Below are 68,981 nucleotides of genomic sequence, written 5' to 3' on the forward strand. Positions count from 1 at the left end.
TCATCCTCATAACAACTCTATGAGGCAGTTACTATTATTAACCCCACTTAGGCACACAGGGAGGTTAAGTAAATTCCTCAAGGTCAAACAGCTTGTCAGAGCCCCCCCAAGCATTTAGAGAGCCCAGGGCAGAGTATAAAAGGAGGCATCTAGCCATCCAATGGTTCTGCTTCTCTCTCACCCTGCTCCCTGCAGCAGCATGAGGGGCTTCATGTGCATGCCTGTTGATGCCCCAACACTTGAGTTCCTGCTTGCCATGGTCTTGGCAAAGAGCCACCCTTCTGAAACCCTTCAGCCTTGAGGAGAAAGGACGTGGGAAGAGACCACTACACCCTGGCAGCTGGCTTAGGGCTGTTTGGGGAAGGAGTTCCAAGACCCTAGGTTGGGGAAAGAGGAAAGTGAAAAAGTTGGCTTAAAGCGCAACATTCAGAAAACTAAGATCATAGCATCTGGTCCCATCACTTCACGGGAAATAGATGGGGAAACAGTGGAAACAGTGTCAGACTTTATTTTTGGGGGCTCCAAAATCACTGCAGATGGTGATTGTAGCCATGAAATTAAAAGATGCTTACTCCTTGGAAGGAAAGTTATGACCAACCTGGATAGCATATTCAAAAGCAGAGACATTACTTTGCCAAAAAAGGTCCGTCTAGTCCAGGCTATGGTTTTCCCAGTAGTCATGTATGGATGTAAGAGTTGGACTGTGAAGAAAGCTGAGCACTGAAGAATTGATGCTTTTGAACTGTGGTGTTGGAGAAGACTCTTGAGAGTCCCTTGGACTGCAAGGAGATCCAACCAGTCCATTCTAAAGGAGATCAGTCCTGGGTGTTCTTTGGAAGGACTGATGCTAAAGCTGAAACTCCAATACGAAGTTTCGCCACCTCATGCGAAGAGTTGACTCATTGGAAAAGACTCTGATGCTGGGAGGGATTGGGGGCAGGAGGAGAAGGGGACGACAGAGGATGAGATGGCTGGATGGCATCACCGACTCAATGGACATGAGTTTGAGTGAACTCTGAGAGTTGGTGATGGATAGGAAGGCCTGGCATGCTGCGATTCATGGGGTCACAAAGAGTCGGATACAACTGAGCTACTGAACTGAACTGAGGTTGGGGTATGGTCTCAAAGTGGGCTGGAGCTTCAGATGGGCACAACTGTGTGAGCCTGTGGACCTTTACTTTTTTCTTTTTTAGTATTTCTTTATTGAATTTATTTATTTGACTGTGCTGGGTCTTAATGTGGGCTTCCCTGGTGGCTCAAGGCAGAAGATTCAGGTTCAATCTCCCTGGCTCAGGAGGATCCTCTGGAGGAGGGCATGGCAATCCATTCAAGTATTCTTGCCAGGAGAATTCTGTGGACAGAGGAGCCTGGCAGGTTTACCATCCATAGCGTCCCAAAGAGTCGGACACAGCTGAAGCAACCGAGCAGGCAGGCACACGCGGGTCTTAGTGTGGGGTGCAGGATCTTCAGTCTTCATTAAGCATGGAGGTACTTTTATTAGTTGCGCATACGGGATTTTTTTTTTAGTTGCAGTATGTGGAATCTTTAATTGTGATATGTGGGATCTAGTTCCCTGACCAGGGATCAAACCTGGGCCCTCTGCATTGGGAGCCCAGAGTCTTAGCCACTGGAGCACCAGGGAAGTCCTGAGCCTGTGGACATTTAAATTCTTCACCCTGTGCAGAAGAGGGCCTAAGTGGGGTCATCTAAAACGGGGGTTCAGAGCAAGGGCCCCGCTTGCCAAGGTCTGAAAATATGGGAGCTGGTAAACGACAGTCCCAGGCTATGATCCCAGGCTCTCTGGCTGGAGTCAGCTCTTTACAGACTGATGGGGGCCGAGGAGGGCAGGGGGCTGACAGGAGGGGCAGAGGTTGCTGAGTTCTACTTCCCCACCCTGACTCCCAACCCTGCCCTGATCAAATCCAGGCCCTTCCCACCATGGGAAGGCTGTGCCCAGCTCTGTCTGGGTGCTGGGGCTCTCAAGGGTGACTTGATTCTTAACCTTGTTATCCCTCTCACCCCATTCTCATTGACATCCCCGCCCCTCCTGCTGCAGGGATTAGGGAAGGAATGGAGGCTCTGGGATTGAATGGGTACCAGTACATCGACACATCCAGCTTCCTGCCTCTGTTTCCCTGGCCCCAGGATTCCTGCTGGTCTCCAGAGACTTTTTCACATAATTACCCAGGCTAGGTTTTTCAATTTCTGGTGCCAGCCAGGTCCTTGTTATGCAAATATAGGCAAATGAGATGCAAACGGAGCAGTCCCAGATTAACAGAGAAATCCCCAGCAGCTGGAGGGGTCACCCTCACGTCGGCTCCTGGAGCGTCCCCAAGCTCCCCGCAGCCTGTCCCTGTCCACCTGGGTGTGTCTGGCCCCTCCAGTCCTTGCTGCCACTTTCGCGCCCCCTCCCCGCTGGAAACTATCTGCCCAGACCCGGGGAGGGTCTGGACAAGAGGGGACAACTGGGCCCGGGCCCTCCGCCACCATTCCTGCTGAGGTCTCTGCCTTCTCCCCATTTTTAAGAGACCCAGACAAGGATGGAGGTTAGGGTTGGGGTGGTGAGTGGGGCTGGGAGAAAGGGAGAACTCTGCTTTGCCCCTGCAGAAGAGAGAACTCATGCACACATGCATACCCATGGACATGTGGAGTTGAGGGTGAGAATCACCCCTAAGATGTACACACATGTACACTATTCACACACAAGCCCCACATGCAGCACCACACAAATCTGGCCAAGCTCCCCACCTTTCTTCCTCCTGTGCTGTGCTCAGTCACTTCAGTCATGTCCGACTCTTTTCGACCCCATGGACTGTAGCCCACCAGGCTCCTCTGTCCATCAGATTTTCCTGACAAGAATACTGGAGTGGGTTGCCATGCCCTCCTCCAGGGGAATCTTCCTGACCCAGGGATCAAACCTGCGCATTCTTTACTGCCCCAGGGAGGTCTGTCTTTCTTCCCCCAGCACGCCATAAATTAAGCCATAGATGCCAACAGGCTGAGATAGGAGAGCAGGCTGTGTCTCCATCCTGGGACCTGAGGTTAGAGGCTGGGCTGGTGGAAGGACCTGGGGTCTGTGTGAAGACAGAAGGGAGTAGAAGATCCTGCCCAGGGCCTGTCCCTGGGGAAGAGGCTGGGGGTGTGTGAAAGTCTCCGCAGGAGCAATGCCCACCTGAACCCCCGGGGACAGGGTTGAGGCTGGTGTCTATACCCTCAGGCACTGCCTGGGGAAGCCTGGCCCGCTGGCTGGCCCAACCGGTCCAGGCCCAACTTCTAAAAATAAGAGTCGAGAATCTAAGCCCCTGGTTGGTTCTGCAGGAGCCTGTTGCCTTGGCAACCCCTTCTTAGAGGCCTCCCTCCCAGCTGCCCCGTTTGGCTGCTGGTGTCTCTGCCAGTCCCCTATGCTGGCCCCTCTGTCCTGTCCTTCTGGGGAGGAAGGAGGGGGTGTGGGGCTGGGGGCAGAAGCCCCTGGGGACTTGGGCTGAGCACAATAGCCTGAGTGTGTGACCTGTCTGGGGCTGACTGTGTTGGAGGCTGGCTGAGTGTGGGTGTGCGGCTGTGTGCGACAGGACCCGTGTCTGACAGCCTACGTCAGGCTGTGCCTCTGTGCGTCTCTTCTGCCTGTGCCTTGACTCGAAGTCCCTGTGGACGACTGTGCGCTGTCTGTGGATCCTGGTCCACGTGCGGCCGTGTGTACCTGTCGGAGGGAAGGCCTAGCCTTGGCCTTTCTGTGCCTGCCCCTGCCCACGGCTCCCCTCCACGTGGATTTCCCCGTACCCCTGCCCACCCCCGCTTTCTGGTGCAGCAGACCGGGAGCCCACACATGCAGGGGGCCCCAGCGTGAACCAGAGGTCAGGTGGTGAGTGGACCAAGGTCAGCTTCTCCCAGGGTTTGCAGCCAGATATGAATGAGCGCCGAATCTGCTCCTTTGGGAGAATGGGGGGGAAAGCCACTCCTGAAGCCATGCGATCTAAATCTGAGTGCATGCACGTGTGTGCTAGAGCCGCTGTCAGAGGCAGCACCTCCCCTCCCCCACCCCGCCTCCCCTCTCCAATTAATCACCGAGTCCTGTCAAATCTCCTCATAATCACTGCTCCAGCCCGCCCTTCCTCTCTTCTTCTCTGTCACTACCGCCCAGCCCAGGCCAACCCCCTCTCTCACCCAGATGATGCAACAGACTCCTAACGGCTCTCCCGGGCTCCTAGATTTCCATATCTTGCCTCCCCGTATCTCCCACGCCCCATGCTGTGGCCATGATGGTGATCTTTGTAAAACACAACTTGGATTCTGTTATGTTACACGACACCCGCGGCCCCTCCCCATCACCTCCCCGCAGAGGAACATCCACTTTATTCTCAGGGCAAAGTGCCAGCTCCTCAAGCTACTCAAGGTCTCCGCTCACTGACTGGGCTTACCTGTTGCCCCTTCACTCAGCTCCGCAAACTACGAAGAGTTTCCAGGAGAGGTCAGGATCTCTCTTGCCTCTGTGCCTTGTACATAATGTTTCCTAGCCTAGGACCAATCCTTTGGATAAACTTATGCACATGAGACTCAGCATAGGCGTCACCTCCAGCAGGAAGCCCTCCCGGACTGGCCAGGCTGTGTTCTCATGACATCCTGAGCTGCCTAGCCCCCGAACTCCACCACCACACATGCTACATATGTTTCTAATGACTTTCCCCAAAAAATCTTGTAAAAGATTTAGAAGAAACACAAAAGTATTAATTGAAACAAAAAGTCACTGATAATCCTCTCAGACTTAACTAATTTCTTCCAGACTTCTTTAAGTGAATTGATTAAATATTTTTGTTATAAAGTTAAGAATATCCTATATGTATAGATTCTTTTCCTGCTTTGTTTCACTTATCATTATATAATGAACCTTTCCCCAGGTTATTAAAAGTTCTTTAAGAACATGACTTTTATTGTTTGCCTAATATTCTTTTATATATGGATATATTGTATTTTATTTAACTAGCCCTCTATTGCTAGACATTTATGGTGGTTGTGATTTTTTATAGCTACAAATAATGGTAATAAGCATCCTTCTGCATGGTTCTTTTTCAGCATCTTTGGTAATTTCTTGGATTGAGTTCCTAAGAGTAGATTAAGAGGGTCAAGGGGTCTGTCTGTTTTAAAAGCTCCTGACACCACAGTGCAATGGCCTTCACCCTTCCATTGGGAGTCTGAGAATGATCCAGATTTCAGTTCTCATCAACACTGATGCTATCTTTGGAAAAAAAAAACTATTAATTTCAATAGGTAAAATTGCATTGTATTGTTTTAATTTGCATGTCTTTGATTACTGGTGAGGATAAAGCTTTTGTATCTCCTCTTTTGTGTCATGCACAGATCATGCTGAGCTATAATTATATTTTTACATCCTGCCTCTCCCTCACCAACCTTGGCTTCTGAGGGCAGAGCCTGTTTGGGTCCAATTCTGTGTATCGGGAGCAGGGACCGAGGAGGTATTCCCAGAGGGCTGGATGGATTTAATTGAAGACTGTCTTCAGCCTACGCTTTGACATTGGGCAGACCTGGAGTCAAGCTTAACTCAGAGGATTGAACTTGGGCAAATTACTTCGCCTCTCTGGGCCTCAGCTTCTGTGTATGATAAGTGGGTTTGAGTGAGGCTTCAATGTGAAGAAGCATGTGAAGAGGCATATGAGCTGTTGTTCGAGTTCTGCTCGTGTTCACGTTCAGGCAGCTGAGGGACGAAGGAATGTGCGGAAGTGGCCAACTCTCCCCTCCCAGACACGAGATGGGGTCCCGATGCCTCTTGGTCCAGAGGCGGACAGGGAGCTAAGAGCCAAGGGTCCAGGCGGGCTGGGAAGGGCTGTGGCAGCAGTCAGGCCTAAGCTCCAGTTCAGTTGATAGGGCATTTGTGTCCTTCTGTTAAGTCCCAGAGGGGAATGTTGGCACTGTTCCCATCTGGCAGGGTTTCTGTGTTGTGAGCTGTTACCCACACCATCGTGTGATATGGTTAAGTCACCGTCACCAGAGAGGGACAGCACCTCTGCCCTGGTGGCACAGCATCTCTTCCTGAGATTGGCCCCCTGCCGCAGGGAGTGTCTTAGAGACTAGCCCTCTCGCTGGGGACACCCTCACCCATTCTGGCTCAGGACGTGTTCCAAGACAGACACGCACAATTTCTCTGAACATTACCAGCCTAATGATACTGTCATTCGAAGTCTGGAAATGAGGAGAAATCGGCTTTTTCTCGGTAATTAACGTGAGTGATGGGCCTTGAGATGGTGTGGCAACCCCCTTTAAGTGAGAACCAAGCTCTTACGAAAGTCAGTCAGGTCATCTCTATGCCTCCAGGAAGCTCCACATATCCACCCCTGGCCTCTGTTTGGTCTCCCCTGGATGGGCCAAGGCCCCCCTACCCCTTCCCCTTTGCCATTTCTTTAGGGATCACTTTAGGGGCTGAGCCCTAATGGTCAGAAAGTTCCTCGTTGAGTCTTCCCACAGTCCTTCATGCTGCAGTTCAGTTTACTCTCCATTATCCTCCTGAGAGCTACCTTTATTTTGGGGGGAGTATCCTTGGCTTAGTAGAGGCTTTCTTTATCTTGTTTGTAGAAAGCAGAGGTAAAAACACTTGGATAAGAGTGGATTGAAATGAGGTACTCCAAGGTTTGCAGCAATGTTCCAGAAAAGAACCTGGAGGGATGGGGTAGGGCTTAGCTCTAGTCAAGAGAGTTGAAAGCTGACCCAGCTCTTCTGAGTGAAACATCACCAGATTCATGAATACTTCTCATGAATACTTCTCTGCCTCAGTTTCCCTACCACCCTCAGGGGAAAATGTTTTTATCCCATCCCTTTGTCTTCTTTGTTCACTTTTGGTGCTGAGGAAGGAGACACAGAGTAAATCAGCTCGAGGTCCTGCCCATGAACAGCTCCGAGTCCAGTGGGACAAGAGACGCTGATACTAACGCTCTGAAACAGATCTACAGTGTCACAGAAGAAGGAGGTTACAAAGGGAGCCCAGAGGAGAGAATGGAGGAATCTGAGAGGTAGAGGAGGGGGTCTGGAAGGAGGCATTTGATAACAAAGGAAGGGTGTTGGAAGAGCAATCTAGGTAGAAGGAATAGCGTGGTCAAAGGCTGGGAGGTGAGCCAAGAACCTGGGACGATCAGGAAATGGGTCCTAGATCCTGGGACACAGGGTGGGTGTAGAGGCTGGAAGAAAGGGAAAGCTGGGAGGTTTCCAGGGGTCAGAGGGTACAAGGCAGTGAATGCTGAGATAGGGCGTTTGAATTTTATCCCAAGAGCACTGGGGAGCCATTGAGGGTTTAACCAAAGGAGATATGGTTGAATTTGTTCCTTAGGTTGATCATTTGGGGAAAATATGGACAGAGCATGCAGGACAGGACTAGCAGCTACTCTTACAGTGTCTGTGGTCCTGAATGAGGGCAGCGGGTTCCAGAGATATTAAGAGGGAAGATCAGATGGGACCCCACAGCACCTACAGGTGAGATGAGCGGTAGCTGGTGGTCCAAGGTCAGGAACCCAAATTGACTCTCAGCACAGTCTCCTCCTCCTCCCCCCCCATCCCCCAGGGGCTCCCTAGGCCCCCAGGAAAATGTTTCAGCTCCCCAGAATGGTGTTCCCAGTCTGGCCCTACCTACGTCTTAGAACTCAGCTCCTCCCACCGCCCTGTGCTCTGGCCCAAATAGTTTCTCCACTAGTCATGAGCTCACATCACCCATTCTAGCATCCAAGCCTTTGTTCATGTTAATTACTGTCCCCCTCCCCATGTCTTCCCTCCTCCCTGCCTCTCCAAATCTTCCCCACCTCCTCAGTGAAGGAGGCCTTGCCTGCCTCTGCTCCTGCCACCCCAACCCCCCTCCACACATCCCGCCTTGTCAGCCCACTTTCTCTCCTTTCCTCTATAACCTTCACTTAGCAAAGGTCTGAGCAAACCTCGTCCTCAGCACAAACAGTTGTTCAAAGATCTTTAAAGGAGAACTGTAGGCTTTGGCTTAGGTCAGGGAGGAGAGCCGGCTTCCACCCTGCAGGGGCTCTGAGGGGGCCAGGCCAGCAGAGCAGCCTCCTTTGCAGCTATCTTGACTCGGCCAATGGAGTTGTTGTTATTGCTCCAAATTAGGCACCAATTTGCCCGTGTAATTGTTGGCTAATTGGCATGAAATCCTAATGCAATTAGTTGGGCCCCTTATCGGGGAGCTTGGGGAGCCAGGGGCGGTGGGGGTGGGCCGCTGGAGCAGGGAGGGTCTAGAAGTCTGGGGAAATGTGTCTGAGGGAGGAGGCCCTGAGCTGCCGTTGGGGTTGAGACAAGCAAAGGTAGAGACTGCAGAATCTCACAGTGGAAAGAACCTTTGGAGAGCCCGGGACTTGCAGCCCATCTTACAGATGGGGAAACTGAGGACAGGGGGCAGGAGGAAACTCCTGGGAGCTGGTGGGAGAGCTGGACCATATATCTGGGTCAGCTGTCTACAGGGAGCGTGGCTATGGCCTGACTGTGGGTCCTGATGGCATGACCCATGGCTGTCTGGCCTCTGTTTCCAAGTAAAGGTACCCCTTTGAGAGGGATGAAGGGAAAGGATAGAGGTTGTGGGTACCAGATCCCTTTTGAGTAGGAAATGCAGTAGGTAGAAGGCCTAGGAAGCATGTCAAATGGTTAAAATCGGAGGAGCGATGGGGGCAGAGAGGAGGCTCTGAGTCTCTCCCTGGGGAATGACTTTGGCATTGAGAGGAAAGATGGGGAGGCTAGAAAACTCAGCTTTTGTCCCCTCCTCACTTGCCGGCAGATACCCCCATATCCCACCCGAGGCTTTCTGCTTCTTCTGTCTCTGGAATGGGTCCGCAAAGGTGCCGGAGCCCGCTCATACCAGCTTATGAGGCCCCATTGTTAAGTGTTTAGGAATTTTGCCAACCAGTTTACTTGGTGTTGCTGGTTGAAATTGGCCATCATGGGAGGATTTACACCATGGAAATGGATAAACGCTACAAATCAAGACCACACCTCCCTACACCCTACTCAGAGCCAGTTGGACCGTTACCAGCAGACCACTGAATCCATCTGAAATGTGATGAAAGAGCCTCAGAGACGCTAATCATGTTAGGGCTCGAAGGTCTCTCCAGATCCCAATACAAGGGGAAACTGAGGCTCAGAAGCCACCAAGGAAGTCCATGGGCCACCAGACTCTCAGTCCACGCTCCCCTACACCCCAGGACTGATAACAGCAGAGGGGGCCGCAACGTTGCTTGAGGATTTGGCCTCCAGAGAGAGGAAGGAGACACTGGAAATGCAGGCTGGGTGTGATGGCCAGGAAGGGGGCAGAGTGAGCCAGGGGACCACAGCAAGTCATGTTTAAAGGGGCTTCTGTCAACAACCCAGCCTGTTTCCATAGTTTGGCCAGTGAGGAGAGGCTGTGGGCCCAGGCAGGATCAGGAGGAGGGGCGGCTAGCACCGGGACTGTTCTGAGGATGCCATTTTAGTCACATGGTCTCACCCCCACTCACCATCCCTAGCAGCCAGTCTCCCCCAGAATTGACTCTCACGCCCCAGGTTGCTCTTCATCCTCCTCCCTGAAGTCTGTCCTTAATCTCTCCAACTGCATCAGCTCCCAAAGTTCCATTCTCTCTAATCCCTATCTTTACCCAAATCTCTCCTGTTTCCTGGTCACCATCCCCGGATGTCCTGAAGGCACCTCATTGCAGTGTGTCCAAAATAGAAATCATCGACTTCCCACGAGTCTTTCCCCATCTGAGTAAATGGCACGCTTCCCCTTAGGGCTTTTGCACTTGGAATTTCCCCTATTTGGACAGCTCTTCCTCCCACTATCCCTCACCTCCTTCAGGTCTCTGCTTGGATGTCACCTTCTCAGAGACACCTTACCCCAAATTGACCTCATGCACCTCTACCTCTCCTGCCTGCTCGCCCAACACTATCTTCCTTCTTTTTACTTATCAACACTCACATTCCATGTACTTATCCTTTTGTGTCTGGCTTTCCTCCTCCACTGGAAGGTCAGTTCCACATAAGCACAGCAGTTATGTGATCAGGTTCTAGAACTTCCTTGAGATCCTAGATTGCATCCGTTTCACTCTCTTAGTACCATACACTTTTAGTAAGCTCTCACTAAGTATTTGTTGAATGAATGAATGATTGAATGAGCCTCTAACCAGTCACCTTCTCCAATCCTGGCTCCTCAAATCCACCTTCCAGTTGGCCATTGTCATTCCTTAAACAAACTTGACTATGATTCTAAAACCTACCTCTAGTTTACCTTATAAGACCCTCAGTGATATATTTCCAGCTTAACCTCCAGTTTCACACATCCTTCCCCAAACAACTGCACACACACACACACACACACACACACACACACACACACACACACGCGCGCGCGCGCGCACAGAGCCTAGATACACTATTTGTGCCTGTGTATAGAGCTCCCTCAGCTCTTAGGTGGTCCTCTACTTTCTCTGACTCATTTACTGCTTTTCTTCCTTCAGTCCCTAGTCTTTCTGGAGCAGCCCCTTGGTGCCAGTCCCTTGCTGAGCCTTACTGGGAGGAGTCAGCCCCTACCCTCCTCAAAATTCTCCCATCTTTCCAGGAATGCTTGTGTACACATGCTCAGCCTCGTCCAACTCTTTGCAATCCCATAGACTGAAGCCCACCAGGCTCCTCTGTCCATGGGGTTTCCCAGGGAAGAATACTGGTGTGGGTTGCTATGTCCTCCTCTAGGGGTTTTTCCTGGTCCGGGGATCAGACCCGTTGTCTCCTGCATCTCCTGCACTGGCAGGCGGATTCTTTAGCACTTGAGCCACCTAAGAAAGAGGACCTGAAATCATATTCTCATCCCTAGTTCCTCTTTTATTGTCCTTTGGAGCCCCCTGTCCCCAGGCAGGCCCCTGGAGGGCCCTCAGAAGGAGGCAGCCCCTGGCTCTTGTCTGCTTCTGGCTATGGAATCACACATTATTAGAATGATCAGGAATAACTGGATTTGAGGTCTTTGTCCCCTCGCCGGCCTCCGGGAGGCAGGATGCAGGGTGAACCCTCCCTGTCAGGGCCCAACTTAGGGCCTAAGTGAGTAAAGGGAACAAGGAGTGATTCAGGCTACTTCTCTTCCCTAGGACTTCTGAACCTGGGCGCTCTTCACCCCACAGGGTGCGAAACCCAGGGAGAGCTGCGGTTCAAGGGAGTGAAATGTGCACACAAACTTGCCTGTATCTGGGACCTGACCTCTTAGCTGGGTTTCAGGGGCCTGTCTCACACTCCTGTCTGTGTCAGGCGTGTTAGCAACGTGTCCAGTGCCTTTGCATTAGGGTTGTGTGCGCCTGGCCTGTTGGGAGCCAGCCCCGCCTTGGTACCCGCCGTGGTCCTTCCTGCGCTCTAGCTTGAGCCTCAGGGCAGCCACAGGTCGGCGGCAGCTCAAGACTGATGAGCTGCCCCTACGCTCGCAGAAAAGCGCCAGCGTGAAACAGGCGCCGCTCCGTCCTTCGTCCTTCGGGCTAATGGCGCATCCTCTCCGGCCGTTGCCCCCGAGAGCCCATTGAGCGCCCACGGGTCGGAGAACTCGAAGGCGGGGGGTGAGGGGTGGAGCAGGGCTCAGGCGTGCCGCGCCCCGGGCGGCGGCGTGCCCGGGATCACCGTGAGGAGCGGGCTGTTCGCTCAGCCTCCCGCAGGCGCCCAGAGACGCCCAGCGGCGGCGCAGAGACACTCAGCACTGGGGGCGGCAGTGGCGGGCGGCCGGGCCTGCTCCCAGAGCCCTGCGCCCTCAGCCCCGCTCACGGACACCCACTCCTGCACCCTTGCACAGACGCGCCGACACTCTTGGGCACCAACACCGGCGGAGACGCAGTGACACAGACACCTGAGTGCGCACACGCAAGGACCTGATCGCAGCTTCATGCGGGGGCTGGACGCGAACACACGCGGACCAACACACTCAGACAGACTCCTTCCTGCAAACGCCTGCCCCCTAGGCTCATCAGGGCAAACGCGGGTCCACACAGGCGAGCAGACACACCGACACACCCTCAGTGACATAGCGAGCCCCCAGTCGCACTGGCACACTCGCAGACGTACGCAGGACCGAGACCACGGACACAGACACAGACACGCTAGGGCGGACTCGTCCTAGAAACCCACGCTCACAGAGGCAAAGGCGTGCCCACAGTGCGCACGAAAACCCGACACAGCCCTGTGGACGTTCACGCAGTGACGGAGACCCCGACACCCGGGCTCCCGGTCGCTGGATCGCAGCCAAGCAGGGGTCGTCCCGGCCCTACAGAGACCCAGTCCCAAAGCGCATCCACCCAGACGCACGCCACACATGCAGGCGCGCGTGAGCAGACACACCAGCGCCGCACACACAATCGCACAACGCAGACGCACTTGGGCCCCAGCTGCCTTTGAAATTCAATTCGGCGCTGTCTTCTGCCTGCTCTGCGACCCTGCGGCCCGGCACCGCCGGCTCGGGACTCGACTAGTTATTGCCACCCGCCCCCCTGCCGACCCCCGGAGGAAATTAAAATTCATTTCAGGGGAGACCTGGGCGGAGCGCGGGGCGGTGCAGCCTCTGCGGGGAGTGCCCTTTCTAAGTGAAGGGGTGCCTGGTGCCGAGGGACCAGGAACCCCTGCCCCTGCAGCTATGTGACCTTGACCCCGTGGTCAGCAGTTTCTGGGGCCCCTCAGGAGAGGTCCCCCTTCAAAAGGCAAACACAAAGCTGACTGAGTTTGTTGACAGTGAGGGGCACCGCCAAGGTCTCAGCCTGAGAGTGGGTACTTTCCCCCTGGGGCTTCTTGGGAAGAATTAGTTCAAAAAGTCCCCCAAGACAAGAATCACCATGTCATGGGTCTGGTTCTGCAGACACACAAAACACATATCCACACATAATCCACACTCTTCATCTAGACACACACACACACACACACACACAACACCCAGGTCCACAACCCGCCACAGACACACACCAAATACTATCACACACACACAGGCCCCCTGCGGGGAACTGAAGGCCTGCCAACAACCCCAAGCACACACAGGAACACACACCACAGGCTGGTACAGACAGGTACCAAATACTGACACACAGACACACACAGACCTGCAAATTGCACACACCCTGACTCATATGCCACCCCAAGGCACAGATCCTCAGAGGCCCGAAAACACTTACTCCTACACACACGTAAACACACACACACACACTGAACAGAAACACCATACACTCTGATTGCACACAAACTCCAACAGCACCAAACACTGCCCTGTCAACACCCTCCACGTTCACCCAGACACTGAGTGCGTGCACAGATTCTAGTATCAGCACAGATACTCATTCTATACCATATATATATCCCCCCAAAAAAAACCCATGCACAAAAACACCACACACTCCGCATGCAAACACACACACACACACAGCAGAGATCCCCAGAGCCAGGCCCAGGCTTCTGACGTACAAGGCCTGGGCAGACACACAAACCTGCGCGCAGGCACACCGTATACACACACAGACTCTGCCCCCACGCATTGACGCACACAGCCACCCACACGTGTACCCAAGCTCAGCCCCACTCACTCCCACTCTGACATGCAGAACACAGGCTTAGCGATGCACCCTGGGGCCTCTCGCCTCCAAACACAACAGTGGGGAGCCTTCTTGTCCCCCTCCCCTGAGCCCCAATCCCCTGCCTCAGTCACAGGGCTAGCCTCCAAGTCTGAGACCCCCAGAGGTGAGAGTTGCCAGGGTTGGCAGCAAGCTGGTCCCAGCCCCTCACCTGGCAGTAGTCATTGCCTTCCTGCCAGCATGATGTGGCATATGTTAAAGATGAGTGATGTCCTCCTGGGTTGTGTCCTTGTGCAGTGGTGTCTGAGGGGCCTGTGGTTGTACCAGCCAGGGAAGTGTGTAGGTGTCAGCCGGCATGTGGCATGTGTCCTTCCCAACACCCTCAGCAAAACCCTGGTTGTCTCCCTCAAATATAGGCAATCCAGCTTCAGCCTCTCTTTTCAATTAGCAGGCCTTGGGAGTCAGACCCCTCTCAGATCTCTCACCTTGAGGGAGCTGGTCTTCTCCGGAAGATCATCTCTAATCCAGAAATAAATTAAAGTCCACAGTTGGCCCTTGGTCTGTCCTCTGGGGGGTCGGGGGTCGGGTAGCAAGGAGGCTGAAGATGAGACAGGATTAACGCAGGACCTTCCTGAGTGAGGGGAGGTACAAGTTCTATCTCTGCCTCTCTCTCTGAGCCAGTTTCCTCATCTGTGAAATGGGGATCCTCCCAACTTAAGGGGTTGTTCAGATCCCCAGGAGAAGGGAAAGGCTACCCACTCCAGTATTCTGGCCTGGAGAACTCCATGGACTGTATAGTCCATGGGGTTGCAAAGAGTCGGACACGACTGAGCGACTCTCACTTTCACTGTTCAGGGACTAATAGAGACAAGAAGTTTTAAATAGCCAGCACAGTGTCAGGCCCACAGAGGCTGAGAGGGTCCCTCTAGGTCACCTCAACCCTGCCTGCTATGCTCATTGTGTCCGGCTTGGCAGGAGCCCAGTTCAGCAGGATCCAGGTGGCATAGAGCCCACCTTGTGGGGGGAGAGGGGGAAGGGTAGAGAGAAAATCCGGTATCTCAGATGGTGGGAACACACTCCCCTGACTGCCAGTGTGCCCCATGCCTGCCAATTATCCGAGGCCCTTCCCAAGGGACTTTCCCCCACACTCTGGAGTGGCTGCCAGGGCTCTTAGCCCCTAAGGCCTGTAGCAGTGGGGGGCTTGTGGGATTAGACCTCAGAGAGAATTTACCAAGGGAGTGCCTGGGCTGCGTCCTGTCAACCCGGAGGGACTGTGTCTGAATGCAGCCTTGATCAGGAGGTGACAGGACTGATAGGTAAGCCAGACAGATCTCTACTGCACCAGAAAAGTGGAAGGGGTCGCGTCCTAGGGTTGGGTGCGTGTGGTTAATTATATACCTGCGTGCCCTGGGCAAGTGTGTATGTCTGTGCGTCAGTGATTGTGTATGTCTGTGTGTCAGTGACTGTGTATGGATATAGTTTTGTCTGTATGTGCGTCTGTGTGTGTGTGTGTGTGTGTTTACAGGGACAAGGATGGCAGAAAAGGAACCAGGTCTTCCAAATAAGGAGAGGAGGTGCTACAGAGAAGTGGATCTGGACTCAGTTTCTCTACAGGAATCACATGTGCACACTGTCTTGGTCACACGCGGGTTCCGGCCGCCTCCTTCGCTGCAGTGATTTTAGCAGATAAGAACTCCAGCTGGTATGGGGAAGGTGAGGGGGGCACTGGGAAGGCCTCAAGGCCAGGGCCCCATTCTGTGTCATCTCCATGACCCAGAACCTAGAACAGCCCACAGCCCAGAGTAAGTCTGAAAGGGGCCCATACTCACGCAGATGACACCTCCCTGCATCTGGCACATTGTCTTTATTGTCTCACGTGACTTACATCAGCTGTCTTAGGTTGAGATCATTATTTCCATTTTACAGAAAAGAAAACTGAGGCTCAGGGAGCATAAGTGACTTGGCCAAGGTCACACAACTGGTGAGGAACAGAAGCAGGAGTCTAGATCTGTGTGATCCCAGGGCCTGAAGTCCTTCTGGTTCTCTAGATCTGTGTGATCCCAGGGCCTGAAGTCCTTCTGGTTCATCACGTGGGAAACTATTAAACACTTGTTTTATTGGGCAAGCGTTGATTGAAGATCTCAGAGTGGAAGCTGTTTGAGGGTGGGGTCTATGCCTGTCCTTTCCCCATTCATTCCCTCAACATTTATTATCTCCTATGTATCGTGCTTTGTGCCAGGAGATCCAATGCTGAATGGATGGACAAGGTCCATCTACAGGACTCATAATCCAGTGGGGAAAACAGATGACATGTAGGGAAACAGACAACATATTTTCAGAGCAATGAGTGCTAGGAAGGAAATGCAGCAAGGCAATGGTATCAAGCGAATGGAGTGGGGTGGACAGGGACCAGAAGGTGGGGGTGGGGAGGGGACCTGCTTTAGAAGTGTCATCGTGGAGGCCTCCAGGAGGAGGTGATAATAGAACTGTGATCTTCCTGATGAGGAGTCAGTGTGGGAAGTGCTGGGAGGAGGAGAGTTTGGAGTTTTCCAAGAGCAGCAAGGAGACCTGTGTCACCTGAGCTTTCTGTAGGGGTGAGGCAGTGGCTCTGGAGAGGCTTAAGGGCCAGGTCATGCAGGGCCTGGAAGGTCACGGTGCTCAGGGAGGTGGGAAGCCATTGGAGGCTTTAAGAAGGGGTCCCTTGATTTACATGTTAAAAAGATGGCTCAAGGATTTCCTTGGAGGCCCAGTGGTTAAAACTCCACACTCCCACTGCAGGATGCATGGGTTTAATCCATGGTTGGGGAACATGGCCAAAAAAAAAAAAAGATGGTTTGGTGAGCTCCAGAAGAATGAGAGGTAGAAGTGGAAATCTGGAAATTAAATGAGAGAGAGTTCAGGTACCAGATATTGGCAACTTGGACCCTGGTGTTGGCAGTGGGGATGTGAAGAGCGGATAAATTTGAGATATTCTGTGAGGTGGAAGCAATAGGACTTGCTGATGGTCTGTTTCTTGATGCCTGAAGTGAAAGTGTTAGTTGTTCAGTTGTCTCTGACTCTGCAGCCCCATGGACTGTATGTAGCCTGCCAGGCTCCTCTGTCCATGGATTCCCAAGGCAAGAATACTGGAGTGTGTAGCCATTCCCTTCTCCAGGGGATTTCCTGACCCAGGGATCGAAGCTGGGTCTCCTGCATTGCAAGTGGATTCTTTACCATCGCCACCAGGGAATAATCCCATCTTGGTACCTAGTACATAGTAAACACTCAATAAATATTTGTTTAATGAGTGAAGGCATCTTCTTCATGCCAGGCTTTCGTCCACATCCTCCAGTATAAGACGTGTGTAAAGATTCCCCAGGACCCTAACATTCTTCTCCATCCTCTGCCCCAGGGGCCAGGGGCCAGAGAATGCAACCCCAAGGGTTGTACACAAACCAGACACTGACCTTCTGGGAAGATTTAGTTGTGCTGAGATAAGTTGCTTCAGTTGTATCTGACTCTTTGTGACCCCATGGACTGTAGCCTGCCAGGCTCCTCTGTCCATGGGATTCTCCAGGCAAAAATACTGAAGTGGGTTGCCATTTCTTCCTCCAGGGGCTCTTCCCAACCGAGGGATCGAACCTGCATGTCTTCCATCTCCTGCATTGGCAGGTGAGTTCTTTACCACTGCACCACCTGGGATTTAGCTAGGTAGCAACTAATCCTCCCTTTTCTCCCTAACTTATAGCACCAAGAAAATGACAAACATTCAGCCTGGGTTGCCCCAGGATCCTAACTCTTTTGGCATCTGCAGCAGGAGGGATGGGAGCTAGATATGCAGGACATCCTTTAGGCAGAGAGGGCTGGCCCATCCCATCTTTTCCAGGATACCCCGCCAGGATCCATGACAGCCAGAACACTGAGGTATTTGTCACATGGGCTCTGGGACAGATCCTGGTAGAAGACTGTCATATAGAAGTGGGTGTCTTTGGGGACATGTTATGAGCTCCTGATAGGTGTCTGAGGTGGGCGTGGGTGTCTGGAAGGAGACTTTGGTATCCAGAATTCTGGATTGCTGTAGGTGCCTGGCTGGGTGGCAGTGAAGGGCAGAGGCTGAGGGAGGGGTCCTCCTAGGTCCCACCGGCTAGAAGGAAACCTGGCCAGGCTCTGGGCCAAATAAATCATTGGGAGGGGAAGAAGAACATTTTCTCATCTGTTTAAAGGGCAACGAAGCATAGTGGTGGCTGGCCCAGCAGGAGGCAGGGCTGAGACCAAGCGCACAAGGCTGGGGTTGTTCCCCCCTCGACCCACTGTCCCCTCCTGTGCTGTCCCACTAAGGACTGTGCTGTCTCTTGCCTGGGCCACTGGTGATGTTTACTGTTAACAAGGATACAAATTAATTGGTAATCAAAACTATTTTAAAAAGGCCCTCTTCAGGGGCATAGCTCTTGCTAATCCATGTTTTTAATCCAAGCTCATTTATACCATTTCACAGATAAGGAAACAGAGGCTCAGAAAGCTGAAGGATTTTCTCAAGGTCCTCCAGCGTGGCACTATGAGAGCAGGCAGACAGCGTGACTGCTAGGTGCCCTTGGGGGATCAGCCCCCTCCATCCCATCAGAGGTCCCTGAAGGGGCCCCCATGGGGCTGAAGGGCTGGAGTCATTGTCCTTGTCAAGTCTGTGGGGTGGGGACCCATGGGAGATGTCTCTTCACCCCCCACAAGCCCTCTGTGCTCAAGCTCTGGCTGATACCCCTTTCCTGGCCCAGGTTCTGAGCCAGGTTCCCTGCAGGCCCTCCTGGGGCTAAGACTTGTTGTTCCCACCCCTGCCAGGGCTATCAGAGAAGTAATTTCTCTTCAACTAGCTGGATTTGAATATGGAAACAATTTATAATTACTCCAAGTCCTCCTGGGCCGCATTATCACCATAGTGAGTGTAGAAGGGCAGGGGCTCCTGGAAAAGGAGGTGGGGAAGCCCCAGTGCAGAGAGGCACCTTGAGAGAGCCTTCTGGAGGTTCCACCTAACCCAACCTGCTTCTGCACAACCCCTGGGAGGTCCTGCTCTCTCCACCCTGCTCCCACAGGCCCTCCTGCCTTGCTGATTTCCCCACCCTGCCCCAGTGACCAAGTATGGGTACCATCTCTGTCAGTCCCTCTCTCTGTCTGACCACCTGTCTCCTCTACAGCATATGTTTTTGTGGCTGGAAGAATGGGGTCAAGAACTCTGAGGGCTACCAAGGCATAGAGAAATAGACAAAAGCCTGCTGTCTCTCAGGAGCCAAGCCTCCCAATCCCCTGCACCCAGCTGCATCCTAGGCAAAGGGGGAGGGCCTCAGGGATCCAGCTGCATCACATCTGCAAGAGACCTTCCCCGGGTTTCTCTGGGCTCTGGGGCTTTAGTATGCTAATATAATGAATATTCATAGGGAGGAAGGCAGGCTCCGGGTAGGAGTGGAAGGGGCTGGAGCTGTGAAGGACAGGGTCCTTACCTCGCCGTGGGCATCCCATGTCCTGAGCACTCTCCTCACCTTTGCCTATCTCCTTAGGACCTCAACTCCAGCCACCCCACTGCCCCTCTCAGGCCCAGGATCACCCACTGCCCTTGGGATGGCTCTCAACACACCGTGCAGATGGCAAGGCCCGCTTGGGCATAGCTTTCCCCTCTGCAGCTGAACCTCCAAACCTAGAGACCTGGGGTGTGCTTGAGGGTGCCCAGAAAGAACCCAAGAGCCCTGCCTGCCTCAAGGCACAGGCCTCCTTGGGCTCTCGCTGGGAAAGGAAAGGTGCCAGCCCTCCTGCCTGCTTCATCCAACCTCATAAATTCCCTTAAGGTGACGGGTGAGATTCCTTCATCACCCCTTATTACCTCCTTCTATTAAAGTCGATAATCTCTCACAATCACTCATAACAAATGTCACGGAGGCTGCTGGAGAGGCGAGAGACGGAGGGAGGGAACGGGGCGGTGGGGGGGGGGGGGGCGCTTTTTCTCTGGTACTGTCCCCTGGGAAGAAGTGGTCTTATCCTGCCCCATAACGAGGAGACATAAATTCAAGGTGCTCCCGTAGAGAGGTGGGGTTGGGATTGGGTGGACTGGGGACTTCCTTGCTCTCCAGGTTTGGCCTCCTCCTGGTCAGACAATCTTCAAAAAGTAGAGTTCCTGAAACCATCCCACCCTCACTGCAAAGCTGCCCCCTGCTGGCTACTCCTCTGACCAGAGCCCTCCGATTAACCTACTTGTCTTTGGCGGAAGTGGTGTGTCCCTGGTCTGCCCACCTTCCTGGTGGCAACAAGCCCAGGCCACAAACCGCCCCACCAGGGCCCCGAGCCATGGGCATCTCCCTGAGTGCCGTCTTTACCGTGTGGGCTCTGGCCCCACCCAACTGTTCCTGGGTGCATTGCCAGGATGGGGAGGGGGCGGGCCTGTAGGTTTCTGCTGCTTCTACACAAACAGATGCATCATGGGGGCGCCCCTGGCACAGGGAAAGGCACTTGAGGGAACAGACAGGCACTCAGGAAAACATGTAACACACCGCACACGTGTAGCATCCCCGTGCCTAGGGACATGCAACACGGCCCAGTTTACACAAGAGTATGCACCAAACAGAACACACTGCAGTGAACATGTGTGGCTCCTACATACAAGTGATGCGCAGCATTCAGCACGTATGTGGCACTTGGAAGCTTGCACATATATAGCATCCTTACCCACAGGAACAAGCAACATGCATTCAGGACCTGAGCACACGTTAACGCACCGTGCGTGTGTGTGGCGGTGGCATGCAGAGCCAGGCAACATTGCAGGGCACACACAGGGCACCTGTATGCATAAGCATATGCAAAGTTCAGCGCACACGAGTGGCACCTGCATGCACAGGGATATGCAATTTGCAGTGCACACGGGCAAAGGGGGGTGGTAACGCTCAGCCCTCAGGGTCCCAGAGACCCTGGTTGCGCGAGATGCCTCAGGCCTGGGCTATCTCCGGAGTGGTGTCGCGGATCGCCTCATCCTGCGGTCCAGGAGGCCGAGGGAGGGGCGGAGGCTTACCCGGGGCTTCTCCCGCGCCGGCGCCGGGGGGCCCAGGGCGGGGAGGGGGAGGGTGCGCTTGGCTCGGCTGGCGCTGCTCCCCCTTTAACAGGAGGCGGCGCGCGTCGCCCCCACCCCCCTCCCGCCCCTTCTCCCGCGGCTCCTCGCGCCCAGCCCGGCGCGCGCCCCCTCTCGGGCCCGGCCCGCGCAGGCGCCGCGTCCCGCCTCGGCCGTCACTCGGCCCGGCGCGCGCTGCGGGCAGCGGCCGGAGCGGCCGGAGGAACCCGGTTTGGCCGCGGCGGCGCTCGGAGACCGAGGAGGATGCGGCGCCGGTTTCTAGAGCCCTGGGCTGCGGCCGCCGCCCGCGAATAGGAGGCGGCGCGCGGCGCGGGCGGTGCTCAGGGCGGGGGAGCGGGGAGCCGGGGGGTGGGGGGCGGCGTGGCGAGGAGGCGGCGGCAGGAGCCCGCGCCCGGCCCGGCGCCCGCCCGCCCCGCGCGGCTCCGCGGCGCCTTTTCTGCACCCGCCGCTCCGCGGAGCGGGAGCCTCGGCCCTCCGCGCGGCTGCAGCTAGCTGCCCCGCGCCCGGCCAAGCCCCCGCCTTAGGGATGGCAAACTTGCGCCCCGTGGCCGCCTCCTCCAGCGCCGGCCCCCGCTCCTGCTGCTGACGGCGCCCAGGTGAGTGCTCGGCCCCAGACCGCGACCGGGCCCGCACCGAGCCCTCCCGGCGCGGTCCCGATTTCCTCACCGGCCCGGACTAGGGGCGCTCCCCCAACCCACCTCTGCTGAATTCTCCCCCGCCCCAACTGAGTTCGTTCAGCATCTATTTACCCACTCGCATCTGTTTGGGAACTTACAAGCCTGGGGCCGAGGTCCCCTTCATCTCTGGTGAGTCCCTTTTCTGTCCCCCTCCTCCTTACCCATCTCTGCCAAAGCCCCTCGCCCTCGTCCCCCAGCTCTGACCCAGACCTATCCCCATCGTTGCCTCGAGTCTTTTCCCGATCTGAGCCTGGATCCGGGGTTGCGCCCCCACCCTTGAATAGAATCCCTCTCTCCAACCTGCAACTCGAGTGTGTCTCCCCCGTTAATCCCCCTCCTCGTCTGGGGCTGAAGCCTGCTCCTCCCCTCCGCTTCATCTCTGCACAGAGTCCTTCCTGTCCCCGTCCATGCCTGCCCAGAGTTAGTGCCTTTCCCCGCGCCGGTAACCCGACCATGCTTCCCCCTCTTATTTCTGCCCTGATTGCCCCCTCCCCCAGATCTGCCCGGGCGTCCCGCTATCCCTCACCAATCTCTGCTGCAAGTCCCCTCCCCCTCAGCCTGGACTTGGGGCCATGTCCCCCATGTCTACTCCGATCCCCCTCCTCTCCAGCCTGGGATCTCGACTGGCCCCGCATCCCTGCCTCCCTTGTCCATCTTTGGTCAGAGTCTCTCTGTCCATCCCCCATTCCTCTCTTTCCACCCCCAGGGCATAGAGCTGGGCACCAAACGCACCCTCCCGCAGCCCCGGGGGCTGGCACGATGCGGGGGGGAGGTGCGGGTTGTAGGCTCTGAAGTTGGCGGCCACTCCCGCAGTCAGCTGGGTCCGAGGGAAGTCCTCCGCGCCACGGCCAGTGCGGAGCGGGCGAAGGGTCTGGTGCCCGCGGGGGGAGGGGCTCCAGGGCCAAGAGATGCTGCCCGCCTGCCCGCCTCGCCAGCTGCCGGCCGGGCCCCTGGGCGTCCTCTGGCGCCCCCTGCCCGCAGTCCTGGACCCGCCGCCCCTTTTCCTCCCGCGGGCAACCCTAGGTTTCCGCAGCCCGAGCATCAGCGGTGGCTGCGGGACGGCACTGGAAAGTCCCTGAGGAGAGGAGGTTGGTGGGCGAGGCCGGGTGCCCCCTCGTGCTAGCAGTGCGGGAACAGTCCTGGTTGTCTGGCCATATGCTCTGGGGATGGGGTGTGGGGTGGGCAGGAGGGCTTATCCCAGGAGCCCTGTGAGCCCCCAGGTACAGACTAGCAGGACTGGCCCCTGGATTTGAGGTGGTCTGGTTGGGATTGTTTGGGCTTGGGCAGGTGTCCCCGGGGAGCCTCTGTCTCTCTACCCCATGGCAGGACCCACTAGGTGGGGGTGGGGGCAAAGGTGGGCTCTTGTCTTGGGCCTGAAGTAGTGGGGCAGTGGGGGGAATCCACTTGGCCTTGCCTGGGACAGAAAGGGGACCTAGGGAGCATCTCTGGAGCTGCCACAGGGGTGAGGGTCAGTATGGACCCTGCAGGGTGTGCCCTAGTTGGGGGGGGTGGGGCTTGAGGGAGGGTCTTCCCTGGACTAAGACTGACAGATTTCTCCCCTCTTCTTCCCTTGTCTGCCTTCCCCTCACCTTTTCTTTCCCCCTCCCCCATCACTCTTCAGGAGCTAGGTCCAGTCTGGGGTGGGTGTGTGTGGCAGGCATTTCTCTAACCCACAGTTAGGTCCCAGCTAGTCCCTGCCCTCTTCTCTCTCTCCCAACCTCCAGGAAATGGAGCTGAGTAAGTAGTTAGTAACTCAGCTTTTGGTTGGGTGACCTGGGTTCAAAACTGTGTGACCTGGGCAAGCTATATAACCTTTTTGAGTCTCAGTTGGTCCTCCATAAAATGGGTCAGTGATAACTGCCTCATATATCTAATGGTATCTAATGGTATTAGGTAGATGTGTATAGAGTCTAGCACCTAACAATGCTTGACAATGATAGGCATGTTAGGCTATTTCCTCTTCAAGGCCAAGGTCAAGCCCCTCTCCACTCCACACCACTCCTAATCCCATAGGAGAAAGGCAGGACAAGTTCTGTGACACTGTTCCAGCCTCCAGGATAATAAAGCCAGAAAACAGCTCCAGGGCCCATCATGATGGGTCCAGGGAGCCAGTGACCATTAGTCTCCCCTACTCCTCACCCATCCTTCAACATCCCTGCTAGACTCTTGTGTGATCAGAGGGGCATCAGTGAAAAGCCAAGGCCTCTGAAATACTGGTTCAAGTGCAGAGGCTGGGGAGGTGGAGGAACCCCAGCCAAGGTCCCCCAAGGTAGGCTGCCTCTTAGTGGGGGCCCACGTGGAGAATCAGTCCCAGAGGAGCAAATGGGGGCACAGAAGAGCCACTACCTCCCCCCCACCCGCCCCCGAGGGAGGAGAGATTGAAATCAGGAACTTCCCAGGGCAGTTAGTGTTCCAGGTCAGAGTTAGGGGGCAACTTGGCTAGAGGGCCCCCAAGATCTGGAAGAGACCTGGCTTTGGCGGGCAATGGGGAGGGAGAAGGCTCGAACCCATGACGTTCTGCTGGGCCGGAAGCCCTCTGGGCAGCGTGGCTGGGTCTGGGGCCCACCGGGGAGTCCTAGACTCCCGCCTGCCCGGGCAACCCTGACATTGGGGAACAAAAGCTTTCGGTTCCTGTAGCAACGGCGGCTCCAGCTGCTGCAAAGTTCCGGGAGACGGGCGGAGGGCGGCTGAGTCACCGACCCCTCCCCCGCCGCCTGCATGGCACCGCCATCCCCCCGCCCGGGGGGCTAGGGGACCTCATCCTAGCGGTGTGCGGGAGGGCCCTGGAGCCCCCGCGTCCTCAGACACTCTGCCCGCCGAAGAGGGAGGGGCGGCACTGGGGAGGGTCGCCCCTCCCCTGGGTCTGGCCCGTCGGCTCTCGAGGCTGGTTGGAGGGTGTGTGCCCTTCCGGGTACCAGAGCTCCGCGAGAGGGGTCCTTGAAGACCCAGGCCCCGGCCGGGGCCAGGACGGGGAACCTCTAGGCGCTGCGTGGGGGTCGCCGCCCGCGTGTCGGCCTGGGCTCGGCCGCGCAGTGAGCGCCGGGGAGGCGGAGGGTGAGTGACGGGCTTGCGAATTGGAGCTGCCAGGTGGATAAACGCGACGGATGTGCGCGCGGACGCGCCCCCTCCCCCACCCGCCGCCCCTCCCCCTCCCGCGGCCCGGGCAGCTGGCTCCCACCACCCAGAGCCCCTGCTTCCAGCCATCGGGAGGTTAGGGGTCGACCCCAGGGATCCCAGAGACCCAGCTCTTTGCCCTGAGGTGCCCCTCCCCGCCGCGCTACCCCCCATGCCCCCTCCCGCTCCAGTCTGGTCTTGGTCCTTCCAGCTGCTGGAAAAGCCTCGGATTCCTTCACTGGTGCAGAAGGGATGCCCAGGCCTGTGGGGTCAGGGAGGAAGCGAGCCTGAGTGTGCTTGGAGAGAGGGTGGGATTCTCACGTTTGAGGGCGGCAGAGGGGCACGCTGGTGAAGGGAGCCTGTGGCTGGAGGAGGGGGTCCCTGAAATTGAGATGACTCCAACCAGCTCCTCACCCCTCTCAGCCCAGAGAGGTCTTGAGGGAGGTGGCCTTCAGATTATCCCCTCCGTCAGCCTCCGGACCCGGGAAGTTCTTCCTCAGAGCTGACCTTCATACCCCTCCTGTCCGCCTCTGTGCATGGAAGGTTTGGTGGTCTTCCTGGACTTGCAGGTGGCAAAGCTACCTTAAGGTTTAACCCAAAGAGCCTTCAGAGGCAGCAACCCTACTCTCAGCAGGAAAGAGGAGAGACTGAGGTTCTGAGAAGGGGGATAAAGGGGAAAAGATGGTGTGAAGGGTCTCCCCCACAGACTGGCTCCAAGTTGGGAACCCCAGGCCAGGGATTGGGTCTCTGCTCCACAGAGGGAGAAACTGAGGCTCAGGGAGGCTACTCACAGCTGGTGACCATCTGAGCTGCCTGTGAGGCAGGGGTCCTTCTAGGTCCCTTCCCAGGGGAGGCAGTCTCTGACCCAGCTTAGAATTGGGCTCCTGGCCTTGTTTTGTGGGTAAGGAGTGATATCGAGAGGGACCCCTAAAAGGTCTTACGTCACTGCAGGAACAACAGGAGTGGTACACACCCAGGGTGAAATGCCAGAATTGATGTGAGGGGAGGTGTCTGAAGGAGACTGACTGGAGTAGGGGACTTGGGCAGGGTTTAGAGGTGGCTCAGTTCTGGAGAAGCCAGGCTGTGGCTCTGAAGGATAAGAGACTTAGTGCTTTTGGGCAAGTTGGAGCTTACGGAGTCTGCAGGAGCCTGGGAGTCTCAGGAGGTGGGACTGGAGGCCTGAGCCGCTGTTTCAGGAACACCAAGGAAGGAGCAGCAGGTCAGATCCTGCGTGCTACTTAGCTGTCATAGGCTGAGCTTCAAAGAACCAAACACCTGTGTGTGTGTTCACAGTAGAGAGTACATTTGCATCTCTATGCATGTGTATGAGTGTCTGGCTCTTGACAGCCTTGTACATGTGAGTGTGTACACCTCGTGTGCATTGAGTTCACTCATCTGGGGTTTACGCTGATTTCTGTGCATGTGTTATCTTTTCACATGCAGAATGCCTGGCTAGACATGTGTCTGTGCATCCACGCTTTTGTGTGCATGTCTGCAGGGCACAGGGGTATTGGTGAGTTTGTGCGTGGAGATTCCCTGATCTGCTCTCAGTGGGGGAGACAAGGCCAGTTATAATGAGCCCCCTCCTCCCCTCTACTGAACAGCAGCCATGGCCTGAATTTTGCAGCCTGCTTAAAAATAATTGGGGGCAGCGGGGGGATTGTATGTCACTCACCGTCAGCCGCTGGCTTTTGCCGGGGCCTGGTGCCGCAGCAGGCTGGCTGGGCTGGACGGTTGGTTTGGGACAGGCATGATGTGGAGCGAGAAGGCCAGGGGCCTGGTCCCTTTTCTGGCTCTGGGGGCAGGGGGAGTAGAGGCACAGCCTATCCTGGCTTCTGCTGAGTAACTCCAGGGGGGTCTTTGGAGGAGGGTTGGGGCGGTTCCTCCCCAATCAATGCTCCTGCCTGGAACCTGCTTCCCCTCCCGTCTGTGGCCCAGGATGGGCAAGTGTGTGTCTGTGGTCGGGGCCTGGGGTCTGGCTCAGAGTGGCAGCACATGGGATCTGGGGCATTAAGGCATTCCCTGGAGGCTGCACAGGGTTTGGAGTTCTGGGGTTCTAATTCCTGTCCATAGTCCCCCACCCCCTCACCACCTCTGGACACTATTTAGACCCCTGAACAGCCACAGCTCCCTGGGGGAGCATCTGTGTCCTGGGACAACCTAGCCACACCCTGTGAGTTATCCTAGGTTTGTGTAGAGCTTGGGCCTGAAGCCTGAGTAGCAGGGAAGGGGACAGAGCAGGAGGCTATGGGTGGATGTAGGAGAAACTGGGCTGGGGCCTCAGTTCCTGGACTCCAGTCTCAGCCTGGCTTCTTTGGGGGTGATCTTGAGCACACTGCCTCACCTCTCGGAGCCTCATCTTTTCTCCTCTAATGTGGAACAACCAGACTCTAGGGGCCCATCCAGTTCTGTGAGCTATGCTTCGGGCATGGAGGAGGGAGGCAGTGTGGATCCCTTTTGGGGGCAGGGCTGGAAGTGGGTCTCAGGCAGCCCAGGCGCAGCTCTCTGCCATCCGGACAGCTAGGATGGAGGCCGTGGGCACACCTGCAGCGCCCCCACATCCCTTGTCCACAAGGGGGTGACTGCTTTGTGTGTCCGTCAACTCGGGTCCTAGTTACCCTCCAGTGCCCAGAGTCCATTCATAGCTGCTTGGAGCTCAGCTTAGTGCTTTGTGGGGAGGTGGAAATCAACGAACTCTGGTCTCGCCTCCTCGAGCTTCAAGGCCCATGAGATGAGTGAGCTAGCCCTAGGGAGACAGCAGGGGACAGTGGTCTCAACTGGGTGACTCAGACTTTCAGGAAAGGGCTGTGGCAGCTAAGAGCAGGGAGACGGCTCAGTGGCCTCCCTGGGCCAGGCCCTAGCAGGCCAGGAGCCAGGCCTTGGAGGATCACCCCTTGGAGGGGAAGAGGAATTAGAGGGGAACAATGTACCCATTTTGCAGATGCCTCTCCCCCTGGTTTCCAGCAGGAAGTCCACACAGCTGTAGTCATGACTTTTCATGCCTGCGATGCCCTCCCATGGGCACGGCTCAGGCGGTGCTCAGTCCCTGGCATAGGGGCGGTAACTCCTCCCCTTTCTCTCCCACTCAGTAAAGCAGAGTGAGTGAGAATGACATTGTTCCGAGAATAACCTTGATTTGCTCTGATTTATAAAAAAGCAAATCGTTGTCAAACATTGCTACTTTGACAATTACTGCGGGATTGTGTGTGACACGCCTCACAGCCGATCACGACACGTTGCGACTCTGAGCAGCGCCGTGCTGGAGAATAATACAAGCTGGGTGGTGGGGCTAGGGCTGGGGCTGGATCTAAACATCAGCTGAGATGCTGGTGGTGGATGGGACTGGTGGAGGAACGGTATAGTCATAGTCACAACTAATGTTTCTTAGGGACGTATGAGATTCCAGACCCTCTCCTGCATGCCTCTGTTTAAGAAGTCAGGGAACTGGGGCTCAGAGAGGTCAAGTCTGTTGGCTTAAGATCACACAGGTGGACCTGGGTGACTTAAAAGAACCTAGTCTTCGCCACGAGGCTACAACCTGCAGCGGGCCACAGGGGAGTCAGAGCCCATGCTGGCTGTGCTCGGGGCCACTGACCACTGTCTCTCTCCACAGGGCAAGGGACATAGGATGACCCCAGCCTGTCCCCTCTTACTATCTGTGATTCTGTCCCTGCGCCTGGCCGCCGCCTTCGACCCCGCCCCCAGCGCCTGCTCCGCCCTGGCCTCAGGCGTGCTTTACGGGGCCTTCTCACTGCAGGACCTCTTTCCTACCATCGCCTCGGGCTGCTCCTGGACCTTGGAGAACCCAGACCCTACCAAGTACTCCCTCTACCTGCGCTTCAACCGCCAGGAGCAGGTGTGTACCCACTTCGCCCCTCGCCTGCTGCCGCTGGACCACTACCTGGTCAACTTCACCTGCCTGCGGCCCAGCCCCGAGGAGGCAGAGGCCCAGGCGGGGTCGGAGCTGGGGCGGCCCGAGGAGGAGGAGAAGGAGGAGGAGGAAGCCGCGGGGTTGGAGCTCTGTGGTGGCTCTGGCCCCTTCACCTTCCTGCACTTCGACAAGAACTTCGTGCAGCTGTGCCTGTCGGCCGAGCCCTCCGAGGCCCCGCGCCTGCTGGCGCCCGCGGCCCTGGCCTTCCGCTTCGTCGAGGTCTTGCTCATCAACAACAACAACTCCAGCCAGTTCACCTGCGGGGTCCTCTGCCGCTGGAGTGAGGAGTGCAGCCGCGCGGCCGGCAGGGCCTGTGGCTTCGCCCAGCCGGGCTGCAGCTGCCCCGGTGAGGCGGGGGCCGGCCCCGCGGCCACCACCACGCCTCCTGGTCCGCCTGCTGCCCACACCCTGTCCAATGCCCTGGTGCCCGGGGGCCCCGCCCCACCTGCCGAGGCTGATTTGCACTCGGGGAGCAGCAATGATCTGTTCACCACGGAGATGAGATATGGTGAGTGTGAGCAGGGCCCAGGTGGGGCAGGGGTGTCTGGAGGACTGATGATGCCCGTCTCAGCAGATCCTGGGGTGTGCATGTGGTTGTTCACCAGTGTCCCCTCTGGGTTCTGCCGTATCCAAGTGTGGGAGTCACCAAAGTGGAGTGGGGTGGGGGTCAGACCTCCCTCTGGAAGAGTTTGCATTCTGGGTGGATGAATGGGGGCACAGATCAAGCAAAGGAGCATGACAAACCCAGGGAGGGGAGACCCTAGCTGGGCAGTCAGGGAAGGCTTCCTGAAGGAAGTGATACAGGAGCAGAGATCAAAAGGACAAGCGGAAACAAGCCAAGCCAAAGCAGTGGTGAGGGCATTCCAGGCAGAGAGAGGAGCGTGTACAAAGGCTCAAAGCTGGGAATGACCGCAGCAGGCCTTGGCACTGCAAGCCGACAAGGTTGCCTGGAGGCTGGAGTAGGCAGGGTGCAGGGACGTCTTCCTGCCCACACGGGTCAGTGAGTTTTGCTTGTGGCCCCAGGGTCAGGGCAGAGGAAGGAGCAGAAGAATGTGAAGAGGCCTAGCTTCTTTGAGGCTGCCTTGGAGGGCTGACCTGGCTCAGCTCCCAACATCCTCTGTCTTTCCCCTCTGGGCCCACGTCTTCTGGGACCAAGGCCGCCAGCTGCTGGAGCTTCCTGCTGAGTGGGCAAAAGCTCTCCGAGCCCTTGAGTCCTGCCTGCTGCCCCTCCCACCCCAGCTCCCGCAGCCATGGCCACCTTCTGCCGACCCTCCTTCCTGCAGCTTCAAGGCCCCGAAACCCTCAGCTGGGTCCTATGTGTCTGCTGAATGGGTCAGGGACTGGCCAGGGGCTCAGGACATGGGGATGGGAGGGAGGCAGATTTGGGATGTGGTTCCTAGCTCTGGTACTAACAGGGAGTTCCCCCACCCCCACCCCTTTCTGGGCCTCAGTTTCCCCATTTGGGGTAACACGTGCTGGCCAACCATCAGGAGGCTTCATGCATAGACTGAAGTCAGAAGGGACCTTCTGGATCAGGCTGAGAGCATTGACAGGGAAACAAGGGGTCTTGTGTGAGGGCTGCTGGGAGCACTGGAGTAGGACTGTTCAGTACCTGCTTTGGAGACAGAGCCCGGAAGTTGGGAGCCGTCTTTGTTACATTGAGTAGATACTGTTTTACTTACATCAGTGTTTTTGGCTGTAAAATGGGAGATAGCCCTGGTTTAATTAGAGACGGTTTATCATGACAATGGCCTCTCCCAGGGCTCTGGGGGAGCCACTTCTCAGTCTCCCCCGTGAGACTTCTGGCATCATGCCCATCCATGGCAAATGCCCAGTGGCCTTGCTCTGGCCTCTCCCCTAGGCCACCTTGGCCTCTCACAGCGGTCGATGAAGCCATCGGAGTGACAGCCAGTCCGTGGGCAGGCTACGGGCCCTGGAGGCTGGCTTGGGATTTAGTGCCTGCAGGAAGAAATTGAATTTCGCTTCTTTGTCGAACATCAGCGGAGAGCGCCAGGCGTATATCAGGAGGTTTATGGCTCCTCCTGCCTGGCCGCCACTGCCTGTCACTATGTGGGGGCTCCCTCATTGTACTCGGCAGAGGGCAGGTTCTTTCGTCTGGCTTTCCCTGTGGTCCATAGGCCCAGTGGTCCGCAGTGGATGGAGAGAGGCTCTGCCCTCCTGGGCAGGCACCATCCGGGCAGGCTGCCATGTGGAGCACAGAGCCAGAAGCAGCCAGCTGGGCTTGGCTGAAGCCGGAAGCAGGAGTTGGTTGGTAGCTGGGCTGTCTTTAGGGGTCAGAGGGGGCCGGTGACGGGAAGGGCACCATTGTTCCCACCATTCTCTGAGCCTCTTCAGGGTCCTCTGGGACTGAGGATGGGTGGAGATTGGATGCTGGTTGTCTCTGGGCATGAAGCCTGGTATCTTCTCTGAGTAGGCAACCCTGGGCTTCCAGCTCATGCCCCTTGCTCTGCTTGGCGTGTTGCCAGGCTGCTCCATGGGATGGTCTGCAGGCAGGGCTCTCGTAAGGAGTTGTATGGGGGAGGGGTGGTGATGTGGCATCGGCTCTAAGTGGACTCACAGGGCACACTGGTGCCCAGAGCTGGGCTGGCACAGCCCCTTCCTCTCCCTTGGTAGGCAAGATATTGTTCCTCTTCACCACCTCTTCCCTTGGGCTTACCCTCTCTGGGTCAAGAGATGATGGGCACTTGATTCAGTTTGTTCCATGGGGCGGGGGGCATCTGAGTTGCCCCGTGGCAACATCAGGACCCGGAGCACTCTGTGCCCAGTGGCGGCATCACCTCGGCCAAACCCTTGGCTTCCCCTCTGTGCTTCCCCTCACCTCCTCCCCACTGGGCCAGGAGAGCACTTGGACCAGCTGCAGGAGATCTGGCTGGCACACACAGGACTGCTGGCTTGAGGACAAGATCGGTGGGATGGTGGTGAACAGAAAGCGTGAGATCCCCGTCCCAGCCCCTCTGCCAGGCACCGGGGTAAGGCAAGCAGTGCTCATTTTCTCTGGGGCCTCCCGGGTAGCTTCAACGCAAGGCCGAGCAGGGTGGAGCTGGGTTGGTACTGGGAGAGTGATGAGGCTGGGAGTGGCATGGCTGGGCCCGCCTCAGAACCGAGTGCATTTGACAAGAGGGTACAGACGCCTGTTAATTTCACGCAAACTGCCTTTGATAGATCTCTTGTTATTTTTGGTGAGTTGAGCCATAAATTTGTGCCATCTTGCTGCCGCAATCTGTTGGGTGGGGGGGGAGAGGAAGAAAGGGAAGGCAGGCAGGAAGGAGCTCCGCGGAGGACGGGCACGGAGGCTGGCTGAGGCCAGGGCTGGAAGACAGTAGGTAGAGGTGGTACCTGCTGCAGAGCCCAGCTTCCGGGAGCCGGGTATCAACCTGCAGTTCCTGCCCACTGATCCTCAACTTGAGGTGTGGCTGCTCCAGGAGACATCTGAGAGGAAGTGTCCTTGCACCCCCTTCCCTCCTGTGCCACACTCCCTGCCTCCCTCCAAGGGCACTGTCCCACCCTTGGCCGGGTGCTACGGGCAGACCGTTCCTATCATCCGGGCTCCATTCCAGAGGCACGACCACCAGGTGAGCCTGAAGTCCCCTGAGTGTTGGGCCTGGGGTGGGCAAGAATGGGTTCAGATCCTGCTCTGCCACTGCTGCTGGGTGACTTGGACAAGGCATGCCCCACTGGAGCCTCAGGACCCCCAGTTCTCTGTGTGTGTCCCTTCCCTGATTCAGCCCCGGTTATGGCCTAGGCTCCTCAGCCTGGCATTCCAGCCCCACCCCTGATCCAGCTGCCACCCGCTTTCTCTCTAGTTCTCTCACCCTTTCAACCCAGGCTCCTACTGGCCCTGGAACCCTCTGCTTTCTGGCTTCTCTGCCTTTGCTTGGGCTGTTTCCCTCACCTGGAATGCCCTTTACCCTGGGTTATCCTTTGCCCCATCCTTCCAAGCACAGCTCAAGCCCTGTCTCCTCCAGGAAGCTGCCCCTCACCTGCCTAACCCAGTCCTAGATTGGCTTTCTTCTCCACAGTCAGGCTCTGCTGTCTTCCTTTGACAAACCTGGTCTAGTGTCAGGAAGAGGGGCCCTATCTGCCTTTTGGGGTGCAGACATGGAGGAGTCAGGGCCTCTCTCAGAGAGGGTAGGGAGGAGGCCTAGCACACGTGGTACATTTCCTGGAAAATCCTTCCAGCCAGATCTCTGCTGCTAGAAATCTGTGTGCTCCCTCGTAGGATGGGGAGTGGGACTCAGGCCCCCCACCCCCGCCCCAGACATCTCAGAGGGGACTGAGCCCCAGCCCATCCATCACACACATCTTTGAGTCTTCATCAGTATGGAGTTTGTGCCAGGCCTTGGAGTGGCTCTGAGTGAATGAGATCCAAGGTAGACTGGACACACCTGCCCTCTGGTGGGGGAGAGTGACCACTAGTTCAGTGGTGGTCCAGGCCACCGGCTGACGTTGCCAAGCCTTAGGTTCAACCCCTGACACCACCACTGACTAGCTGTGTGATCACGGGCATGTTTCCCCATCCCTGTATCATCACCTATAAACTGGGGAGAGTGGCGCTATTTTAAAGAGTGAAAGTGAAGTGAAGTCGCTCAGTCGTGTCCGACTCTTTGCGACCCCACGGACTGACTACAGCCTACCAGGCTCCTCCGTCCATGGGATTTTCCAGGCAAGGATACTGGAGTAGGTTGCCATTTTCTTCTCCAGGGAATCTTCCCGACCCAGGGATTGAACCCGGGTCTCCCACATTGTAGGCAGACACTTTACTGTCTGAGCTACCAGGGGATTAAGCAAGAGAATGTGGGTTAATGCTTAGCACAGTGCCTGGCGCATGGTAAACCCCTGATAAATAGGCGTGTGTTGTCAGAACTTAGTGCAATAGGTATAAATATAGGTGCTGGATGTCAAGGGAGGAGGAAGAGGGAGAATTAAACCACAAAGGGGTGGGAGGGCTGTCTAAAGAAGGTGATTCTGAGTTGGGTTTTGAGGAGTGAATAGGAATTCACTGGCCTGTGAATTTTTTTCTTTAAATCAAATGGCTTTTTAAATTTAATATAGTAAAAGTGGAAAAGAAGTATCACTTATCTGAAATAGGAGATAACCAAAGAAAATAAGAGATTCTAGCTTGACACTCATCCTTTCTCTTGATTTGTTAGAAAAAGAAACCATCAGATACTGGGGATGGTGGTAATGTCTCAGAGTGCACAGATACCTTCTTTCTCATACATTTGGAAGGATTAAAAGTGACATGGGTCATATAATTTATCATCTAAACCAGGACATTTTCGAGGTTATAAATGGGGGGAGGGGTACGGTCACTTCCATCAGGGCGGCAGGCCCAAACTGGACTCTCCCCAGCAGATTGGCAAATCATCACTCTGCAGGAAGGAGGCCTGGAAAGGGGCCCAGTGTTATTTCGTGGCACGTTTATGCGCCTCCCCAAGTCATTGCCCCGTGCAAGGGGAAGGGCTTTCAAGGTAAAGGAAGCTGCCCTTGCTGGGGCATGGTGTGTGAACATACAGGGGACCGGGGGCTATAGTAGACCAGCCCTTACTAGATGGTAGCCCCAGTGGTGGGAGATGGGGGCCGAGGCTCTGACTGCTGCCCCCAAACACTGGGACCTCATCCTGTTGGTGGAGGGCCTTAAGGAAGCGAGAAGTTAGGCAGCGTGGGGGAAGAGGGATGAGTCAGACGTAGTCCCTGCTCTCGGGGAGCTCCTGGCCACGTGGGGGATGTGGCGGAGACCCAGCTAGCTCTGTCGGGAGGCTGGGCAGGTAGGCCAACAGCCTGGGGAGGAAGTCGTTGGAGGGGGAACTGGGATTCTGGTGGGGTGTATGTACCCAGTTGCATTGTACTGCAGAGGTAAAGCCTGGAATTTATAAGAGCCACCATCCTCTGACCTGGCCTTTCCCCCACACCCCCCAACCCCAGATCCTGATACACTGCTGAGATGGGGAGCCATGGAGGGGCATGACAGAACTGTGTTTCAGGGGGTCAGTTGGTGCCTTCTTGGGGCTCTAAGGCCAGTCTCAGGGAGGATGTAGAGAGCCCTGGGAAGGGAGGACTGCTTTGTAGATTACACTGCTGTCTCCCTGTGGAAGAGATGATTATCGTGGTTATTTTTAACACGTTCATGACAAAGGAGGCTGAGGGGGCTGCACTGTGTAGTTTGGGGGGCAGGGTCTGTGGAGCATGGAGCAGCAGGTGTGTGTAGTCCTTCTCAGATGGCAGAGCACCTGTGCTTACCCCGCCTGCCAGTACTTGGGGTGAAACTAGAGTGGCCCTGTGTGGCTGGGGTTGAGGAGCCCTCAGGAATATCTGGTGCTTGCTGGATGCCTGTCCTGTGTCTGGCAGTTCAGAGCTGGGCCATTTGTGCAAGAAGGTTGAGGGAGATTGAGATCCTCCATTAGGGCCCAGGAGAGAGAGGAGCCCAGGATACTCACAGATACAGCTGGGGAGAAGGGACCTACACGCCCAAACCTCTGTGTAGTCAGTCTAGGGAGGCTTCCTGGAGGAGGTGGCATTTGGAATCTAGAAACTTTTGACAGATTGAGGTAGAGGAAGGGCATTCCGAGAGGTAGGAACACCATTAACAGATGAGTGGAGGGAGGAACACATTTGCATGTTCAAGGGATACCAAGAAGGGGGTGGCAGCTCCTTTTCATTAAGAGCTTATTATGCTCCAGGTGGCCCATACCTCTCATCATTTAATTCTCACAATGAATTAGGAAGTGTCATCTCTATGTTCAGTTGGAAATTCAGAGAAGTGAGGCGACTTGCCCAAGGGCACACAGCAAGACTAGGCATGCTTGGGAATCAGACCTGCATCTGTCTGGCTCCCAAATCTGTGTCCTTCCCACTGGCCCACTTGGCCTCACAGTGAGTTTGGCTCCCTGGAGGGAGGGGAAAGCAGGCCCTGACAGGTCAGCAGGGCAGAGCATGCCAGGCTCAGAGGTTTGTGGTGGCTGTAGCAGTGCGAGGCACTGAAGTTTCCTCAGCAGGGGAGTGTGTGGCTGGGCTTCCAGAGGACTGCTTTGGAGGCCACAGAGGAGACTCAGAATTGATGCTTTTGATCTGTGGTGTTGGAGAAGACTCTTGAGAGTCCCTTGGACTGCGAGGAGATCCAATCAGGCCATCCTAAAGGGGATCAGTCCTGAATATTCATTGGAAAGACTGATGCTGAAGCTGAAACTCCAATACTTTGGCCACCTGATGCCAAGAACTGACTCATTGGAAAAGACCCTGATGCTGGGAAAGATTGAAGGCAGAAGGAGAAAGTGATGACAGAGGATGAGATGGTTGGATGGCATCACCAACTCAATGGACATGAGTTTGAGCAAGCTCCAGGAGTTGGTGATGGACAGGGAGGCCTGGTGTGCTGCAGTCCATGGGGTCACAAAGAGTTGAACACGACTCAGCAACTGAACTGAACTGAACGGAGGAGACTCAGGCTCGCCTGGGGGACGGATGGGTCGATGAGCAAAGGAATGATTAGGAAGAGGTGTAGGAAAAACGAGAACGGAGGCAGTGGTGGGGTGAGGGAGTGAATGGGGTCCCATGGGAATTAGGAAAGGTGTCTCTGGGGAGGCCTGAGTTGAGCTGTATTTTGTCAGAGCCAGCCCATTTCAGTGGAACGTGGCCGTGGGATGAGGCAGGCCAGAGTTCGAATCCCACACGGGCCTCTGCAGAATGAGACCTTGGAGCCTCATTAGTATCTCATTAGTAAAATGGGCAAACCCGCCCTAATGAGGATTAAATGAGCTGGTGCAGAGCACAGTGACTGGCACATAGCAGTAGTGGGGGAATTACCTACTGCGAGTTATTCAAAACCAAACAGGACAGTGAAGAGATTGTTCAGGATTGAGCTGGGAGGCGGGTCCCAGGTGGCAGTCGGGTGGGAAAGCTGATCAGTTGTAGGGCGAGGCACCCTAGCCCCTGGTCCAGTCAGCTCATGGCACTCACAGTTTGGGGGTGCTCACACCCCTCCCTGGACTGCTCTGTGTCCTCTTGGCCCCGGGTCCTCTCACACCCTGCCCTACCCTGGGCCCGGAGCCAGCTGGGACCTGCACGTGGCATATGTATAATAAACGTGTGTCTCAGTGGCTGACACCCCTGGTCTTATCTGCCTTCTTTCCTGGCAGGGAGAACTGGCTTTCTTCAGAGGGGGCTGCGGTAGGATGGGGAGGGGAGGGCAGTCAGTGCAGGCCCCGCTCTGTGGCCTTAGGCTTGTCACTTACCCTCTCTGGCCCAACCCAGGAGGCTAGAAGAGGGGCTCAAGAGCTGGACCTGGGACATGTTCTGATTTTCAAATGGGGTGGATTCTAGAACCACCGACACCACCTCTGGTTATATGGTGAAGCTGGCCAGCAAATGGGCGGTAAGTGGTTAGTAGAGGACGCAGGCGCCACAGGAAGCAGTGTGAGCCCCTGACAAGTAAGGCAGGCTGGTCTATCACGTGGCTACATTTGATGGGCTTAGTGGATGCCAGGTCAGGGATGAGAGGGGTGCCATGCGCAACAGTAATGGCCAAGGCGCTAAAAATAAGCTGGATGAGAGGACTCTCAGCTGGGTTCACAACCGGTCAAATGGCATTTCCAGAATATTTATTAACAAATGGATGTCAGGCTTGGGGGTGGTCTTGGTGGTGGGCTGCAGGGCAGAGTTGATACTCAAGATGGATGAGAGGACTCTCAGCTGGGTTCACAACTGGTCAAATGGCATTTCCAGAATAATTATTAACAAATGGATGTCAGGCTGGGGGGTGGTCTTGGTGGTGGGCTGCAGGGCAGAGCTGATACTCAAGATTACAAATGACCATTTCCAATGACCCCCATGGGGTGGGAGGATCTAGGAGCAGTGTGTCCATTGGTGTTTACTGCTGTTTCTCTGGGCTGGATTCTGTGCTCATGTTCACTGGTGGTCAGGGAGATGGCTCACCCAGCCTTCCTTCAAAGGACTCATGGGTCGGGGGAAATTCAGTTAACAGATGGAATCATCTGTGATGACAGCTCATGTATAAGATGGGGCAGCCAACTCTGCTAGGGGAGCGAGGAATATGACTTCAAAAACAGGAGGTCATTTGAGCTGGGTTTTGAAGGTCAAGTAGGAGTTTTCCAGTTGAAGAAGATGGGAAACAAACAGGTTTGAGAGGACATGATGATCTTATTTTGGACATATTGAGTTTGGGGGCCCCCCGTCAGGGGACCTGTTCAGGAGGCAGGAAGCTATACAGGAGTGACGCACAGAAGGCTTCACTCTGTCTTCGGGGAGACAGTGATGTGGGAGCAGCCATCTTGAGGGGGTTATTGAAGCCTGGGGGAGCAGGGAAACAGGACAAAGTATGGACTCCTGATGTGGGAAGCAGCAGGAAGACCAACCCGGTCAAGGAGGCAGGGCAGGGTGAGGAGAAAGCCGGATGAGTCGGGGAGGGAGTGTTTCACAGCTGGAGAGTCTGCGGGGCCAAATGTTGCCGAGGAGTCACGTGAGATGAGGCCTGCAAAGTGTCCATAGGATTTAGCAACAAGGAGGGTGCTGATGACTCTGTCAAGAACAGTTTCAGCAGAAGGATGTGGTCCAAAGTCAGATTGCAGCAGATTTAAGGTGACATTTGAGGCAGGATGCGCGTGGCAGGTGAGAAACTGGAGTGCCAGTTGCAGATCACTCACTGATGGTGATAAGAAGCGGAGGGCAGTAGCCAGAGAAGGCTGGAGGGTCAAAGGAGGGCTGCCCTCAGAACGGAAGGGGCATAGATCTGCTCCCTGGCTGCCACGAGGAGAATGCTGACGAGATGCTGATGAGAGAGAAGGCAGGCGGGAGGAATGAGAGGCAGCACGGGGATGGGGGGCTGGCCTCTGAGAGGACAAGGACTGCAGGAAAGTTGGGAGTTGGAGGGGGATGGTAAGAAGTCAGGATGTGCGTGTGTTGGTTGGGGGGCTTCCATGTCAAAGTTTCTGCAGTTTCTCATAAAGCAGCTTGTTGCAGAGAGGGAGTAGGCAGAGGTGGGCTTGAGGAGAGAGGTCGAGGTCTGGCACAGCTGCCGAGGTGGGGGACAGGGGAGGCAGGGAGCCCCGCATGCCCAGTGGATGTGCGGCCCTGAATCTGTCGTGGTGCCAGTTGGCACAACTGTGGATTTCTTCAGCAGCCTGGGGGTGGGCGTGGAGAAGGTGGTTTGTCACAGGCTCCAGGGCCTGGGAATGGCTGAGCGGGTGTGGTGGAAGGGCTGGATGAGGGGATTCAAGAACTTGCCAGACATGGCTCCAGCATCTTCACGGTGGCCTCGACAGAGACAGGACCCAAAGCGAGGCCAGGAGGGATGGCAGATGCTGTTCAAAGGGAGGAGGCCCAGGGGCCTGAGCGGTTGGTGAGGGGAGATGGTGAAAATAAGCCAGATAGTAGTGCCTTCTGAGGATTCTCCACATCCAAGCAGGGTGCTGAGGGCTTCATGGCCTCCGGTCGGGAAGTCCTCAATTCAGCCCTCGAGGTAGGGGGTATACTGAATATTGTTCTCCAGAAGTCAAAAAACAAGATCAGAGAGCCAAAGACACTTGCCCAAGGTCATGCAGCTGGTCAGTGTCCACACCCAAGGTAGGACCAGAGTTGCCTGACTCTGAAGCTGTCCTGGGGACAGAGGGCCCACAGGTTTCTGAGATGGTGGAGAAGTTTGAAGGATGAGGAAGATCAGTTGCTAGGCCTGGTGGCTGAATCGGAGGGAAGGGTCCAGGAGTGGATGAGACCAGAGGCTGGGCTGAGTGGCAGCTGAGGGCTCCTTGGACCTGCAGGTTTGCTCAGAGTGGCCACTTTCATACCTGGTCAGGAAGAGCTTTCTCTTAGGCTTGGCGGCAGAGGGCAGGAAGAGTATACAAACTTCGTGAATTCCTTCCAACATGGAGTGCCTGTGCTGTGCTGACCTGGTGTTCAGAAATAGGAGAGGGCCTGGGGGTGGGGGAGAGGAGTACCTTCTAGTTTGGGGACGGCGTGGGCTGAGCCCTGTCCCAGAATTATGTTTGGGTCCCACCTGCCCCAGCAGCCTCTACATGGGCTGGGTCTTTCTCCCCTGTATTCATGTCTGCCGCATGCCCGCTACCCAGCCTGAGGGAGGGGGCCTGATGAGCTCATGTCTGAGCAGGAGGGCCTGGCTTTGGAGAAAGGGAGCTCCCAGCCTCTCCTCCAGGGTTGGCGGTGCTTCCCAGGCCTAGACCAGACACATAAATCAGGGCAACCCAGAGCCCAGTGAGGCGGGGCCGGAGAGCAGCCGCAGACCCCAGAGCGCCCGCTGCTCTCTGGCCACAGAGCGGTGGGGCGTCGGGTCTGCTGGATGGAGGCACCTGCCCTAGGCCCTTAGGTCTTGGAGGAGCAGCATTCTGACCTGTGTCTCCAGGTCACAGTCCAGTGCTGCTTGGGCCCCAGGCCCAGCCCCTGACTTGGCAGGAATCATGTCCCACAGGCAGGACTGAGGGGTGGTCATGGCTGCTCACCTTGGCTGTTTGTCCGCCTTCGGGTCAGGGGCAAGAGGCTGGACTTCCAGCTTACCAAGCTGTGTCATCTTGGATGAGACACTTCCCTTCTCTCCGGTCCTCAGTTTTCTCATCTTTAAACTGCGGCGATGGTCGCTACATCCCAGGCGAGGAGGGTTTAAGGAGATAGGTAAGGACAGCACTTGGCAGAGAAGCCTCCCAGAGCTCATTAATATGAGCGGCCACTCCCCTGCAGTCTCCCCTAGTCTGGCTGAGGCAAGAGGCAGATGGTTGTGAGGCTATGCGTGAACCCGGTGTGACCTTCTGAGCCTCAGCTTCCTTATCTGTAAAATGGTGGTGGTGGGGGGGCAGGGGGCAGGACGTGATGCTCTCTCAGCGTCGCCTGCAGCTGGTGCCAGACCCTCCAGCTGAGGGCAAGCAGACCCGCTCTGTGCCACTCTGGCAGGACGGAGCTGGCCTCTGCTGAGCCCCTGCCACCACCTCCGTGTTCCAGGTGAGGAGCCGGAAGAGGAACCGAAGGTGAAAACCCAGTGGCCAAGGTCTGCAGATGAGCCTGGGCTGTACATGGCACAGACAGGTAACTCGGGCCCGCCTCCCTTCCTCTGTGGCGGGGGCCCGACTGTGTGGCGTCTGGTGGCATGTCTGCTTGGTGTGTGCCCGTCTGTGTCTGTGTCCTGGCGCTCAAGTCGTGTCTGTCTGCCATGTGACGCCTGTTGGGGCAGGGCGGGGTCGCCTCTTGAAGAGCCTGTCGCTCCGGGGTCAGAGTAAGAGGATTCCTAGGAGACAGTGCTTGGGAGATACCCCCTGCCGCCGACGCTGTCCCTCTCTCGTAGGCGACCCGGCAGCTGAGGAGTGGTCCCCGTGGAGCGTGTGTTCCCTGACGTGTGGGCAGGGCCTGCAGGTGCGGACCCGCTCCTGCGTGTCCTCCCCCTATGGGACCCTGTGCAGCGGGCCCCTGCGGGAGACCCGGCCCTGCAACAATTCAGCCACCTGCCCAGGTATGCCCATCCTCCCCGCCTGGTCTGCCTGCAGGGTCAGGTCCTGCCTGGGACTTGGGCAAGTTCATCTTCCAAAGATGGTTGGTTGCCTCCTCCTTTCATTCAGCAAAGTTGACTGTCTGCCCCTGCCAGCCCACCACCATCCGTGCCCAGCCCCCACCCAGGGCATTGGGGACACAGATGAATCAGACCAGGGCCTGCAGTAGCGGGCTTGGTTCTGGGCACGTCACTCCCCTGATACCTGCATCCTGGTAATCAAGGCGTGTCTTGTTCCCCTTACTGTCCTCCCTGTTCCCTGTGCTCTGGCCACACTGGCACCTCTTGCACTTTTCCCACCTCCCTGCACTGGCTTATTCTCGTCCTATCCCCTCCACCTCCCCCTGGGCTATTAAAATTCAGCCTGTCCTTCAAGATCTGGGAGAAATGCCACTTTAAAAAATAAAAAGAAAAAGAAACTTTCTCTGACCATCCCCTCCCTCCTCTGACTGCCTGTCCTACTCCCCAGGGAGTCCCCTCTAGACCCTGAAGCCTTCCTTGGTTCAGCATGGAGTTGTTGGGAATGCGCATGCGCCTGAGGGGCCTGGCGGCTTTAGCGGGTCCTGCCCCTTGTGCCTGAGGGAGTGAAGTGGTGCCTAGGCCAGATGGACTCTTGGCTGGGAACTTAGAGTAGGGCTACCCGGGGGAAAGGGGTGTTGGCAACTGGGGGTGTGCAGGAGCTTGCAAAGGGCTGGGGCAAAGCTGTGTTCTGATGTGAGCTCTTTGTGTCAGTGTCCATGTGGAGGGTCATGTCTATTTGTGTGTCCACGTGCTTGGGATCGGGAGGGGCATTCTCTTGCCCCTGCCAGCCTTGTTGGATTCTCGCTCTGGGTCTGGGGTGGGGAGGGGTAGGGATGGGGTAAGGCGGGGTAGATCTTGAGCCCTTTCCTGGGCTTTCCTGTGCCCCCTGGCTCCCCTCCTGGGTTGATTCTAGTCTCCCAGGTCGGGTGTCCACAGGCAGTGTGGCCTGTGTGAGTTGGGACTAGAAGTCTGTGTCTTCTACAATCACCCTCCAAGGGCAGTGTCCTGAGGCCCAGGACAGAGCCAATGAGGAGCCGGGGCAGAGCCGCCGGAGCTCCTGATTGGTGGGCGGATGGCAGTGGGCGGGGCCAAGGTGCCGCCCAGCCACCGGCCACATGCTTCCTTGCAGTGCACGGCGTGTGGGAGGAGTGGGGGTCCTGGAGCCTGTGCTCCCGCAGCTGCGGGCGGGGGTCCCGGAGCCGGATGCGGACCTGCGTGCCCCCCCAGCACGGCGGCAAGGCCTGCGAGGGTCCCGAGCTGCAGACTAAGCTCTGCAGTATGGCCGCCTGCCCGGGTCAGTAGCACCCGTGGGCTTCCAGGCGGGCATTGCCCAGCCAGGGTGGGGGGTCGGGAAAGGGGAGGAAGTCAGGTCCAGTACCCTGCCCCTGGGGGACCCCAGGAACTTTGACCAAGCATGGGGAGACTGGCAAAGTCTACCTGCCAGTGTGGAAAGTGACCTGGCCCAGCACGTACTTGGAGTTGGCACCCAGAGACCCCCATCCAAGGGGGCTGCTTGCCTGTGCCCCTTCCCCTGAGCTACGCCTTGTTGTTCACAGCAGTTTGGAGCTCATGGCCAGCTGGACTCTGAGAGGACCCAAAGCTGGGCTTATATGTGGGCAAAGATCAGAAGGTGGCCCAGGGCCCATTTCCCTAGCCAGAAGAGAGTGTGCGTGCCTCAGTGCCGAGTGGAGAGGGTCCTGTGTTCCTGGAGCTGGTGGCAGGCAGGCCCAGGCCCAGGCCCCACCAGCTCCCTCTAGCCCCCCTTCATCCACCCCTCTCCAGTGGGTCTGGCCTCGTTCAAATCTGAATGCCATCTCCCTGCAGGGCTTTATCCCAACCCATCCCCACACCGCTTGCTCAACAGCCCCCCCTGCTTGTGTCTCCCCATGCAGTGGAAGGCCAGTGGCTAGAATGGGGTCCCTGGGGCCCATGTTCCACGTCTTGTGCCAACGGGACCCAGCAGCGCAGCCGGAAGTGCAGCGTGGCAGGCCCAGCCTGGGCCACGTGTGCCGGGGCCCTCACTGACACCCGGGAGTGCGGCAACCTTGAGTGCCCGGGTGAGTGTGCAGTGCAGAGGCAGCAGGTGGCGGCCCTGGACCAGGGGGCACCTGGGGCCACTCACGCCCCCCGTCTCTGCAGCCACAGATGGCAAGTGGGGGCCATGGAATGCGTGGAGCCTGTGTTCCAAGACATGTGACACAGGCTGGCAGCGCCGTTTCCGCATGTGCCAGGCCACAGGCGCTCAGGGCTACCCCTGCGAGGGCACTGGCGAGGAGGTGAAGCCCTGCAGCGAGAAGAGGTGTCCAGGTATTGCCCACCGGACCCTGGGGCTTGGGGGGAAAGTGCCTGGGCCTGGCTGAGCCCTGCCGCTGTACCCACAGCCTTCCATGAGATGTGCAGGGACGAGTACGTGATGCTGATGACATGGAAGAAGGCGGCTGCTGGCGAGATCATCTACAACAAGTGCCCCCCCAATGCCTCAGGTCAGGGGCAGGTGGCTCTCCCTGCAGGCCCCCCACTCCCCCTCCGCTGACATCCACCATCCCTGCTTTTCCCTTCCAAGCCTCCGGCCTCTGTGAGCCTCCATCCTGAGGTGTGGAATGAAGTGGGTGAGAGCTGAGCCCTCACATCCAGCCCTCTGTCCTGTCCCCCTGCAGGGTCTGCCAGCCGCCGCTGTCTGCTCAGTGCCCAGGGTGTGGCCTACTGGGGGCTGCCCAGCTTTGCCCGCTGCATCTCCCACGAGTACCGCTACCTGTATCTGTCAGTGAGTGCACCCTGCTGGGCTGGGGCGACATAGGGTCTATCCCAGGCTCTGGTGGGAGGTGGAGGGAGCTTGATTCTTGCTCATGCCCATGTGCCTTGGGCTATAGATGCGTGCCCACTTCTGCCCAGCTCTGCCTGTCCTTGTCTGGCAAACTCCTATTCATCCCTCAATACCGGACTCTCTTCCCTTAGCCCTAGTGCCTATGTGTCTGCACCTACAGCCCCCCTGAGCTTCTCCCTCATTAGGTGTTGCGTGCTCATCACAGTGTCTGTGTCCTGTGAGTCTGTGAGCTCCTTGAGGACAGGAACAAAGTTGAAATTATTTTTATGTCCCCAGTGCCAACCCAGGGCTCCCCATGGGGTAAAAATGGTGTTCGCGAACATGGCCTGTGTGTACTTGTCTGACTGGAACTGGTATTGTGTTTGTGCTTGGAACCTGCGTTTAAGAAGGGAGAGAGCACAGCGCACTTCAGCATGGGTGGACTCCTTTCCACTGGGGAGGTCCCTGGACTGTGTTTATCATCTTTTATATGTGCATCTGAGCTCCTTCCTTCTCTTGCTGCTTCTATTTCAGTCTTTTTTTAAGTGTCTCTAGGGATACTCTCTCTCTGTACGTCTCTTCCTTAGATTCTCTCTCCCCGCAGTTCCTTTGAGCATCTCTATCTGACCTTCTCCCTCTGGATGCGCATGGTGGCTGAACTGGAGCGGGACGGGCCAGGGGCTGGTCCCGGCTCTTGACGCTTCTGTTACAGTGGTCCCCTGTCACCTGCAGCTTCGGGAGCACCTGGCCAAGGGGCAGCGCATGCTGGCGGGCGAGGGCATGTCTCAGGTGGTGCGCAGCCTGCAGGAGCTCCTGGCCCGGCGCACTTACTACAGCGGGGACCTGCTCTTCTCCGTGGACATTCTGAGGAACGTCACCGACACCTTCAAGAGAGCCACCTACGTGCCCTCGGCTGATGACGTGCAGGTATCACTGCTCTGTCAAGAGGAAGGGGGGCTGAAGGTTCAGAAGCCCTCTTTTGGAAGTGGGGGAGGCCAAGCCCCTGTAGCTGAGTCTGCAGGGGGTGTGGCAGGTGTGGCTGTGGCGGGGAAGCTACTGTCCCTGGGGTGGTGACCTCCTGACCCCCACTGCTGTCTCCCCAGCGCTTCTTCCAGGTGGTGAGCTTCATGGTAGATGCAGAGAACAAGGACAAGTGGGATGACGCTCAGCAGGTGAGGGGCTGGGCTACCAGGCTTCTTCCCCCGTGGCTCACTCCCACCTCGGCCCCTTACACCCTTTCTGTCCCCAGGTGTCCCCAGGCTCTGTGCACCTGCTCCGGGTGGTGGAAGACTTCATTCACCTGGTGGGCGATGCTCTCAAGGCCTTCCAGAGCTCTCTGATTGTCACAGATAACCTGGGTACAAAGAGGCAGGCCGGGGAGGGGCTGCTGGACGGGGCCAAATGCAGGATGCCATAGGGGAGGGGATGGTTTCCGAGGGCTCTTCCTGTTTTACTCTCCTGTTCTCCGGTCCTGTCCTCCCTCATTTAACTCCTTTTTTGTCTCTCCATATTTTCTTCCCATTCCCCCATTTCTTTGTTGTTTCTCTATGTGTCCGCCCCACCTCTGTGTCTGTACCAACCTTGATGTCTCCATCTGCCTTCCTGCTCTGTCTCCCCCACGTCTGTCTCTTCCCCATGACGGTTCTCTCCGTCTCTTATCTCTCTCGGTCCATGGCAGTGATCAGCATTCAGCGAGAGCCTGTCTCCGCTGTTTCCAGCGACATCACGTTCCCCATGCGGGGCCGCCGGGGCATGAAGGACTGGGTGCGGTACTCAGAGGACCGCCTCTTCCTACCCAAGGAGGTGCTCAGCCTCTCCTCCCCAGGGAAGCCGGCCGCATCTGGGGCAGCGGGCAGCCTGGGCAGAGGGAGAGGCCCCGGAACCGTGCCCCCTGGCCCCGGCCACTCCCACCAGCGCCTCCTGCCGGCAGACCCCGAGGATTCCTCCTCCTACTTTGTGATTGGTGCTGTGCTCTACCGCACCCTGGGCCTCATCCTGCCACCACCCAGGTGAGTCCCTGGGAGGAGGGACGTGGATGGGTCTGCTGTAGATCCTGGCAGGCCCAGGTAAGGAAGGAGGGCTGAGCCTGCGATGGCCACAGGGGATCCGTCCGGAACCTCCCGCAGCCTCTTGGACCTTTTTCCTGGCTGGGGACACAGGTGCTTCTCAGAGATGTCCATTGCAGCTCCCAGAGGCTGCAGAGGGGTCCAGGGGGTGTGGGACCGGGTTCTAGACCTCACTCAAAGTCCTAGGCCCCACTGAACCCTAGGCCTTCCTCTAGCCTTGGCCCCATGGTAGCCTCCTGCCTTTGGTCCAAAGCACCCTCCAGGTTCCCAGCTAGGTGTGGATACCTGCTGGCAGGAGCTGACCTCAGCGTCTGTCCCCCAGGCCCCCGCTGGCTGTCACATCCAGGGTGATGACAGTGACCGTGAGGCCTCCCACCCAGCCACTAGCTGAGCCCCTCATCACAGTGGAGCTTTCCTACATCATCAATGTGAGTAGGGACCTGGGCAGGGGACCCTGGGGTAATGCAGGAAGGGCAGGCCTGTCTGATGGGGAGGTGGTGTCCCCTTGACCGTGGGCTGAACCTCTGACCAGTGGGGCCCTGCCCTGCAGGATGGGTGGTGGTTGGGGTGGTGAGCACCTCACCCCGCACTGGACTCAGTTCCTCTGCTCCCCAGGGCACCACGGATCCCCATTGTGCCAGCTGGGACTACTCCAGAGCGTGAGTTGGGCCAGGGCTCAGTGCAGGGAAGGCTGCAGCCGCAGGACTCCCCTCGGGTGGGGGTGTCCCACCTGGAAGGCCAGAGGGCGGGTTCCTGGGCACCATCCTTGGCCTAAGGGATCAAGGGCAGACCCCGGGGCTCTGGCTGCCTGCCTCTTGGACGTGGCCTTGCCCTGGGTCTCACCTCTTCTTGGGCAGTGGCTGGCACTGGGGGTGGGACTGCCGAGCCAGGCTGGGACTCATTCCCCCTCTCCCTGGACCCAAGAGACGCCAGCTCAGGGGACTGGGATACCGAGAGCTGCCAGACGCTGGAGACACAGGCAGCCCACACCCGCTGCCAGTGCCAGCGCCTGTCCACCTTCGCCGTGCTGGCCCAGCCGCCCAAGGACCTGGTGAGTGGGAGGGAAGTGCCCAGGATGGACAGGAGAAGAGATTCCTGGGTGCCAGGGGCCATCTGTGGTGGTGGCAGGGGGGGGACCTGGGTGATCCTACATAGCATCTGAGTAGGTATATTTGTGGGAGGGCACAAGGAAGTCTGTGCCCCCGGGATGGTGCCCACAATGATGACACATGGCAGTGGGTGATTTGCCTACATGTACACACACGTGTGCATCTGGTTGTGAGCGGAAGAGTGGGTGACAGCATAAATACGCGTCTACGTATGTGACTGGGTCTGCTCTGTGCGCGTGTGAAGGCAGCAGTGAGCCCCCTCTGTGTGTACACGTGACACAGATGGAGGTGCCAGTCTGTCCTAGACAGGAAGTGGGGGAGGGCGAGGGCACCCCTGCAGCTGCTCCCCACCCCCGTGACCCATCGGACTGTCTGCCCCTCTTCCCCAGACCCTGGAGCTGGCGGGCGCCCCCTCGGTCCCCCTTGTGATCGGCTGTGCTGTGTCCTGCATGGCACTGCTCACCCTGCTTGCCATCTACGCCGCCTTCTGGAGGTAGGTGGGATGGTGGGGGGTAGGGGTGGGGAAGGAGGTGTCCGGCCACCCCAGGTTGCTAGCTTTTCTGTGCCCACTGTGTACCCCCCACCCCACCCCCAGGTTCATAAAATCTGAACGCTCCATCATCTTGCTGAACTTCTGCCTGTCCATCCTGGCATCCAACATCCTCATCCTTGTGGGCCAGTCGCGGGTGCTGAGCAAGGCAGGTGCAGGCTCACAGGGGTGCCGGGGTGTGAGAGCGGGGTGAAGGGGGGGATGGCACGCACGTGCGTGTGTATGAAACTGAAGTGCTGGATGTGTGTAGACTCTCAAGCGGGGGTTGTGAGAGAGTGCGAGTGGGAGCTGGTGTGTGTGAGCATCCATGCGGGCGTTGGAGAGGGGGGTGTGTGTGTTCCAGGGAGAGATGTCTGTGTACATCTGCGAACGTGGAGGTGAGCTGAGCGAGTGTGTGCACGTGTGTTGGGGGTGTCTGCCGGCAGGAAGGAGCCCAAGTGAAGCCTCTTGCACCCCTTGCCCACGTCTGATCTGTGCTGGCTGCCCCCCTTGTGCCCCCACGGCCCTCTCTACCTGTCGCCAGCCCTGCTGGTGCCAGACATGTGACCCACCTGGCCGTGACGTCGCAGGCCCTCCTGTTTGTCCCCCTCCCTGGCAGCCCCGTCTGTGCGTGGGCAGCCCGCCCGCTCGCCCGCCCGCCCCTGGATGCCGAGCACCGTGTGCGTGTCACTGAGCCCGTGTCGTGCTGTGTGTGGGTGCAGGAAGACGGGGGTGCCTGGCAGGGCTCTGTGGGGGGTGGAGCTCAGGTGGGCGACCGTGGCAGCGCCCAGCAGCAGCGGGCGTGGGAAGCCCAGCGCCTCCCACCCTGGCGGCTGCTCAGGGCCGCTCCCTGCCTTTGGTCTCCCCGCAGGGTGTGTGTACCATGACCGCCGCCTTCCTGCACTTCTTCTTCCTGTCGTCCTTCTGCTGGGTGCTCACCGAGGCCTGGCAGTCCTACCTGGCTGTCATCGGGCGGATGCGCACCCGCCTCGTCCGCAAGCGCTTCCTCTGCCTGGGCTGGGGTGAGCAGGGCCCGTGCTGGACCCTGTCCCTGGGCCTCGGGGCGAGGGCAGCTGGAGAGCTTCAGCTTTGGCCCCTGGTCTGCTCTTTGGTGCCAGACGTGGCCCCGGCCCTGCTATCTGGGCACAGGGGTCAGCTGGGCTGGGGGTCTGGGAGGATGAAGGACCCCGAGGATGGGCGGCCGTCTCACTCTGGCTCCCCCACTCCCCCAGGTCTGCCTGCCCTGGTGGTGGCCGTGTCCGTCGGCTTTACCCGCACCAAAGGATACGGTACATCCAGCTAGTACGTGGGCCTCCCGGGGTGGGCAGCGGGGGTCTGTGGGCCTGATAGGGTTCCAGACTTCTTAGACTGCGATCCTGGCCCATGCCTGCTGTGGGCCTTCGGGCCAGTTGTCCCATGTCTGAGCCTCGGTTTCCCTGACTATAAAAGGCCGGGATTGGATGATCTCAGAACCGTTTACTCAGGGATCAGCCCTGTTTGACCCCCGCGGTAGCCCCAGAGCCTTTGTTAGAGGGGTGACCGAGGCTCTGCAAGAGCCAGTGGCTCACTCTCACCCCGTCTGGGTCCTGGCCCCATGTGTGATGTGACCTGGCAGCTCAGGGAGTCCTGAGGGATGGTGTTTGAGGGTGGTGGCAAGCCTCCCTGGGTATCTGATACCCCCTGTTTCCCCCTTCCCCAGCTGCTGGCTCTCTCTGGAGGGTGGCCTGCTTTATGCCTTCGTGGGCCCAGCAGCTGTAATTGTCCTGGTATGTGCCCCTGCAGTGTCTTGGGACGGGCGTGTGGCCCCAGGGGGTCTGCCTCCTCCGCCTGGGGGTGTCCCTTCCAGGAGGGCATCTGGTGATCCTGTCTTCCCCCACTCCCACTCCACCGGGCCCCCAGGTGAATATGCTCATCGGAATCATCGTCTTCAACAAGCTCATGGCTCGCGATGGCATCTCAGACAAGTCCAAGAAGCAGAGGGCCGGGTAAGGGGAGGGGGGTTCTCTGTGCCGTGGCCTCATGGGCAGTGCTGTAGGCAGGGCGGGCCGCAGCCACCCTTGGAGACTCAGGGCTTGATAATGCGACTGGGGCTCCCTGGCCTTGGGGCATCAAGGGTGCAGGCAAGGTGGGCACCCGGTGTGCTCAGCTGCAGCCCCTCGCCCACCCTAACCCACCTCTCTCTCTCTCATCCGCCCTCCCCCTCCCACCCCACTCGGGGCTCACACCGCCCCATCTCCTCCCATTTCCTGTGTGTCTCCCCCCTTCTCCCATGTCTGTGCCGCCCCCGAGGTCGGAGCGGTGCCCCTGGGCCAGCCTGCTCCTCCCCTGCTCAGCGTGTGGAGCGGTCCCCAGCCCCCTGCTCAGCTCAGCCTCGGCCAGGAACGCCATGTTAGTTGTGCCCCCGTGGGAAAGGGGGGTGGGCAGGGGCAAAAGAATGGGGGGCAGTGCTCGTGGTTGGGGGGGGAGGAGGGATTCAGCCCAGCGCCCTGCCAACTCCTCCCACTCTCAAGGGTGATAGCAAAGGGGGCACAGGGAATGAATGTCTGTGCCTTCCAGAATATGCTGGAGTCCTGTGCCCCCGCCACGTTGCTCCCCGCCCCTGCCCCCCACCCCCGGCTTACATTTTATTCAGGCACAGCCACACCCTCCTCCTTACACCCCCAACCTACAGAGGCTCATAGAATCTTCGGCTCTCAGAATTTTTGAGCCCAAAGAACCTTAGAATTAGAATGATAGAATCTTAGAATAAGACAATCAGAAGCTAAGAATGTTCAAATGAGTGAATCAGAGAGTCTTATCATCTGTCATAGAATCTGAGACTTAGAATTTCAGAGGCATTGACTCTCACAATCAGTTGGAGGACAGAGAAGCTTGGAGGTAGGGAATCATTAGGCTGAGATGTCCCCTGGCAGCTGTGATTCTTAAAATCCCAGCCACGCAATAGTAGAATGAATGAATGAACTCACAAGGGTTTCAGGCCCAACCTTCCACTGAGGGCCAGAAAGGCAGCTAACCCTCCCTTGACCAGTGAGGGCCAGCTCTGGCTTGCTCACCTCCAGGGTCAGGGAGCTCACTGCCTGTGGAGGTGGCAGGGACCATCTCCAGGAGCTCCATGTAGTAGAAAGCTCCCTCTCACTTGGGCTGCCATCTGCTTCTCTGATCCAGTCTCTCAGAACTAACAGTCAAAAGCCTGGGCTTCAGAGGCAGCCAAGTTGAGTTTGCATCCTGGCTCTGGCTCTGCCTCTGCCCAGCTGGGCACACTCCAGTTTTCTCATCTGTAAATTGGGATAATAATCGCCATGCCTCTTTATTAGAGTTGTTTTGGCCACAGTGTGACTCATGTATGTAAAGTATTCGGTGTAGGGCCTGGCAGAGCATTGGTGGTTAATCAGTGGCAGCTCTCATGACTGTGATGAGGCCCTCTCTGTAGTCTTGGCTCTGCCCCCCCGGGGGTTGTAGAGGCCACTGTGCCCGCTCCCTGCCAGGGTGAACAACCCTGGACCACTCTTCCTAGGACAGGTCTTGGCCCCCTGCCCATGTCTCTGCCTTGTCCAGAGCCATGCCCACTCCTGCCTGCCTCTCCCACCCCAGTGTTCATGAGGCAGAGTGGGCAGGGTGGCATGGAGGGCAAGGCTGCCCCCACTGTGCCCTCATCGACTATTGCTGGTGGGGGCAGGCTGACACTGGTGCCCGGATGCCAGGGACCCTCTGCCTTTTTTCTCTGCCCTCCTTTGTCAAGGAGGCTGGGGACATGTGGGTTTGGCCCTGACCCCTGCCCTCCCCCTCCCACCCCCCTACCCCACCCCCTCCACCCCCGCCAGCTACGGTCTTTCTGCCCAGCTCTGAGCAGGCACCCTAGAGCCTGGCACCTCCTCCTTGGGAAACGGAGGCAGAGGAGCCCCTGCCGCCCTGGCCCCTCATCTCCCCTGAATATTTGTGCTCTGTGATGTCCTCCGTCCTCTCCAGCCGTTTAATCTTCCAGTGTGTCTCTGCCCGTCTCATCCCTGCTCTCACCGTGTCTGTCTCGCTTCGTCCCTCTTCCTCTCCTCCCCTCCCAGAGTCTCTGGGGATGCGGCCCAGGCCTGTGATTTTGTGCAAATTGGGGCTAAAACTCACAGCATCTGTACCTGTCTCCCTCCCCCTCTGTCCCACTGGTTCTCTCCAGTCTCTCCGTCTGTCACCTGATGCTGCCTCTGGCTCCGTCCCCGTGTCAGTGTGTCTGTCCCCTCCTCCTTCCTGGTCCCCCAGTTTTCTGCTCTTTGTCTTTGTTCCGATTCTCTGCCCCCAGCTGCTCAGCCCCTCTCTGCCAGGGGACATGACTGGGGTTGTATCGTTGGGGGCCCCGCCAGTCTTGGGCAGCTCAAGGGCCCCAGGCTGAGTGCAGGCCCAGGCTCAGTCCAGCCTGGTCCCTGGGAAGGTCCCCGACGGACCATCTGCCTCGTCCTCAGGGCCTCACTCTGGAGCTCCTGTGTGGTGCTGCCCCTGCTGGCGCTCACCTGGATGTCTGCCGTCCTGGCCATGACAGACCGCCGCTCCGTCCTCTTCCAGGCCCTGTTCGCGGTCTTCAACTCTGCTCAGGGCTTTGTCATCACGGCCGTCCACTGCTTCCTGCGCCGAGAGGTGGGCTGGGCCTCTCCCTGGCCACATCCACCCCTGCCCGTGACCACGCTGGTCCCTTGCCACTCCCTATGGTGCAGACGAGCACAGCTGGGGAGGATTAAGGCCCTGGCCAGGCCCCCATTTGCGCAGCTCTTGGTGTGGAAGCTGATAACCTGGGCAGCCTTGGCCCCCCTGGGGCTCCTTCTACCCACCCCCCTAGGCTGGATACGCTGCTTTGCTTCCATGCCCATCTGGGTGCCTGGGGTGGAAGGCACAGCTCACTGTAGCCAAGGGGCCCTGTGATGGCCTCAGGCCCAGCAGGCACCTGCTGTCCCCAGGTCCAGGACGTGGTGAAGTGCCAGATGGGTGTGTGTCGGGCTGATGAGAGTGAAGACTCCCCCGACTCATGTAAGAACGGGCAGCTGCAGATCCTGGTGAGTGAGGAGGCCCAGGCAGGGCACAGGTCAGTTCTGAGTGCCCCCTGCCCTAGACCCCTCACCTTCCCCTTCACTCTGCTCTGTCCCCATCTTTCTGGGTACAGAGATCAGGTTTGATTCTGGCTCAGCCGCTAACAGCTGAGTGGCCTTGGGCAAGTCCCCCCTTCAGATATCCCCCGCTCTTGGGTGGGGCTGGAGGAGACCACACCGGGGGCCCCTCTGCTCTGTTGGGCAATGTGCCATGGGCAGACCGTCTGGCTGGGTAGGGAGGGGCCTGAGTTCCCTCCCACCCTGATACATGGATCCTCTCTCTGCCTGTCTGCTCTCTCCCTCTCTGCCTATAGTCAGACTTTGAAAAAGATGTGGATCTGGCTTGTCAGACTGGTGAGTGTGCCAGGGCAGCGCTGAGAATGGCCCCAGATATGGGGATGAACAGGGGGCCCCCCAGCCCTACCATGGGACGCTCCAGTGGGTTCTGGCTGTGGGGTCCAGCTTTTGAGTCAGGCAGCCCTGAGCTGGAGTCAAGGCTGTGAATACCACCCACTGTATGACTTTGAGTGGACAGCTTACTCCTGGAGCCTCACTTATAAAGGAGAGAAATCTCTTCTCTAGGGTGGATAGGAGCCTTAAATCAATTAGGGGACCAAATGCCTAGCAGGGTGCTCAGCACCAAGTGGCTGTTATATTATTGTGTCATTTCCATGATTCTTATCAGAATCTCCAAGTTTTGTCACCTAGGGCGGAGCTGCCCAAGGAGCAGGGAGGAACACGGCCCTTTTGACAGCCTTGGGGCTCTGGGGTCGGAGGTCAGGACCTGCACCTGGGCACCGTGGGGGCAGGGGCCTTGGCTTCATTCCTTGCTTTGCCTGGCTGTGGATCTCGGGGATAGTCGCCGTCTTAATCCCCGTGTTAATCACCCAGCCATCACTCCGGGACTCAGTTGCCCCTAGCGTCCAAGCTCAGGGCCTTGGTACCTGCCCAGCCTGGGCAAGGAGACATCTGGGGGCTCCTGCTCCCCCGGACTGACTTCTCTCTGCTCCTGCCCCCAGTGCTGTTCAAGGAGGTCAACACTTGCAACCCATCCACCATCACGGGCACGCTGTCCCGCTTGTCTCTGGACGAGGATGAGGAGCCCAAGTCCTGCCTCGTGGGCCCCGAGGGCAGCCTCAGCTTCTCACCACTGCCTGGCAACATCCTGGTGCCCATGGCAGCCTCACCAGGGCTGGGGGAGCCACCGCCCCCGCAGGAGGCCAACCCCGTGTACATGTGTGGAGAGGGCGGCCTGCGGCAGCTGGACCTCACATGGCTGCGGCCGGCCGAGCCGGGCTCCGAGGGGGACTACATGGTGCTGCCCCGGAGGACTCTGAGTCTGCAGCCTGGCGGCGGGGGCGGAGGTGGCGAGGATCCCCCGCGGGCCCGGCCTGAGGGCACCCCCCGGCGGGCCTCCAAGTCCCTGGGCCACACCGAAGCCTACCCCAGCTTCCTGTCTGTGGAACACTCGGGCCTGGGGCTGGGCCCTGCCTATGGGTCTCTACAGAACCCCTACGGGATGACCTTCCAACCACCGCCGCCAACACCCAGCGCCCGCCAGGTGCCAGAGCCGGGGGAGCGCAGCCGGACCATGCCCCGAACTGTGCCTGGCTCCACCATGAAGCTGGGCTCCCTGGAGGTGAGGAGCTGCCGGGCCTGGGGCTGGGGGTCAGAGGCCTGCCCTAGGGCGCCCGTCACTGTTTGGCAGCAGCCGGGAAGGGACAGCTGGCAGCCTCCTCATACAAAGTCCCAGGAAGTATATGTGCTGTGGGCTTCTCCTCTGTTGATGCCCACGGCGGCTCCAAGGGAATCCTGGCTCCTGTGAGCTCCTCAGATGGGCCTGGTCTCCACACGCTGAGGGTGCCCTTCTCGAAGGTGCTCACATTTGCTTGAGTGCCCGTTTTGGGGTGAACTGGTCAGGGTGGGCCCTCCTTAAAGGGGCCCATGGCTCAGACCTGGTGCCTTATTGCTAGGGAAGCCGTATCTAGGGGCCGAGAACCTGGGCCTCCAAGTCCCTGAGTTCAGATCTGAGCGCTGCTGAATCAGCAATGAGATCTGGTGCCCAGTCTCCCCTCCCCGAGACTCACGTAATCTCTCTTCACTCTAATCTCTCTGAGCCTCAGTCTCCTCATTTGTAAAGTGGGGATAACGTAGCAGCCTCTTGGTAGAGTTGCGAGGACTAATTGATGGATATAAAACATTTATCTCTGTGTGGAGCAGGTAGAAAGTGCTAGATAATTGAGGAGTGCTACTGTTACCGTTCCTGAGATCAGCCTCAGGCACTGCCCACAGGCCTGTGGTAATTGCCTCGCTCTTCCCCGCCGGGGAAAACAAGCCCCTCTCTTTCCATGCCTATGTGTTTTCTGTGGCTGCCCTGCCTTCTGTCTGGCTCCCTCAGGCCCACTCCCTGCAGGGAATCACTGGCAACAAGCAGTTGATAGTGACCCACTGTAGAACTCTAGAACATTCTAGAACTTTCATTGGCAGGATGAGGAAGGTGTGGATGAGGGAAGGGGCAGGAGTCACTGCTTGGGCACTGTTGGCTGCTCATGTTTGGGCCCCAGAAACTGGCTCCCCATCCTCCCTATGGAGAAAACTAAGTTAACAGCTAGAAGGTTCGCAAGTTTAGTTTTTCCTCCCAAAATGTTTCTTGAACATTTGGTGCCTGCTCCTGCCGCAGATGGCAGAAACAGGAAGGCGTCACAAAGACAGAAAACTCTCGACACGGGCAGTGGGGAGGGGAGTGCTCAGCATCATGGCAGGTTTTGTTCTGTGGACACCTGCCCATGCTTGGGCCCCTGAGGAGGGGCCAGCACTGGGCTCCTTGTGTGGGAGGTAGCAATAAACGTGGCAGAGCCTTAAGGGGTCAGGAATGACGTCCAGAATTCTGGTGTGGGCAACTGCTATGGGGCGGGGGCGGAGGAGTGCGTTTGGGGCGGGGGAAGTTAGAGTTTATTCCATTGGGCGCAGCTGTGTGCGCGGTGTCTGTGGACATGAGGGAGCAAGGAGAAGGAGTCCCACGGCCTCTGAAAGTGCAGTGTGACCAGAAATGGGGAGGACACGCACGTGCATGGTGAAGGACTGGGGAGAGTCCAGGGCAGAGTATCGGGGCCTAGAGTTGGAGAAGTCAGGGTGGGTGGCTGAGAAAGAGCAGGCAGGGAGGTGGAAGGACCAGGAGAGGGTGTCACCAACTGCAGTGGTGGTGAGTGTGTGTGCAGGCCTGGGACTGGGGAAATCTAGATGGTGATTTTAGCCACATTCTTGAGGACTTGTGGGCAAGTCCCTTCTCCCTGGACCTGTTTCCCTGGTATAACATGGGAAGGTTGGTCTTGGTCTCATGAGTGCTCCCATGCTGACATTCTGAGACGCTGAGGACTTCTTGAGTGGCACTGGACGCAGAGTAGGCCACCAGGGCCTTGAAGGTGGTCTTGGGCAAGTGAGAGTCGGGAGAGGCATGAGGGACGGAGGCGGGGCCGAGTTTGGCAGAAAAAAGGGACAAATTGCAATCGAAGGAAGGCTTCTGTGATGCTGAGTCCTGTATCTGCAGTGGGATGGAGGTTTCCAGGGAGAGGGGAGCCTGTTGGTGTCAGAGAGGATGGGACGAGGTGGGTCAGGACAGGGATTGCCTCTGGGGCACAGAAGAAGGAGGGTCTGCCCTGTGGTCTGGCCTGGGGATCTGTGTCCCTGCCTCGTTGGAAGTCTGCACTGTGGCATCTGGCCGCTGTGTAGGTGCACGTCTACACGTGTGCCCGCCTGCGTGTACCCCTTGGGGTGGGATTGCACTTCAGTGCCTCATCTCTCATGCCTCTGCCCCATTTCCACAACCTCAAGGGCTACCCTTTAAAGGATTCCTAACTCCTGGGCCTAGGCAGGGGGACAGACCCCAAGGCAGCAGACTTCCTGTCTCTAAAGCCCCTGCACTTGGTTAAAAAGTTCTCTTCTCCTTCACTGCCTCCTGGTTGCTCCTTCTCAGCGAAAGAAGTTACGGTATTCAGACCTGGACTTTGAGGTAAGTGCTCCAGTGCACGTGTGTGTTGAATTGTGTGTGTGTGGGGTGGGGGGTGTCTGGCCTTGGAGGGTCCCCTCCTAAAATTAATCCAAGTGCCAGTGCACAGCCTGAGCCCATGACAGTCCCTCCGCTGCCCAAGGCCAGAGCTCTGGGGTGAAGACCAAACCAGGCCTTGTCCCAGAGGGGGCCCAGTAGCAGGCGGGGATGTGGGGACCCAGGTGCTGAGTGCCCCGTGGGGAGCACCTCTCCTGACGCCCTATGGCTCCCAGAAGGTGATGCACACCCGGAAACGGCACTCGGAACTCTACCACGAGCTCAACCAGAAGTTCCACACTTTCGACCGCTACCGCAGCCAGTCCACGGCCAAGGTGAGAGCTCCTCCTATGGCTGCCCCTGCCCAGAGCTGGGGGCCCGACCGGGCACAGTGGCCCCTGCGGTCAGACTCTGAGCCATGGTCCCCTGTTGCAGAGGGAGAAGCCGGTGGGGGGCGGTGTGTGTGTGTCTGTGCATGTCCCTGGGTGGGGCAGCCAGATGGAGCGTGTCCAGCATAAGTACCCGGACTGGGTAGGGGTGAGGTGGCCCATGAGGTACTCATTTTCTCCCTGCCCTCCTCCCCAGCCTCAGCCTGCCTCACCAAGGGCCTGCCTGTGGCATAAGCAACAGTCTGGGGTTTTGGGGGAGGTGGTATCGGTGGGGGCTCCCCCAGGATCTTGAGGATGATGGGCAGACAGGAGACATGGTCTCAGGGGCCCGCTCTGAGCACAGGGGTCAGGAACCCAGCTCTGGAACCGGTGGATCTGGATTTGAACCTCACTTGATTGGTGGTAACGTGGGACATCACCAGTTGGGCCTCTTCAGTTGGTTCTTCTGTACAACGGGCGGGAGGGTTTTGGCCCATCTCCACCGGCCCTTTTTGCTCCACCCACAGGAGAAGCCCAGTCCAGGGGAGCGTCCCGGCTTATCCCAACAGCGGCGACATCAGAGCTGGAGCACCTTCAAGTCTATGACGCTGGGCTCGCTGCCCCCCAAGCCCCGAGAGCGGCTGGCCCTGCACCGGGCAACAGCCTGGGAACCCACAGAACCACCGGACGGCGACTTCCAGACGGAGGTGTGAGTGCCACGCCGGACTGCCCACTGCGTATAAATATTATATATCTCTCTATTTTCACACTCCACTTTGGAACTACCCAGGAGCCAGCGCCCCCTCCCCTCTCCCGAGGGCTGGGCAGGGAGGCACAGTGGACTCGGCCAGGCTGGGGGAGCCAGACACGGTGTGCCCGGGGGGCCGGGGCTCTTCCCTGTTTCTCAGAGGCCCCTCAGCTCCTGGAGCCCCATCTTCACCCCCAGCCTGTCTGTCCCTGTCCCTGGCTGGGGAGGGGGGAGGGGAACTTTGTTGGGAATAAACTTCACTCTGTGGATTTTGCTTCTGAGCTGCTTGCTTCCCCAGGAGAAGGCCCAGCCCTGGGACCCTCAGCTTTGTTCCTCTGTCTCTGTGATTCACTTCTCTTGGTCTTAACACATTGTGATGGGGTCCATCTGGGAGGGGAGGGTGGCCTGGGCTATGACCTCATCTTTACACCTGACTCTCTGGGTGACCCTGGACACATCCCTTCCCCTGTTGGGGTATAGGGTAAGCAGATTGGGAATGTAGGGTGGGGCCCCTTGAAGCCAGACTTCCTCAGTGGCTGTGATGGGCATGGCTGCCTTTCACTGAGACCTAGAGGCCAGGCAGAGCTTAGTGACCTCAGTTTCCTCATCTGTGAAATGGGGATGGTGACAGTACCTACCTCATAGGGTTGTTATGAGAATGAAACAATGTAACAGATATAAAGAGCTTAGTAAGTGCCTGGTACATTAGCTGTTTAAGTATTAGCTGTTGCCTGCAGTACTTGGTCTCCTGCTGTGCACCATGTTAGCTCCACGCCCTCGGCCTGGACCCCTCACCACAATTTGCAGGAAGGTTTCAGGCGGCCCGTTTTGTGGATAAGAAAATGAAGCCAGAGGTGGGAAATGACTTGCTCAAGGCCACAGTCAGAGGCAGGACTGGGACTGCATCTTTATCAACACTCTCCTAGTAGGAATGGAAGCTTGAGCTCAACTTGCAGGGACCCAACCTTCATGGTTGCAGGAAACGTCAGGAAGCTGGGTGCTGGGGGAGCCTCCAGTTCCAGGGCTCAGGTGGATGTGGGGAGGAGGGGCCAGGTCAGCTTGGTGCCAGAGGGCAATTTCTAGGGCATAGTCTTGACAGGCCTGAGTGAGTGGACGCTGCTCGGTTCCCAGGAATCTAGAAGTGACCAGATAGGATCAGTGTGGAGATGTGTTGATCTGGCTCTTCTGTGGTTAAGCAGCCACGGGAGCAGAGGCCACAGGTACATCTTCTGCTCAGTTAACAGCATGGGAGCCTCTGAGACACAGGCACAGCCCCTTGGGGAGCTGACCTTCTCTGGGGTGGACATGTCAGAGGGAGGGATTAGGTGTGGCAGGGGACTGAATTGGGAGAAGGAAGAAGGGACTGGCTATTGGGGTGGGGGTGGGTACCACAGCTGATGGCCTCCTGGAGCGGCTGGAGGACTGGGAGTCCTGGTGGTACAGGCTCCCCCAGGCTCCTCTGAATCCTGCCACCTGTGGGCCCAGTCAGAGGAGAGAGCGGACCACCTCCCCCCCAGGCGATTGCTCAGCAGCTGGGCTTCCCTCCCCTCTGGCAGCGCCAGCACTTCTGGGCGCAAAGCGTTCATTCAGGTACCACCTCACTTGAGTCTTCAAGGTGGGTATTGTGATTCCCCCATTTTACAGACTAGGAAATCAAGGCTCAGAGAGGGGCCAAACCCCCCATGGCTTGTAAGCTGCTACATTGGAACTTGCGGCCAGAAGGAGAAGAGCCCTGGTACCAGCCAGTTTAGGCGGAAGGGGACTTTGGTTGAAGTTGCAGCACTGGGGGCAGTAGGCGGGTGGTCAGTCTTGGGCGATGGGAGCCAAGGTCAGGCTGTGGCCAGATTTGCCATCCCTTCCAGCTGCTCTGAGTGTCAATGCCATTCTTTCAGGCAAACTTCCTCACTCCCCTGGGCCCCCAGGCTTCCTTCTCCCAGCTCAAATCGCTCAACTCTGCCCCCAGAGGGAAAGAAACTTTCTCTTGAATTCCAATCAGAAAAACCCCCAAGGAAGGACTCTGATTGGCCCCAGGCAGGGGGTGGGGCACTGTGATTGGCAGCCCCCTTGAGAACCTCAGGGGAGGGGGAGGGGGCGTAGGTCTCTAGAATAGGGAGCCCTTTTCCCAGTTGTGCTTAGTCACTCAGTCGTGTCTGACTCTGCAACCCCATGGACTGTAGCCCGCCAGGCTGCTCTGTCCATGGGATTCTCCAGGCAGGAATACTGGAGTGGGTTGCCATGCCCTCCTCCAGGGAATCTTCCCAACCCAGGGATTGAACCCAGGTCTCCTGCATTGCAGGCGATTCCTTACCGTCTGAGCTCTTCCCAGAAGGGGGTTTAAAGGCTCACACAAACAAAGCCCCCTGTCTCTGACCTTGTGCCAGCAGACCCTACCCCACATTCCTGGGCTAGGCTTTCTCTGAAGCATCACCTAAAACCCTCTGGGTGCCTTTCCTTTGTTCCTGCCTTCCTCCTTCCCAGCGCTGTGCTCCACTGGCTCCACTAGGATCTCTCCAGCTGAGATACAATGTGCATCCCCCCGCCCACCCCCCTTGCCGTTCTTAGTTTCTTGCTTTGTATCTGGTTTGAGGAGGAGGGTTAATATTCACCTGATTGATTCTGCGCCAAGAGCAGAGCTGCAGCAGAGGCTCCTGGAGGGCTTTGAGACTCACCACCTCCATGGTCAGGGGCAGAGCTTTCCTGTGTGGAGGGCTCTGCTCCTCTCTGCCCCTGAGTCCCCACTCCCCAGGCAGTGATGCACTGTGTCTCCTCAGACAGGTTGCCGGGCCCTGTCTGACTTGGGTTTCCTTATCTATAGTCCCGATTGCCCTTTCATCTGGGCTAGTATCTAATAACTGTTGTGTCTTTCTTTTTTTTTTTAAGTCTTTATTGAATTTTTGTTACAGCATTGCTTCTGTTTTATGTTTTAGTTTTTGGCCCCTAGGCATGTGGGATCTTAACTCCCTGACTGGGGATCAGACCTGCACCCCCTGCATTGAAAGGTGAAGTCTTAACCACTGGACCTCCAGGGATGTCCCCTGTCCTGTCTTTGATCTCATTGTCTTCCTTGTTCTTTCTGCCTCCAGTCACTACCTAGCTCTAGTGTCATCTTTCCAAAATGCAGATCTGGCCAGGCCACTGCTCTCCCTACTAAGACGCCTTCCATCCACCCTGGAATTAGCCTAGAATGCGAGGCCTTTGGTGATGTGATTGTTGCCTACCTCTCCTGACCCATCTCCCTCACCTCTGTGCCTTTGCACGTGCCATTTCTTCTGCCTGGAACTTCTGCTGGCTCCCATTGACAACTTCCCCTTTAGCCTTCCAGATATAACCCCAGTGGCCCCCTCCATGAAGCTGCCCCTGAACTCCCCACCTCAGCCCTCAGCACTCGCTGGGCTCCCACAGCCCTGGCACACGTTGCCACTCTTGCACTGTCGCTGGCTGTCATCTGTGTCAACTGGTTTGGGTTTGTGCACTCAGATGAGGGCTCCATGTGGAACTGTGGCTCTTTACTGAGAGACCAGAAAGTGAAAGGGTTAGTCACTCAGCCCTGTCCCACTCTGCAGTCCCATGGACTGTAGCCTACCAGGTTCTTCTGTCTCTGGGATTCTCCAGGCAAGAATACTGCTGTGGTAGCCATTCCCTTCTCCAGGGGATCTTTCTGACCCAAGGATCAAACCCAGGTCTCCCACACTGCAGGCAGATTCTTGACTAAACCACCAAGGAAGCCCTGAGAGAGATGGAATGCACAAATCTCTCTAAACAATGGTTTTCTCATCTGCAAAATGGGGATACTGATCATCCTTACCCAGCCTTCCTGTATCCAGAACATGGCTTGAGATTATTCCCAGGGAGAGTTTTGCAGGTGGTATCCATTCCTCCCTCCCATTATTCCTTCCTGGGCCTTAGTGCTAGCTTAGGACCCCAGGTGGGAAGTGAGCCCAGATGCTGTCCAGGGTGCTGAAAGAGACTTGCCACCCTCCCAGGCAATAAGGAGACAGCAGCCTGAGCAGCTCACCCAAGCTCACCTGCAGCCTTTCCTTGCCTTTCAGACTGTGGCAAGGTCATGGGTGAGCAGACCATCCCCACTTTCATAAGATCATACCCTGGGAATGTCCAACAAAAATATAATGCAAACTCTCTCTCACTCTCAAAGTTGCTCAGTCGTGTCCGACTCTTTGCAACCCCATGGACTGTAGCCCGCCAGGCTCCTCTGTCCATGGAATTCTCCTGGCAAGAATACTGGAGTGGGTAGCCATTCTTTTCCCCAGGGGATCTTCCTGACTCAGGGATTAAACCTCAGTCTCCCACATTGCAGGCAGATTCTTAATCTGTCTGAGCCTAATGCAAGCTACATATGTAATTTAAAGCTTTCTAGTAGCTATTTTTTTTAAGTAAAAATTAACGACATTCATTTAAATAATCTATTTAGCCCACTATATCAAAATGTTATTATTTCAAAAACACATAATCAATATAGAAAATTATCGATGAGCTACTTTACATTCTTTTTCCATACCTAATTCTCTGAAAGTGTGTGCATTACATGTACAGTATGTCTCAATTCAGAATTGAGGACTCAGTAGCCACATGTGGTCAGTGGCAATCATATTAGACAGCACAGCTCTAGACAGAATAAAGGCAGTGACCTTGGGCAAATCAATTCAGCGACCTCTGAAAAGGAGGTAGGAATACTACCTGCCTCAACTGGTCATGGGAGGATTCATGGAGGTGATATAAGATGGGTTCCCAGCTCAGTGCCAGTACCGAGTAGGTCCAAAGTCGATATTCCTGGGATTTGGGTATTCAGGAGACCCTAATTGGCAGAAAGGGGGTGTTAGGGATGCAGGAGAAGGTCCTGAGGAGACCTGTGCACTGGTATCTGGCCTACTTACACTACACACCCCCTCCCCTCACCCTCTACAACCACCCTCACAACCCATCTTCCTTTTTTCCCACCTGCAGCCCCAGATCCTGGGATAAGGGAGGCAGGTTAGGAAAGGCACTTGGATCAACATTTTAAAACTCAATTGAATTTAATTCACTTCCATTAGACACCAATTAAAAGAAAATTAGGTGGCCTAGGTGGCCAGAGGGAAAACCTGGGTGGAGGGTGCTGCCACCTTCTGTCTCTCTGGACTCGTTTCCCTTGAGGCTGCTTCTTGCACCCCCTGGGCAGTTTATGGGGTCCAACAGCTGGGGCTTTTTAGAGCCAGTACCCAGTGCCCCCTATTTCTCCTCCTTGCACTCTTCCAAGGACACCAACCCCAGGAACCCCTCTCAGGCCCTTGAAGCACTTGCTAAGTGACCAGGGCAGGCGAGACTCGAATAAGCGTTTTGGAGTTTCAGACTAGTGGAAATCCAAGAAGGGTGTTGGGTAGGGGTTGGCAGGATCAGATTTATTAGGGTTGCTCAGGGTGGATGGGAAATGGATGGGGGCAGTTACTGAAGAGTGAGATGGATGCGGAGAGACCAATGAAGAGACCACCCATAACAAGGAAACTTAAATTAGGGGGATGCTACATGGCAACCCACTCCAGTACTCTTGCCTGGAAAATCTCAGGGATGGAGGAGGCTGGTAGGCTACAGTCCATGGGGTCACAAAGAGTCAGTCAGACACAACTGAGCGACTTCACTTCACAGAGGGGGCACGGAATCTGAATGTATGCAGCAATGGACTTGTCAGCCCCTGGTATGGGTGTTATCAGAAGGAGCCAAGGGCGACTTGTGGGCTTCTGTCTTAACAAGCCCAGATGGATGACCATGCCATTGAATTCGGAGGCCAGGAAGAGGATCAGCTGTGGGGGAGACAATTACGACTTTCACCTTGAGCCTGTTAACACTGTAATACCTTGGAAATAGTCAAGGGGGAATTTCAAGTAGGAAGTAGGTGGTTAGAAATACAGGACTGGAATTCAGGAAAAGGGCGGCATTAGAGTCACTGACATGGCAGGAAGCATACTGGAACAGGCTGCAGGGTGAGGGGGAGGTGAAGAAATTAAGGCAGGATAGACAATTTCTGAAATGGAGATATGAAAAGAAGGAAAGAAAGCTCAGGGGCCACTGTTGATTCTGAAGGTGAAGTTACCTGGAGAGGATGATGGAATGTTTCCAAGGATGGAGAGGCCGTCCTTACCCCCTCCCCAAGATCCTACATAATGATAGACCAAAAATAACCAGCCTTACTGTCCTGGGAGGCAGGGTCCTGAGCCCTGGTAATGGATGTCATCACAGAGATTGATTCTGCTCATTTGCTGGGCGGCAGGCCAGACACAGTTCCTGAAGGAGGGTGGGGGAGGAGAGGGGTGGGCATTCAACGAAACCTTGGCTCTAAGGTCTTCTGGGAAGAGGGAACTCTGGACTCGACAGAGTAGGGAGCTCCCAGGCACAAGATGGACAGACAAACCCACTGCCTTGGGCTCTCTGCGGCCCTTGTCCTGTTCCTTCTGACCAGGCAGGAACAGGGGTGAGCTCACCCCACAAGCCTCAGCTGCCCACTGACCCTGCTCCAGGCTGGTATGTCCCAATCCCTGGTGGTGGCACAGCACAGCACCAGCCATCAATCCAGGCATCCCCAGGGTCAACCGAGAAAGTCAGTATTTAATTTGGGCACCATGTTAATGCCATCGATTGCTGACTCCCCTCCTCCACTTACTCAGACTCATTTGTCACTTCCCACCCATGGGGGGCGGGGTGGGGTGATGCAGTACTGGAACCCAGGGGCGGTGGAGCTCAGCCAGGGTCCGCTTGGGAAAACTGGCTGCATGTGGGGGTGCTACCCTTAGCCACCCAGCCTCCCATTCTCCCTGAAAACCACTGATCTGCTTTGTTTGAGTTTCCTGAGCTCTTGTCTCCAGCAAGGAGCAGGTGGGGAGGTATACATTCCTCCCAGGCAGGGACTGAGCCTGACTCCCTGCAGGGTCCGTATATAGAGCAGGTGTGGTTGCAGGCTGAGCATTGAAGGGAAGGATATAAACCATGAAGGACCCACCGTGGGACAAAAGTGAGGCCCAATCCTGAGACCCAGAACCCGAGGGCTGTGTTGGCTCAGGCTTCTGGAGCCCCTCCCAGGTGCCCACCACTGTGCCCGTGTGATGCTGTGGAACCCACACAGGGACTTTATATGGACTCCTTCTCTGGGCCCTGGAGGTGGGCTTCGGGGAGAGTTGAGCTTAGAGACCTAGAGCCCCTCTGAGCAGTGAAAGAGGCTGAGGGGAGGGCAGAGCCCATCTCAAAACTAGGCTGGGTCCAGCTCCACCATGTGTTCTTTCAGCTCTGTGGATCCAGATATGGGCTGGGGGGCTGTGCCTCTGCACCCGGCCCAGCCCACCCACACTCAGGAAAGGCATGAAGTCTGCTTTACGGGCCAGGCTTGTGCTCAAAGCACAACTCCGTCCCAAACTTCTGATCGACCTTGGGTAAATTAAATAACCTCTCTGAGCCTTAGATTCCTCTTCTGAGAAGTTTCTTAGGGCCTGGATCATTTTTTATAGTTTTAGAGGGTCAGGGATGGGCAGGGGCAAACCTTGGCCCAAGGAGGTATTACGAGAGTTCTCACACCGAGCAGTTGTCACATCTGGTGCAGCCTTGAGAAGCTTCTGGCAACATGCTCTGAGGCTGCTCACTATCAGTTAGGCCTGGGCCACTGTGGCCCCCTTGGTGTTCCTCATTATGCAGAGCTCAAGAGCCAAGACTGTGTCACCAAGGGGACAGTTGGGTCAGGCCGGCCATGTGGCACTGGGTGTGACCCAACAGGCAGTCCAGCTTGAGGCACCAGCAAGGTGGCAACAACATAGGTGCACACACACACACGTGTGTGAAGAAATACTGCTTCGATGAACTTGTCCAGAGTTTTGTGATTGAAAAATCCACAAAGAAGTTGTTTTCATTTCAGCAGACACATAAGTATTATGCCTCGTGGGTTACTGTTGTTTCTGTTATGAATCATGTATGGGGAGTATGAGGACATCTAAATGTCTTAGTCCGGCCCAGATGACTCCCATTCTGAGCTGCCGAAACTTCACAGCAGCCCAGCTGACCCACTCGGAGCCACTCAGTCAAGTCTAAAGCCAGAAGAGCCTGGCTTGGTCATTCATTTATTCTGTAAACATTGTCTGATGCCAAGTTGTGCCAGACCCTGAACTGGGCACTGACAATGTAAAGATGAGGAAGACATACTTTTAAAGAAGGACACAGAAGAAGAGGGAAGCAGGACAAAGGGATGGATTTTCTTTCCTCTGCCCCAAACCTTCCAGGGGCCTCTTGTTTCTCTTAGAATAAAGTTACATTTCCTTCCTGTGGTCCCTGCCCATCTCTCTTGACAGAGCTCCAGTTGCATGTCCTCCTTTTTGCTCTTTGAACACAGTTTCTCCCACCCCAGGGCCTTTGCATATGTTATACCCACCACTTGAAAGGTTCTTCCCTGGTTATCTGCTTTCCTGGCTTCTCATCTTTTGATTGAAGCTCTAATGCACCTCCTGCATACCCCTTGCCCTTCTGGGCCATTTTTAATCACATCATCCTAATCCTTCCATAGTACCACTTCTCCTGGTGAAATTATGGCACCTATCTTCTGTTTGGGCTTCCCTGGTGGCTCAGATGGTAAAAAAATCTGCCTGCAGTGTGGGAGACCTGGGTTTGATCCCTGGGTTGGGAAGATTCCCTGGAGGAGGGCTGTCTCCTCCACCAGACTGTAAGCCTGTGAGGGCAAAACAGAGTGAGTCTCTGACATTCACACCATTGCCTGACACATGATAGGAACTTCATAGCTAATGTTGAATGAATGAATGAATGTGGAGTTTAAGGTTCCCATAGGAGATCAAGAGGCAAGTATCCAGGAAGCTGGTAGAGCTAAGGCTCTGGCCCTTGTTTCTCCACTGCAGACCAGCTGCGTCTGCGTCTAGACTTGGGGGTAGAGGGAGGGTGTTGCATGTGCAAGCCTGGAAAGGAGAGAGCCCCAGAGAACACCAGCCTTCAAGCATGCATATTGCAGGAGGCTTCTTCCTTGCATATTAACTTGCTGCTGGACTGGCAGCTCCAGCTGCTAATGAATTTTTTAGTATTAGGGCCAACAGTTGACTGGGGATGAAGGCCACGTCCACTTGTGTGTGAGAGGGTTATGTGCAGCTATTTAGGCAGGGGTTTGTTCCCGGGTGGCCCGGGGCGCTACCATGTGCAGCCACGTGTCTGAGTGGGCTCTGCCCTTAGCTGGCCGACAGCACACATGGGTGATTGATGCTTTACATGCCATCACTTCCAATCCCAACCCAGGGAAGGAAGGGTCCTTAGAAACCATGAGTTTCACTGCCCCCCCCCCAACATTGTGCAGAGAGGGAAAACAGGCCCACAGAAGGGAGAGGTTGCTCAACATTACACTAGGAGTCCATGGAGGGGAGAGTCAGGACTAGTGCTCGGTGGACACTGAGCATTTATGGAGAACTATGGTGAACGGAGTTGGACACGACTGAAGCTACTTAGCAGCAGCAGCATGGTGAACCTGGCGCTGCTATGGGGGCTCATCACACGAGGGAAGCTCATGATCCAGGAAAAGGAGCCTGGGAAGAGGGAGTCAGAACTGGACATGAACAATAGGCCCAAGAGCAGGAGGCGTCTCCTCTGCCTTTAGTGGGAGGGTGTCAGGGGAGGCATTTAAAGAAGACCACACTTGTACAGAGCTTTGAAGACCGATTGAAAACTCAGCAGGCAAAGAAAAGGGAAATGACACTGCTGGTGGAGGGTGCCACGTAAGCAAATGCATGGAGGCATGAAACAACCTGGAAAGTTTGGAAAATTGCAAATCATGAGGTTTGGGTGGAGAGGAAAGTGAGGAGGATGGGCTGCAGAGATGAGGTGGCGAAGGGAAGCAGGTTCCGATGGCAGTGGGCCTTGCGGGCCACAATAGGGGTTTGGATTTTATTCTGAGGACTGCTGGCAAATCACTGGAACAGTTTTGGGCTTTAGAAAGACTTCTGTAGCTCCCAAGGAAAAATGAATTCAACAAATACATTTTGAATGCATCCCTACAATGTGCCAGGCACCGCGATGGGTCCTAAGAATTCAATTCTGAATGAGGCACACCTAGTTTCAGTCCTGCAGTGGGAAGCACAGACAGGTGGAGCAGGTGGGACTGTTGGCACACTGACTCAAGAAACATCCTATTTTTGTATTCTCATTAAATCAGCTCTAATCTGACTCTAACTCTAAGCCCTTTCCTACATGTTGGCAGAAGATTCAATCTCAACCACCTTGGGGCTGCCTGTCACTTTCCCTATAGGCTTGTGCGAGGACCTGCTGTCCCACCTGGGGTCTAAACATGGAGTCCTGATTCTGGGTACACTGGTTACATAGAGATAGATGCTCATTGTACTAGTCCATGGGGTCCCTTGAGCTTTGGCAACTCAGCTGTTCCTCTGCCACCCAGAGGCATTGAGGTTGGTACCCCAGTGCTTGGGCTCTGGCCTCCCCAGGTGTCCCACCTGTCCCCTCAGTTCCCATTATCTGTTGGGGGAGGGGCTACTGGGCCCCAATCTCCACCACTCAGACGACCCCTGCTTCTGAATCCACTGCAGCTAACTGCGTGCTCTCCTTTCTCTGCCCTCGTTGGCTGGCCTCTTCTCCCCATCCCTTGGGAACACCTAGCGCAGTCACTTCCAGAAGGCTAGCTTTTTCAAAAGTCAGGATGAGCCATCAAACTTCAAGCAGCTTTTGTGTTCAACCCCTCACAAGTTCCTGGAGGCTAGAAAAATCAAAGGGCTCAGATACCAGCTTGGAACTGGGAAGGGAGCAAAGTAATTAACATCTCAATAAAATATATTGCCACAAAGTGGATAGGTGATGAGAGACCCAGGCACTGGGTCCTGTGGGAGCTCAGACAAGAGTTACCTAACTCATGCCAAAAGGCCAGGAAAAGCCTCCCAAGGAGGGGACTATTTTTTTTTTTTTTTTTGGCCAGACAGAGTCCTGAAGACAGCAAGGAAAAGTATTCTGGGAGGAGGGAACAGCAGGTATGAAGGCCTCGAGGTGACAGCCAACAGGGGTGTGTGATGAACTGATAATTGTTCTGTGAGAATAGCTGGGATTGAAGGAGGTGAGTCTGGGTGATAAAGAGCCTCCCAAGTCCCAAGCCAAGGTTTGGAGTTCATCTGACCAAGAGAAGCCACGGAAAATAATTAATCAAGGAAGTGACCCAAGCAGAGGTCTGGTTCAGAAACATTTAGTTGACTAGCAGTAGAAGAATGAATGGGGAGAGGGTAAAATTGGAGGCAGGGAAGGCAGTTGCCAGGAACTGCAGGGATCCAGGCAAAGGATGGTGGCTGCCTGGACCCCTGATGGTGGCGGTGATGAACAGAAGAGGGCATTATCC

General features: G+C 56.6%; 1 protein-coding gene across 8 annotated transcripts; it reads left to right on the forward strand.

Moving 5' to 3' along the window:
• The first annotated feature begins 21,046 nt into the window (after window positions 1-21,046).
• Window positions 21,047-57,896, forward strand: ADGRB2 (adhesion G protein-coupled receptor B2). 8 transcript variants are annotated; one of them, XM_027517562.1, is made up of 30 exons: window positions 21,048-21,221; window positions 28,030-28,855; window positions 40,330-40,413; window positions 40,670-40,834; window positions 42,021-42,185; window positions 42,784-42,948; window positions 43,031-43,198; window positions 43,273-43,374; window positions 43,549-43,655; window positions 44,427-44,621; window positions 44,798-44,866; window positions 44,944-45,052; window positions 45,373-45,703; window positions 46,083-46,188; window positions 46,376-46,419; window positions 46,685-46,811; window positions 47,259-47,362; window positions 47,465-47,567; window positions 48,270-48,420; window positions 48,631-48,700; window positions 49,098-49,164; window positions 49,298-49,383; window positions 49,688-49,786; window positions 51,847-52,018; window positions 52,336-52,431; window positions 52,779-52,818; window positions 53,484-54,103; window positions 56,438-56,473; window positions 56,746-56,841; window positions 57,402-57,896. In XM_027517562.1, exons 2-30 carry the CDS (start codon window positions 28,045-28,047, stop codon window positions 57,585-57,587), a joined length of 4,674 nt encoding a protein of 1,557 aa, XP_027373363.1. In that variant the 5' UTR covers window positions 21,048-21,221; window positions 28,030-28,044; the 3' UTR covers window positions 57,588-57,896. The 8 variants fall into 8 exon arrangements, 7 of the variants coding, with proteins under 7 accessions (XP_027373363.1, XP_027373354.1, XP_027373370.1 ...); XM_027517553.1 differs by having other exon boundaries at window positions 21,049-21,221; window positions 56,743-56,841; XM_027517569.1 differs by lacking the exon at window positions 49,688-49,786 and having other exon boundaries at window positions 21,049-21,221; window positions 56,743-56,841.
• The last annotated feature ends 11,085 nt before the right edge of the window (window positions 57,897-68,981 follow it).

This window comes from Bos indicus x Bos taurus, chromosome 2 (genome assembly GCF_003369695.1).
Source record: "Bos indicus x Bos taurus breed Angus x Brahman F1 hybrid chromosome 2, Bos_hybrid_MaternalHap_v2.0, whole genome shotgun sequence".
Lineage (NCBI taxonomy): Eukaryota > Metazoa > Chordata > Mammalia > Artiodactyla > Bovidae > Bos > Bos indicus x Bos taurus.

What these genes read in the sequence shown, in the direction of transcription:
- ADGRB2 (XM_027517553.1), top strand. Translation starts at nt 28,045, where the DNA reads ATGACCCCAGCCTGTCCCCTCTTACTATCTGTGATTCTGTCCCTGCGC. An exon ending in ACCGCTACCTGTATCTGTCA is followed by an intron (nt 43,656 to 44,426) that starts GTGAGTGCACCC and finishes TGTCACCTGCAG; the next exon opens with CTTCGGGAGCACCTGGCCAA. An exon ending in GCCTCGGCCAGGAACGCCAT is followed by an intron (nt 49,787 to 51,846) that starts GTTAGTTGTGCC and finishes CCTCGTCCTCAG; the next exon opens with GGCCTCACTCTGGAGCTCCT.